The sequence below is a fragment of the Melopsittacus undulatus genome, chromosome 2, assembly GCF_012275295.1.
Source record: "Melopsittacus undulatus isolate bMelUnd1 chromosome 2, bMelUnd1.mat.Z, whole genome shotgun sequence".
Classification (NCBI taxonomy): Eukaryota; Metazoa; Chordata; class Aves; order Psittaciformes; family Psittaculidae; genus Melopsittacus; species Melopsittacus undulatus.
In genome coordinates, this window is record NC_047528.1 from 34966208 (window position 1) to 35038296 (window position 72089).

The 72089-nt window shown below is 37.1% G+C and overlaps 1 protein-coding gene across 1 annotated transcript; it reads right to left on the reverse strand.

The window, feature by feature from the left end:
* Nucleotides 1-29135: 29135 nt before the first annotated feature.
* PCDH20 (protocadherin 20) lies at nt 29136-34409 on the reverse strand. The gene is made up of 2 exons (XM_034060239.1): nt 34293-34409; nt 29136-33242 (listed from the first exon to the last, which is right to left on the reverse strand). Exons 1-2 carry the CDS (start codon nt 34341-34343, stop codon nt 30540-30542), a joined length of 2754 nt encoding a protein of 917 aa, XP_033916130.1. The 5' UTR covers nt 34344-34409; the 3' UTR covers nt 29136-30539.
* Between the last annotated feature and the right edge of the window lie 37680 nt (nt 34410-72089).

Below are 72089 nucleotides of genomic sequence, written 5' to 3' on the forward strand. Positions count from 1 at the left end.
TTCAATACAGGGGAAGAAATGAGCAAAAAGTTCTGAGATACCATGCCTGACTTGAGCTACCTAAAAGCAGGTATGCAGTGTAACCAAAAGCTTCTACAGCTGACAGAGAGAAACAGGGGTTCACTCCAGAGGCCAAGTCATCCTGTTCAAGGGTATTAACACCCAGGAATAAAGTGTTCTCTGGAATTGCCCATTTGCACTAAATGAAGAAAGCGCTTAATGAGAGTGTACTAAATGCTTAGCACCTAGCTTTTAGATAGTTAAGTTTAACTGAGGTGGATATATTTATCAGTATTCCTTCAGATTTTCTAATTTGCTTGTCTTCATAATTAGCTATTAAGATTAAAATACTCAGTTTTTTAAAGCCTATTTATTTTGCATCATGAATTTATAGCCATGTTATAATCTTAATACAGGTGACAATTCTGCTAAAGTAATTCTAACCCTAATTATTAATGTGATAGGACACTAATCAGAAATATTCAACTAAATATTCAGTTCTCATAACTGTGGTGATAAAAACACCTTTTTGTTTGGCATGTTTGCAAATCTAATACCTTGAAAAGTAGGGAGGCCCTGAGATGTAACAGCTATGGTTATGAAAGACAACACTAAAATAGAGACTTTTAAATAAGCCTTATTTTCTGCAGAGTAGGGAAGACTATTCTGGTGAATTGCCCATCACATTCAAGATACTCATAGAACTGACTGAAAGATTTATTTAGAAGATGTTTAAAAGTTAACATCAGAATTGACCATGAAATTATCCAGTCAGAGCCTAATATACCAGATGTCTTGTAAATAGCTTTTTCCTAGCTGTTTTCACTAAAGCATACCCTCCTGAAAGGCACTTTCTCAAGATTTGATGTCATCAAGAGATAACAAATCCACTACTTCAGTTTCTTCCAATTGTTAATCACTCCTAACACTCTAACTTTTTCACTGTATAGAGTAGTTCTCCCACTCATGAATCATTTTTAATGCTCATTTCTTCCTTCTTTCCATCCCTTTTTTGTTTTTTTCCGAGGTGCACTTCTTGCCTAACTTATCGGCTGAGAGCAGACTTTTTGATTCATTCTGTCAAATGCATGAATCTCCCCAAGCATTTTCTGATGATTATTTGTAAGTATTGCCATGTGAACTGCAAATCACTAAAGCATGCATGTGTAATTAATGCCCATTTCATATGAAATATGAAAAGTAAACATCATTAATTTGCAATGCATAAAAATTTTAAAAAGCAGAATGGGTATTTAATACTTTTTTTTAATGCAGATAGTATTTCTTTAAGCTTCCCGCCTCTACATTTATTCCTTCTGCTATCTTAGAGAATATGTCATTCAAAACTGTTTATAATGTGCATAGTAGGGCTATCAAACAATGACCAATTTCCCCTGCCCCCCACCCCCTCCACTTATAGCAATGGGTTATTCCTCTGTAGTCCTATTCCTCTGTAGCCCTAATCTGTTAATGGAAGGAACACCACTGCTTTTCACAGAATCTGTTGATATTAAGCATATTTTAGAACCAGCCACCCTTATAAAATTAAGATAGTAGGTAGAAAATAAAAAAGAAAGCATTAACAAAAAGATAAATGAAATTACAAAACCATGATTCCCTTCAGTTTTGAGAATAAGCTGAAAAATTTTCACTGTTTTGAGGTTATTTTGCAAGAGTTGGGATGTCTGTAGAAATGTTCTGAAGAACTATTCTCAATACACCTACTCTTTTTATTAATATTAAAAATAATATTGAAGTATTACAAATATAATTAACTTCTGCCATTCTCAAGGAACTATGGGATAAAAACTGTCTTTCCTCTCTCCCTGATTACTTCTTTTGATACTTCATCAATACAAGCCACATGCTTCAAATGGAGAAGCTGATCAATCAGAATGAGAAGTACTTGTAAAAAGTAAGAAAGCTAGTCCTTTAACTTGTTTTCTCGCAGATCTAAAATCCAAAGAGATTTTCTGAAGCAAGGCCAGTTTTTGTAACTTCAGGGACAGATGAGAAGGAACAGTTCTGCACATTTTGAAAACTGCAGTTTCTTCTAGACTCTTGGCCACGTTATGCCTTTTCTGCCTTACCAGGTTCAGTAGGTATACCATATGCTTGAAATGCTTGTACTTCAAGCCTTTCTAACTTGACTTTGAGTGTGGTAAAGAAAGCACAGAGGCATTGGACATTGGTATCATTTCACCTATATACATAAAAGACTGGATTAGCTGCTGATTTCCATATATGGACTGTTAAGTTGAAAGACGGTGAAAAAAGAGAATAACAGCAAAGTAGAAAAAAACCAGAAAACAGACTTGAAGACAGAGAGTGTTCCTATCCAAAATGAATAAAAATTGTTTTCAGTGATAATGGTTATATATTGCAGGAATGTCTGTCTGTGGTTATTTCTTAGCTACCAGCAGTAACTCACCAGAGACATAGATTTGGATTCTTATAGCCACAGTATGCAAATGTATTAGCTTGCAACTTATTTGGAACTCACATAGAATGAAGTCCAAAAGTGAATACCATTCAGGATTTTCCCAAGATGCGATAATGTCAATCTAATTTCCATCACAGCTAGACTTGCTTTACCCTCTCTTGGTATCTGCAATAAAATCAAATACTGAGTAAATAAACAAACCATTGTATATACAAATGTATATGCTCACTTACCATGTCTGTATTCCTGCTCATTAATGGGGTTATTATATAGGAGAAGCCATCAGTGCCATTGCTTGCCTATGATGTACTGTTCTGCTTGGTGAAAGTTTACCTTTGGAAAAAACTTACTGAATAAGATAAATATTTTCAATATATTATAAATACCAATAAAAGGCTTTCCAGTAGAGGCCCAGCTATATTTCAGCCTCTGAGTTTTGAAGCACTTCAGAAGCCTTCCAACCTTTTGACTTCTAGTTTATGAAAACTGCTGAGTTCTTTCAGTGAATTACAGCCTTGTATTCATATGGTGGTCATATCTTATTCCAAGTGCTGCATTTTTATATTGCAGGCCACTAAACAGAACACTGAAATTATAAGCTTAAGTATAGTCCATTTTATTCCAAAAACATGAGAAAGTTATAAGTATTGTTCTTCATTTATAAAAAAAATGTATTGACTAATATAGGTAAATGTATTTCTAATACTGTAATATGCGTAATGACTGTCTAAAGCAAGTGCGAATCCCTTTTTTCCATATGTTTTATTTTATTGGAGTATAGTAACTGAACTGTGGAATTCAGTGCTGTTGACTCTGCCTGGAGCACAAAATAGAGCCGCTAATGAAAGCAGCTACCTTATTTGAACAAGTGTTGGGTAAGAGAATGGGCTAAGTGGCCATCTGAAGAATAAGATTTGTGAATAACTACTTCAGATGATCTCATAAAGGTCACCAATCCATCGTGGTCAGGACATAACCGATCCCATCTTAACTCCACAAAGAGGACTCTACTTCACCTCTTCAACTCTGATTTCTCACATTTTGCAAGTGAGTTATTTATTTTTCTAGTCCTCTCAAACATCTGGTATATGAAGTTGTTGGAGAAAGTACCCTGGTTTTGATAGACCTTTCATCTGTTCTGCTATGACTCATATTATGCTCCACCTGCTCTGTCATACTGAATCACATTTAGAATATTTTTGAAATGTTGCTTAAAAAACATCTAAATGTTAAGAGAAATGTGTACAATGAAGGTTTTTTCATTGCATAAAAGCAAACCTTTAAAATGTTGTTATGCAAGACCTGGAAGTTCTTTTGTTAGAACTGAAAATGGTATATTTCTCTTTCTGACATATGTAACAGAGACCATGTGTTTTTCAAAGAATCTGTAACCATTCTAGTTGATGTGTGGGGACATATCAATATGCTAACTTGTTTTTTCTGGAACTGGTAGAAATCAGGTATTAAAGCCAGAGAAAGAATAGAAGAATCAAAATGAGGTTTCTGTGTTATGCAGAAATGCAAAGGCAGAATGATGCTTCTATTTATTCTGAAGAGTTACTAGCTGCCCAAGTTGTTCTAAGTCAATATATGTCTTTTCAACATAGACTTCGAAGTCTGAATAAACATAAAAATTCAGCTCTAAATGTTTTGATCATTTTTTAAATGGAAGGGCATTCATTGTTGCAGGGTTGTATAGAGTCATACACTGGAAAAAAAGTCAGATCTGGACATGTGTATTTATAGACAGTTTTGTCCAGGTTGACAGTATTTTTCATGTACCCTGTCTTCTTGTAAATTCTTTCTGGTACTAGTAATGTAAGCGCTTGGTATTTATTTTTGCCTCTTGCTGTATTCAGTGTCATGTGTCTACATTGTTCATGCTCTTAACAAAGAAAAGAAGGAATGCAAGGAATCTAAATCAAAACTGAAACAGACACAGAGAAGGAAAGCCAAGAAAGAATCCTTTATAATTTCTTATAGTCAAGTAGCAAATTATCACTATCGTTTTTTCCCCTTATTAGCTGAGCTAAATGGCACTACTTTGTTGCCAGTGGGTAAGTCAGAATTTAGTATTACTTTTCCATGAAGATGAAAAGTAAAACTACTTTGCCATGACCCGGAAGCTGCTTCAGACTGAATAAAAGATGAACTAAGTAATGCAAGTCACCTAAACTAGGGGTTTTTATTAATAAAATTTAAATATTCTTTGATCTTGCTCTCCCACTATTATTCTCAGTACAATATGGGAGTCTGTTTGGGAGCTAAGCTAAAGGCATCCCCCTGAGCAAATAGATTGATGTCTGTGATCATGGAATACATTAGTAAGCATTCTACAAATGTGAAAGTTTGTGTGTCCTTTAGTTTCCAAACTGCTACTCATTATGTGAAGAGTGAACTCTAGCAGTTTCAGTATAAATGCTGGTTAAAAAAATCCAAAGAAGATGCAAATTGTTTTGATAAAGTTTTTGGTTTTCTTAAGCTGACTAGTCATGAAATTCTTTTTGGTGGGGTTATTGAATAATTTCTTTTTTTTTTTGTTTTTTAGTATGTATTGACAATAGCTCGATTTCTCTCTTGTTTCATAGTGACTGGACCTTTGGTTCTTACCATTAGATCTGTGCTATGTGTCTGCTCACAGGTCAGGCATTTTCATCCTTGCATCTGTAGGAACAGTAGCAACACATAATCTCACTCTTGCAAGACCTGGATAACCTCCAGTTCTTCTACTCTTCTAGGTCGGATGGATGTTGATTATAATTTATTTCTGTTTTTTCTTGATGACCTGGAGAATTTAGGTCTAACACCATCTTACAATGGTGTGGTACAGATACTGTGGTAAATTCTTGACTAGAGCAAGATGTACAGTGTAGCATGAGTTTCTTATCCATCTTTTTCTATCTCAGGCTGTTGCCTTCTATTTTCTGCTTCTGCTTAGAATGTGTTGACTGACCTGATCTTTTGAGCAATTTTTGTTACTCAGAAAGGAAGCCAAAGGGCAGCTCCCATTACTCTGGTTGGAATACCATTTGTAGATTTGTGAGTCTAGGGTGTGAACTGGAGCAGGGAGGTCCTTCTTGGCTCTCTGTAGCAGTCCCATAACACATTGTTAAGTATACAAAGAGGGTTGTCTCAAGTAATATTCTTAGACGGTAAAATTTCAGGTTCTTTCCTCATGTTACTTCCTCTTTTGTAGATAGCATATTTAGACTGGTAGACTGTTTCAGAGATTGCATTGAAGTGTGGTGTAATGACAATGACTTGTATGAAAGGTTGAAAGAAATGAAGTTATAATGTTTTAAGATGTTACATCCTCTCATGCATAAGTAACTATTTAAAAGATAAGAAAAAAAGGATAAGGAGAAAAAAAAACAGCCTCCAAATATTTTTTTTTGTGGTCCTATTCAATCTATTCATAAATGGTTTGGAAAAGTAAGTAGTAAAGTGGAAAAAATTTAACAATAATACCACATTCTTCAGGATATATTTAGCTTTTACTAGCTGCAAATTATCTCTGAGACATCTACAATACTGAGTGGCTGGAAGATAAAATGTCAGATGAAATTCAGTATTGATAACTATAAAATAATGAATATGTGGGTAAAAAAATAATTGACTACATATACACAAAGCTGAGACCTGAATTAGCTATTACTGTTCAGGAAAGAGCTCTTGCTGTCATAGTGAGTAGTTCTTTGCTCTGTGCTCACTGGCACTCGAAAAGATATGCTAAGAATTATTATAAAAGATTATAGAACACAAGAAAAAACATAATTATATCGGTGCATAATCCCACAATGAGTCCAGATCTATAACTGTTTGTGAAGATCTTTTCAGACTTCCCCTTCCTCAGCTTCAACATACATGAAACTTGAAAGGTACTTTGGCAAGGATAATAGGAGATATAGAAACCTTCTTTATGACAAGCAATTAAACAGAAAGGGAGTATGTGGTCTGTAAAAGAGAAGACTAAACAGATTTTCATCATGAAGACCTGTAAAATCATGAATGGTATGAAAGCAGTGAATAGCACAAGAATTATTGTGCAATTATTATTTCATCAAATGAAATTAACTGACATAAAGATCAGGAATTACTTTCCCATACAATCAAAAATTACACTGTGGAAGTCATTGTCAAAAGATGTGGATGTCAAAACCCTCAACGGTTTTCAAAAGCAGTATTGCTCAAATTAATGGCAGAAAAAGTTATTACACACAAAAAGACAAAGACACATCCATCTCAGGCAATCCCCTCTGCAGAAACTGACACTGTTAACAGAGGTGATTGATAAAAAAATTAACAATCTATATTTGTTCCATTCTCATGCTTTTTTTTCCAAGTATCTGCTATGTTTCTACTGTGAGACAAAAGAGTAGATTTCGAGGATAATTGGTTGAATCAGTACATAAGTTCCTGCATTTCATGGTATTATAATCACTATCAATTCTTTCTGACACTACCTGCATGAAAAATTTGTCTCTTGGTGACTCAGTATCTTTGGAATAGAATCTGTACATAGTCATTCTCTTCACAAATGAGATGTATAGCTCTATGGCAAGTAAAGGTGTTATGAGGCTTATAGTGTTTCCAGGAAGAGGTTAATACATCAGTTCTTGGCCTAGGAATGAACATTTCTTATCTACATTCTTCCACTTCTCCTCAGTATTCTGACCTGATTTTGCAATAGTTTGGGATAAATTTTCTCTAGCCCACTGTTCATTTTGAGCTTAGAAACAACACTAATTAAATTTTCTGTGATAGTTTCTTGCCATCTCTAAATTAAGGAGAAACTTGTTATTTTAGTATTTCAGAAGGACATTTTATGTCCTTTAAGTGTGGCATTAAAAGCCATGTCTTCTACAAGTTGACTATGTTGAAATTCCTATTAATTTATTTCAGAGGGACAGAGGAATGAGAAAAGCCTTTTGTGTCTTGGAGTCCAATCCACTACAGTCTCAGCAAAGGTAGGTCATTTAGTCCAGAACGAGCCATTAATTAAATACTGGTGGCATTGCTTACAGCACAGCCTCCGCAAAATCTTCAGATCGGATTCACATCACCTAAGTTAGCACTACAGTCACCTCAGGTTTCTGACAGCCAGGAGACAGTGATAAGCAACTCCAGAGTTTGACTGAATCCACAAAAGATGTGGACTCTTTCTAGAAGTACCTGTCTCTTTCCAATGATTACTGGTGGTGCTTTGTCAGTGATATTCTTACAATAATTTTCTAACTGTCACAGCTCTTAGTGCTCTCATACGTTTTAATGTCCCTGACCAGCCTCACATTGGACCCCCCACTCCCTGCTCACAGGCTCAGTATCCCACTTCAGCTTAGGTTTAGGACCCTAATCCTTGGCTGAGGTATGTTGTGAGTGTGTGTGTCTTCCATCCTGTGTCCGATTGCCCTAATTTATTGATTGATCTTCCTGGACTTACCTTATTTGGTATCCAGTACTCTCTCTGCCCCTGCCTCATGGATGAACCTCAGAATTATATTGCAGTGGCCTTGTCTCTAGTCCCACCTCTGGCCCTGTATCAAGCTGTTCCAAACTAGTCACCCTGAGGACATCCTGGACATGACTGCTTACCTTGTTGGTCTGGCACTGTGGATAGCCCCTGCTGCTGTCACTAGTGCTGGCCTGCTCAGATACTGCAGATCTGCACTGATCTTTGAGGGCACTGTGCAGGCTGTGCTGGGGCTACCTGTGGCTCTTGGCTCATCCTCCATTAGAGAGCAGCCCCACTCCCTCTACTCCTTGAAACTTAAGTTCAGTGAGATGACACTGATTGAGTCAAAACTGTATATAAAACCAAATCAAACAAATAAAAAATAAACACCCCAAATCAACAACAACAAAAACACTCCCCCCCAAAATGAATTAATAAACCACTACCAACCCCCTCCCCAAAAAAAAAAAAACCCACGTTTTATTATGGAAAGATGAAGAGCAATACTTGGTGTTTGCCTGTATTTGAAGTTCAGTGCTTCTAACATTCAATAGCATCTTAATACTCACAACTCTGTATTTCAGGCGAACAGATTTTAGCCAGTTCAGGGTTCTACTTGGAAGAACCACACTTGCTCCATAAGATTTATTTTTTAACAGTAATATTTACCAAGAGTATTTAGTTCTAATCATTGTTTTCATAAGCTTGTCCTCTAGAGATGCAGAATATTGTCCTTTCTCTGCTGCCTTTTCTGTTTAGTTTATAGGCATCCAGGTCTGAGAATGTATGTGGAGTAGAATATAGTATGATCTTGATAGGACTTTCAGATTTTACCAGAAACTAGCCATAAGACAATACCAAGTTGTTTAGAAAATTATAATAAACTGAAGAAAATAAAGATGATGGAGAATAGGTTATGTGGCTTAGAGTTAACTAACCTGGCTTGAACATGAGCAGAAAAGAGTAATTAAGAAGTCTGTAAAGAAAAATAATTGTGTAAACTCAGTTCAAATCAGAATCAAAATAAAAGTGGGAGTAAATTTTACGAAAACTTCAAATATTAAAAGAAAGATATTTATCTAAAAGAGAGGGAGCCAGGAAAGAAATTTGAAGTAGTACAAAATGTATAGAGCTAAAGAAACTTTTTTTTTTTATTTTAAGGAATGTAATAACTGTTATACAGTATGCTATTGTTAAAACCACATAAATCTAGAATCTCCAGTCTGGAAATTCTGTATCATTTTTATATGAAAGTTACAATATGGTTAAAAACACCCTTTTTGTTTGAAAGAATTTCTCTTTCTCACATCTTCCTCTTCATCTTCCTTTTTTCCCCATTCTTTTCCATTGTCTTTTTCCCTTCTGTGCCTTTCGCCAGTATGATAGTTCTCTGCAGTTTTCTATTTCTGTTTTATATGTATTGGTTATCAGTGTGGAAAACATTTTTTTAATACTTATCAATTTCAGTGTTTGCTTAACAAAAAAAAAGGCAGTTCAATTAACTTAATTTCCATTTTGTATAGCTAATAATGTTGTCAAAGCCTTAGGCTTGGTCAGGAAAAAAACCCAAATAAAAAATAAAAAATAAAAATCAAGCTCCCCAAACTTTTCAGCTTCAGAATATATTTTTCCAGAGGAATTTTTTATTTTCTTTTACTTTGCAAGGTACATTCGAATTACTGTTTGCAAGCTTTTTTTAATAGAGTTGTTCAGAAGTGTCAGAGCATACTAAAAATACTGCTAAATCGAGACTGCAAAGACTGCAAAGTTATGCAAGCAAACTCAGAGAAAAGGTGTCTGAATTATTAAAAAGAAGAAAAGCTAGAGGGAAAGTTAATTTGTATCATAACCAGGTCACTGTGCTAATCATGATTTCAACCCCATGAAATGCTACCTCTTACTTTATTGGCCTAGTAATTGTTGCTGTTCATGCCATAGATAGAACAATAATGCCTATCTAGAAATGTGATCAGTTGAGAAATGATACTACTTGCTGTCCACACAATTAAATAATTCAATGTAATTTCAGATACTCTAGTTTCCAGAATGGTTTGGTTAGAGGTAAGACAATATTAACTGCTCTGCAAAATCAGTGAAAGAGAAGGATATTCTCCCCTTTGGAGCCATACTAGCCAGATATGCTTTAATACTCTTTAAAGTGTCTTAAACAAAAAAGCCCACTGTTCAACTGTCAAATATATTATATTTGGTCTAAAAGTAATGGTAGAATTTCTTAATAAAAGCTCTCTGGCTTTTTACACATTACACAAGTATGCAGCAAATTAGACATGCGCACCTGGTGTAATTTGCAAGTGTTAACAGAAATGCTGAAGGCTGCTGAGTGCTAGAATTACACAGTACAATATACTAGGGAACATCTATCAGTCTCAAGGTGCATATTTTATTTTATGTAGATGATTTTAGTGTACTGTTCTTGTATTTGCCATTGTGAAATTTTGTGATAGGACAAGTAACACCACTACTGTATTTATTTTCATTGCTGACTACAAATGCAAACCGTGATTACTTGGAAGTACACTGGTACAAATAATAATGATCCTCCGATTTGAAAAGCACCTTTCTCACCAAGCTCTTCAGCACTGTATAAATAGTTATATAATGCATTAATTATCACTTTAACAAAGATGACACTTTGTGTCTGTTGCAATATGCTCTATAATTACATGACATCCCATCTAAATCTGATGTCTAGTTTCATAAAAATGAAATTCTGGAGGTCAACAGTGCCTGCATTCACACTGTGTTCCTAAAATTTCCTTTTAAAGACAGAAAAAATGCCATACTATTTGGTAATTAGTACAATTATTTTAGAATAATACGTTACATTTCTGCATGAGCTGTGCAGGTGAACTGCTCTGAAACTCATCAGTGAACAAACCCTCACACTGCCTTTCTGAGTTTATATTATCATCTTCTTCCTTCTGATGGGGAAGGTAAGATGTCAGTAATTTATCCCAGACACATCCCAGACAAATCCTGAGCATAACGAATTACAATTAAATCTTTCTTTATCCTGCTTTAAATATTAGGCTTTACTTTTTACTCTTATTCTTCAGAAAATCTAGTTAGAAACCTCATTTGAAAATGAATTTATGTGCATATAATGCCAATAACTCAATTATCAAGTGTAATGTTTTTTAAATGATAAAAAATAACCTGAGGCAGGCACTGCAAACCAGAGGCAATATCTATTTCAGCAAGCTCTGCCAATGAGAATGTATTGCTAGCACCACTGACTTCCCCATGGATTTTTCTTTCACTCTTGTTTTTTGTTTTTTGGGTTTTTTTTTTTGTTCATATATTTTGTTTGTTTGCTTGGGGTTTGTGTGGGTGCGTGCATTAAGCTAATAAGAAATCTTTGCATATACTAGTTAAAATAAGTCTCAGAGGTCATGATGAACAGCCACCAAGAATGTTTCAATAAAGTGATTTTGTCCTCAGAAAAATACCATTTTCCTCCAACTAAGCCTTTTTGCTATGATGAACTGGGTTTCAATGACATGCTTTTAGAAAGGTTTTCACAGGTTTTGGATAGAATATCTGGCAAGGAAGAGTGAACAAGTGAGACTCCAGAAGAATAAGTGATGGGGTAGGAAGGATATTTTTAACTGAGATGTAGATCTGGATAAAATTCATTCTGTGAGGGATTTAATACTTTCATACATACATAATGTGCCCTATTAATTTAGTTATTCGGAGGCCAGAATTACAGTGTCATGTGTCATTACCATTTTCCTAAAATTCCAAACACTCTAGTGAACCAGAAAAATTATTTCCTGCTCAGTTCTCCCTATGAGAAATTAAGGTAAATTTTTTGATAGGATTGATAGTGGCAGTAGACCATATTCAGATGATTTTATACATATATTAAGACATATATGAACTTTGAATCTGACTAAATTAAACTTCTACCAAGGAACTGATGATGCAGCTTTTTCTTGCAAATCAAATGTTTGTGTCATAGCCTCAAAAAAGAACAAGAGAAAGAAGAAAGTCCATTTTATTACACTGTAAGTACTAGATGAACTCCAGTAGGAAGGCTCTATGTTCCTGAAACCCAGTGACTTGTGAGAGATACGTTGTTTTTATAAAGTGAAGTATGTTTAATCAAAATAAATTTGTTTTGGTTTCAGGTAGCTGCCTCACACTCCATCAATGTAATGAGGTCACAGTTGAACTTAATTAATTTTACATGGATATATTGTTTCCTTTTTAATGTCTGGTTGTACTAGTGAGTGCAAATAATATTGACGGATGATAGACACAAACTTTCCAAATGGGCCAACCAGTAAAGTTCAGTTGTGAACTGGTCCTTTAAAGAGCAATTTTATGTTTAAATCTCAGACTAGTAGCAAGATGTCCTGGGTTCAGCAGTAACAGTCATTTTTCTCCTTCTTAGTAGCTGGCACAGCGCTGTGGTTTTGACTTTCAGCCTGGGAACAGCACTGATAATACTGATGTTTTTAGTTGCTGCTCAGTAATGTTTAGTCTGACCAAGGACTTTCTGAGTCTCATGCTCTGCCAGGGCGGAGGGGAAGCCGGGAGGAAGCAGAGACAGGACAGCTGATCCAAACTAACCAAAGAGGCATTCCATACCACAGCACTTCATGCCCAGTATATAAATTGGGGCAGTTACCCGGAAGGGTGAGATCACTGCTGGGGTCAGGCTGGGTATCAGTCAGCGGGTGGTGAGTGATTGTATTCTCTTCCCTTGTTATTTCCCCATCATTATTATTATTGGTGGCAGCAGTAGTGGTTTGTGTTATACTTATTTACTGGACTGTTCTTATCTCATCCCATGGGAGTTCAATTCTTTGGATTCTCCTCCCCATCCCTTGGGGAGCGGGAAGAGGAAGGTGGGGGAGTGAGCGAGCAGCTGCGTGGTTCTGAGTAACCAGCTAAGTTAAACCATGACATAAGATTTACCAAAATCCTTATCCAAAATAACAACTAAATAACCAAAACACACACCACAACTCACAATGAAAATAACTCACCTCCAATAATAACCACAGGATGAAACCTGTGAAAGTGAAGAATCTGCCTGAATTTCTGAAACATTTTAATCCGCTGAGTAGAAGATACAGTTCACTGTACATGAGATCAGTGCATTGGAAATGGAAGGCACTGAGGGATCTTAGTTCAGTACAAGCATGTCATCTTCACATTGATTTCATTAAAATTAATACGAATATTTTTTTAAAGGGTATTTCCTTTGTTTGGGCTTTTCCTGTCATTGCACTTGCCAAACACCTAACAAGCAAAAAAAAAAAAAAAAAGAATAAAATGTTGGAAATACTAATTTTTAGCCTAGCTTTCCAGATTTTCTTTTTCAATTATGGAAGAAATCTGATTTTCTTTTACACAAATTTTAGCTGGCGGTGCTATGGAAAGAATTTTTGATTTCACTACAAGAAGAACAATATATTATCTAATACTCAAATTCATGAAGGGCTGAGAGTTAATTTCCTGAATCTATTAACCCTGGCTGCACAGGCACTCAGTTTGTAATAAAGGAATAGTATTGAACAGGATTCAAGTTAAGACTTTTGTGGCAATTGAAGATACAGTTTCCAGGACCTTGAGACAGCTGAGGGAACTGAATACAGCTTTCTTATTTCTGGGCAAGTACTTTAATTATCACACTTCTCTTCCCTCACTTCCCTCCCTCAACCTCCCCCAAAACTTGAGAATGCTTTTTAAACAGATTTATTTTACTGTAAAAGGTGTTCATCACACCTGTGTAAGGTGTTGACATGGTGAAATAAACTGCCTCTAGGGAGCCTGTGGGTCAGAAAGGAGCTATCTGGTTAGTTCTGGAAATACTGTGCAGATGGTAATTGAACAGCAGTGTTCATCATTATCATCATGTCCTTCAGGTGAATGAATTCCTCTTAGACTTCTGCCTAACTCAGATGTTCTGAGTAAATGATTTGTTATACTCTACACTAGAGTATAGCTAACCAGGACTGCACTCTTCTCTCACTCTAATTACTATCCAACTTTTAGATTCATTAATTTCTAATTATTTATAAACAGTGGTTAGAGTGAATGCATTGACTGTTGATGGCTTATGGAAGAAATGCACAGTTAAGGGTAAACTTCAGAAATAAATATCCTCTAAAACTGGCTTTTCTAATATTTGTTTCCTCATTGTAATGCCTTATCTTGCACCTTCATTTTTCTCAATTGAATACCTACCACTGCCTATTTAGTAATTGAAAAATGTCATTATGCTAACAATACATTGAAATAAAAGATTATTACCACAGAAGAAAAAAAGAAAAATACAAAGAGAATGTGATTTTGAATCATTTTTTGCACTCTTTTCAAGGCTGTAAATTGGAATACTTGGGAGAAAATTCTTTTTTTATTGTTCATTTCTTTTTGAAGATGAGTACAGTACTCATGAAAAATCTTGAGACTATCAGGACTAGAGATTTTTCCTGTCCAAAATGTCTCAGAATTTACATCCGTTCCTTTCCTAAAGAATTTACATCTGTTCCTTTCCTGGTGCATTTTTAAGTCATTAATAATGACTTTTAACATATATGAAATAGTAAGTACAGAGCTATCTGATACTTTAGCAACTAAGAGTTATGCTGCAAATATTGACTTGAATTATGATTAGGTGAAATATTATGATCTGTTAAATAAAATGGTCTACTTTTAATTCATTGAAAGGATGCATGAAAGTGCTGTGATATAACTTGGATGATGTACACAGCTTCTAGATGAAGAGGACATTAATGTCACAGGGAGAACTTAAGCAGGATCAGGTTTTGAGCCATAAATGCAAGAAAATAAGAAAGGTGCCTTAAAGAAAGGAAAACTCACTGTTCTTTTATTCTCATATAAGTAACTGAAAACTGTATCTGTACCAATAATCTCTGACTTTGATAAAGCATCATGATTTTGATTCAAGTTCACTGCAGGAAAGGAATAATGAACTCATAAAAAGAGATTACCTTTGACTTTAAGACTAGATAATTACAGAAAAAACAAGAAAAACATCTGTTTTTCTTATATGCTTCACCTGTCCTCTAGTAAACAGAGATACCTGAGAGAAAATGTGGACTAAGTCCACAGAAGGACACATAAATTCATCGTCTTCATGTGGGACAACCTAGCCACAGAAACCTAGAACTCTAATTCTAGCTGTAGTTCCAAGGCATTGAGCAGAGGGGCAGAGGAAGAGTTTATGTGCATTTGGGGCATACATTTTCGATTTTGGTAGCTAAAAAGAGGCTAAGGGAATGAAAGATTTTAATAGGTCATCTGAAGAATAAGTACCACGTTCCCTTCATCTGGTTAATCACTTCAAAAGGAAATAAAAAAAGGAAATAAAAGCTACAGCCCACCCAACACTGAAGAAGTTCAGAAACTATGGTCAGATCCTCAGTGCTTCTCTGTTTATCTTTCTCTGCACACATATGATTATGCAGTCTTTTGCAAAGAGCTCCTACATGCAGAACAATAGATGAAGCTCTTCACAGTATCTGCAGACAGACTTGTGGGACTGTTTCCTCCTGCCTCCTTCACTGTTTGTGTGATTTACTGATCACACAAGATACTTTTACTTGGTGTAAAGTCTGGTTATTACTGTGGAGGTTATTCAGGCTTTAATTACTCATTTCCTTTAATTCTTCTATCTTGATATTATCCTTTTCAGTAATGTTTTCATTATTTCTTCTTTTAGAAAAATCATTTAGTATGCCAGTCCATAATATAGCAACTATAAATGTATTTCCTTTATTTACCCATCCACAAATGAACAATCTAATTTAATCAAAAATCAGCAACAAATTAGGAACTTTCGCCGTCATCAAACAAAAGAACACAGACAGACAAGCAAAGAAAGAGCCTAAGGTTACTATCCTTTCCCAGCAGATAAGACATCTGAATTCTATTTAATATTTAATAGTTTATTCAAAATACAACAGCATCAAAATAAATTAAGACCACTCAGCTACATAAAATAAAATAATAGCTTTAGGATATTTTCTTCACAGATGGGTATAAATATCTTCATGCAAAGAAAGAATGTGAATATCAGTTTGGCATGGAAAGGGAGAAAAATAAGTAAATAGGATAGATAAATAATAAAGAACAAATTGGTAACATCTTCACTTCTGTTGGTACTTCAGTGCTACCTCACTTTGCAAAAGAAACCAAAATTCTATTTTTTTACGTGCTCTAAAATAATTCTTATTGTGCTGGGATATGTGTGTGTGGAAAGTTGCCTTTTAATCATAAGGTCAGTCAGACACTTTTTTTTTATATATTTTCCTTAGCTTGTCTTTCAGGACTTTGAGTCAGACAGGTGCATAGCTAGTTTCTTTCTCTAAATGTATCCTTTCTGATTTATAGGAGTTTGTCCGCAGCTAATGCAGTCTTTGAGTACACAACTTTTTCCTCTAAAAGAACAAATATTTCTTGCCAATGTATTGTGTTTTAAGTGCATTTACTGTAACAATATGACTGCTTTAAGCAGCTCTATGTTCTGTCTTAGTGAGCATGTAATTATTGATAAGCAGAGTGATGAGATATCCTCAAGCCAATGTATTGTTGCACTTTCAGAAAGAAGAAAGCTGAAATTAATCAAAAAAAGTTATTAAAAACTATTGAAACCCTATATTTAAAGGCTTTCTCGATGTATTGGGACCTGAGAAATTCCTGGATTTTACACAGGGATCTATCCATCCAGACCCATCCCTCCTTCCGACATGCTCCTGACTACTGCCTTCTTTCAGAATAAGAAAATACTTATTAAATTTAAGCATACTTATTGGATATACATAGTTATTCTGGGGGGTGGGGAGTGGGAGTGTGTATGTCTCTCTGGTTGGTTGATTTAGATGTTTTGAGTTGGTTTGAGTTTTTTTTAATGCCCATTTTTTGTTAGGCCAAAGTAAAGACAATTATGAAAGGAATTAGGAAATCCTGCCATAATCAGACAAATTTCTAGATTGCATAGAAATTCCTGTATATCGAACAGTGGCCTGATATCCTTCACAGATCCAAGATAAACCTAGATACACACTTCCTTTTGAAAGTGCTATCTCCTTACATCCTTTGATTTTCACAGTGGCTGCTAGAAAAGTTAGAATCCTACTGGTGACCTACAAGGCATAGTGAAGCAAATTGTCTGTTACAGAGATCAGACAAGAAGATGGCACTGACTGAAATGAAAAGAATTAAAAAATGGCCTTCTACAATGAGTTTATTAAATTTTTAAAATCATTGTTATAATAGCTCAATAAAAAAAATATGACTTAGCTACATTTGGTGTCAATTTAAAACAGTGATTTATCTGTTGTGGGTAACATGAGGTGAGTAGGAGCATGATTTTATTGAATAACTGCAGTCACTTATTTAATTTGAAACTTCTGAGGATTATAAAATTATTTCAAAGCTGCTAAAAGGACAATGATAAGGCCAGTATATAACTGCTGACAGTACTGTTTGTGGGAGGATTGAATGTCTCAGAAGTACAATACCTAAATATTGCACTTAGTTGCAATCAGGCCATGTCACAGCTATACAGTACTGCATGAGCTCCTACATTTAATGTCCCTTTTACTGCAGTCATCTGCCCACTAATTAGTGAGTATTAAGATCTGACTGGACTTTTCAGTGCTATCAAATGTCCAATTAGATACAGCTGAGTAGAAATTTATTTCCAACCCATCCTGCCTCAATTGTCTATGTAATACAATAGTTTACCTCACCTACATTGTTAAGAAAGGGGAGCCCTTACAGGGTGCTTCTACCTGAATGATCAACAAGAATCCTTGCTTGCGCTGGTCTTCCCTACTCTGTATGGGGTCCTTGAAGGCCTCTGTTTTGAATTTGAAAGAGTGGTTTCCTTCATCTTAACCAATGTAGATGAAACTACATGGCCAAACTGTTCAGGAAAAGTAATGAAATTAGGACACTCGGTGGTACAGGACACAAGGCTTTCACAGAGATCAGAGTAAGATTGTACAAACTAATACTGAAATGCAGAGTAGAAATGCACGTTTCCAGTTTAGGATTCATGCGATATAGTTTTCACATGCGTCACACATATGCATATGTATGTGCACCTAAACATGCATAAACATTAATGCTCACTATACCCCTATGCTGTACTTTCCACTTGTTAATTGCTGCAGGGTGAGAGGAGACAGAAAGAAGTTACTTTGCTTTAAAAAAAAACTCAAAACTTCAATAAGGCACAAAATTATACTAAATTATTCATGTTCAGTTTAATTCTCTACTTCTGGGTATGGAGAATGATTATGGGCAAACATTATTTTACACTTTTATAACAGACCATATCCTTGATTCTTTTTCTATGTCATCCCAAGTCATACTTTTAGTGAAGATGTCTCAGCTTCAATTTAAGTTAAAACTTCTATCTGCAGAACCTCTAAAAACCTTCGTTACACGATATTTTCCCACTGAAGGGTTTTTGCATGCCATCTGTCATTAAGGGGTACTAACTCCATTAACTTGAGAAATTATTAAAATTGCTTTATTGAAATCACATAATGATAAATTTTGAAGCCTATAATCTGGTTTCAAGTCAAATATCTTACATGAGTTTGACTGTTACATCATAATTTACAAATTTGTATTTTAATCAAGGAGTAAATCCAGGTTTGCTGTACAAGATAAGTTTTTCACAGGATCTTTTCTACTTTCATGAATGTATTATTTTTTAATTCATAGATTCATAGAATCATAGAATGGTTTGAGTTGGAAGAGACCTTAAAAATCATCTAGTTCCAATCTCCCTTGCATGGGCAGGGACACCTTCCACTAGACCAGATTGTTCAGAGCTGATGGCCTTGGATGCTTTGTTTTGATGTCATGGCCTACTGCAGTTTTATTCATTGTCCTTCATTAATAAGAATGGATTTAATTCATACAAGAACCTCCTTATTCTATTCTAGGTACTTTGTCTCACTTGTGCCAGTGTTCATACTCCCATTTGTTAATGACTTCTCTCCTGAAAATTTCAGCTGTTAAGCATTTGTCAGCTCTTTCAGTAACAGCCCATATTTATCTTTTGATCTTCAGCTACTTTATTACCTGGAAGATATCACAAAGATCTGATTAACAAATTATGAGAGACCATGGCATTATGTATCAAAGAAATAGAATACTTTCTGAGAAATCAAAGGAGGCTGAACACATCAAGGAACTGTTATACAAAACACCTGGAATTAAGACGACATTCATAGGTGGCAGTCTTATAACCTAGAGGAAAAGAAAATCCACATGCATTTGGGTGTATAATTTTTGGACTTTTTTTTCTTTTTACTTACACATGAATTCTTAAAACCCTCCTGTTTTCTCTTTTCCTGCCTCATTTTACTGACACTTATTCTCCTAAATGATTTTGGTACCTTGTCTATTCTAATTTCTGTTGATACTCCTTATTCTTTACTAGCATATTACCTCCTTAATTATTCTTAGCTACATCTAATTTATTAGCATTCTTTCACAAGTTTATTTTCTTTCTTTTTTACATTTATTTATGGGGATGGTATCTAGTTCAATAAAAATCATTAATGACTTCTTAAAAGCATCTTGTATTCATGTGTCCAAATTTCAATGAAATATAACCTAATGCATATTAGTGTTTCTAATACATTATTTGTGTTTGACCCTCAGAGGATGTGCTCAAAGGGGTCTTATACTTCTGTTGTGCTTTAAACCAAGCCGCACAGCTCGTGCACTCACTCCCCACCTTGGTCCCCCAACTCCTGGAGAGTTAGGAAGGAGAATCCAAAGAATGCAGCCCCCATGGGTTGAGATAAGAACAGTTTAATAACTAAGGCATAACACAAATAATTACTGCTACCACCAATAAAAATAATGATAGAGGAAATAACAAGTGAAGAGAATACAACACCTCACCACCTGCCGACTGATAACTCACCCCGCTCTGCCTGACCGAGCACTGACTGATACCTCCTTCAACCCCCCGAGTCCTAGCTCTTCCAGGTAACTCTCCGTTAAATCCTGGGTATGACGTGCTATGGTATGTAATATTTCTTTCGCTAGCCTGGGTTAGGTGTCCTGTCTCTGCTTCCTCCAGGCCTTCCCTCCTCCCTGGCAGAGCATGAGGCTCAGAAAGTCACTGGACAAACCAAACATTTGAGCAGTAACTCAAAACATACTTGCTATCAGCACCGTTCCCAGCCTGAAAGTCAAAACACAGCACTGCACCAGCTACCAAGGAGGAGAAAAAATTACTGCTACTGCTGAACCCAGGACAACTTCTGTTTATTGTCTTCAGTGCATTTCAGAGAGTTCAAATTGTTTACTATGCTAGTCTTTTTATTTTTTAGTTCCTTAAAGTTGATTGAAAGTGACCAAAACCCCATAACACTGTGTAAATGTTTTCAATTTTACTGTAGCTTATTGTCAATCATTATCTGAAAACTGTCTGTAAAAATTGCATGTCTTACAAAGACAGATTTCATATATCAAATTGTTTTTTTCACCCAGGTCATCCTGTAGAACACTCAATTCAAAAGTACCCTGAATTCAATTATATTATTTCTATATGGTCTTTACCTTCAAAGTAAAAGGGCTCAACTAATATTACCTATGGCTTTCTGATATTTGCTGAAAAGGTAATGATGCTATAAGCTGTTCTGCTCCAGCTATTTGACCCATGCAACAGTTCAAAATCTTACCAGGAATCTTTGCATTTTTTGTTAGGCTAGAAGGAATTTTTTTCACTCCCCTTCTGCATATTTTGACATACCTGTTTTGTCATTCCATCATAGCGTTTCTAACACACGTACAACTTCTGTCAAAGAATTGCATACTCAGCACCCTGCAATCTATCACCTCCAGACTGAGGAAGACAGAGTAGGAAAGAGACTGTTCATTGCCTCTATGTCTGCTGTATTTCATTCTTTTTAAGACTTGTAAGTTTTCATTTTTACAAACTGCAACTGACGCAGCAAAAAATGTGTCAGTTCTATCAAATGCAGCTGTCCCCATCACTTCAAAGAAATTTACTTCCATTCTAACAAAGATTAAAGTAAAAACCAAACACACATGAAACCTTCCATACTCAGAAAAAGAAGTTATCTCAATGTGTATAGAGGTTTTGTAGGGCATAACACTTCAGGCATAACACTAACTTTCCCATCCACTGTAATTGGAAAACAAAAATACAATACTTGTCTGTCTCTTGTTCTAGTACGTAATCTAGTTTCATTCCATTTAATCTGAGATATTCAACTGAGGTACCCTTGCAGGGACTCTGCTGTAATAACTTTGTAGAGTAAATTGGGAGCAATGCAGGCACTGTCATATACCACCTACATTCCCAATAGGCAGCTTCTAGAGTTGCCTTGATTATAGAAGAAGTCTTAGGTGTGCATAATCCTCACTTGTTTATACAGATGCCTGAAGTTTAGGTTGCATGAATCTGAACTGGAATCACTCATGATTTGGCATTTCTGGGTGCTGCTAGAAATTAAATCTCTGCCTCCAGTAGTTTTTAATTTCATTAACTTTCAAGGCAGAATTTAAAAGTGTATTTGGAAAAACACTGTATACTACCAAAGACTACAAAAAAAATAATATGAGACTAATCTCTGAATGCTTTGCAATGCCTCTGTGATGTTGAATCATTGATGATAATAACAGACAAAAAAAAGTATTGCTTTTTAATAACATAACTTTTTTACTTCAAAAGCTAAATTTTTTGGGGGAAAAAAACACCAAACAAAACAAAACCAAACCAAAACAAACAAACAAAAAAAAATCTTGGACATTTTGTTCTGACATTTTGTAAGTGATCATAATTCTGTTGATAAAGGTACTTGTCCAATGCATTCTGTCAAATAAGGTTGCTGTTGGATAGAAGTTGAAAGATTCAGTTTCAATATCAAATGTAATAGAAAACATCATTTACAGTTAACAAAAATAGTCTGACCCTCCAACATACCTTTTCTGATGTCTTAGAATCATGGAATCACATACTGGTTTGGGTTGGGAAAGATCGTAAGATCATTTAGTTCTGACCCCCCTGCCATGGGCAGGGATATCTCACACTAGACCATGCTGCCCAAGTCTCTGTCCAAGCTGGCCTTAAACACTGCCAGAGATGGAGCATTTACCACTTCTTTGGGCAACCCATTCCAGTACCTCACCACCCTCACAGTAAAGAACTCCTTCCTTATATGTAACTTCCCTGTTTTGGTTTGAACCCATTAGCCCTTGTGCTATTGCTACAGTCCCTGGTGAAGCGTCCCCTCTCCAGCAGCTTTTCCATCATACTTGTAGGTCTTCAGAGCAGCTTTAATGAGGATGGACAGTGTTGGCTAGTTCAAGTTTTGCATATTAAACTTTAGTTTAACATGAACACTTGAACACTTTTAAATGGTATTTAAATTATTGAGAGATGAGGCTGCCTACCTCCTGAAGGTCTGCAGCAAAGACTCAGGATCTGTTCTAAGTACATGCAGATGAAGGTAGTAAATTGTTTTCATTGTATCTAAGCATACTGAAAAACATCCTTGAGGAGCTTAATACTTAGTTATGTTATGTTGAATTTATGAGATTGAATTATACTCCAAAACATTTCTTTTCCTTGCATGCTTGCTTCCTTTATTGCTTTTCAGATATTCACATATCTAGCATTCAGGTGCATAACCTTATATGTGATGTTTCTGAAAATTAAATTAAAATTCAAGGAAAAGCTTGTTAAAGATGAGCATTTTTGTGTTTTCAATTCAGCTAAACTTAGCTTTGTAAACCAAAATAAACAAAAAGGAATACCAATACAACTGTTTTACTTTTGCTCTTCTCTTATGACTTTTAAAGAAAAAGACACCCTCAAAACATTTAAATGCCTGTTAGATAGATATGCAAAGCATCCATTTGAATATATTTTAATAAAAAACATCTACAGGATCTACACTGTATCAACAAAGTGGTATATCAGAACCCTCTTCTTCCTACTATAATGAAATGTTTATTCTGTTTATAAAGATGAAAAGAAAGGTTATGTTATCATTATGCATTTTATGAGCACAGAAGCATGTCTGCTATTTGTGTGTTGTCACAAAAAAAGGATCTTATTTTCATTAACAGCGTTCACTAGAAATATTATGTCACTATATCATCTTTTATTTTGGCTGAGAAGATGCAAATGTTTCTAGCAAGATCTTTTTGTCATGAGTTAGCGAAAATGAATTCACCCAACATAACAACACTACAAAAAATAACCATGAAAAGAGAATGCTGTTATCATAATGAAATAGACACTTTAAAGATACCCTACCTAAAGCCTTTTTTTTCTCTGTACAACTGTGACCTGCTGACAATGAGAATCAGTTTTTAATGTATTTTGTGTTAGTACTTTGTGTCAGGAAATCCCAGTGTTCTGCAACAAGCTGTCATCCTTACAGGTTAAGAAAAGGGATGAGGTATTGCTGAAAGGGGACTATTAACCCTGCTGACAATACACAGTAAATCCTGTAGATCAGAAAACTTTTTATATTGTTTCTGACCACTTTTTTTTTCTCACATACAATCTTTGTAAAGACCCTTTTATTTTGACTGCATTTATTTCTTCTTTCTGTCTTTTGCTCTTTACTTCAGTCTGTCCTGAACTGAAACGTATCTTGAGAAGGAGTTCTGCTTTGTACTGCAATTGCCAGCAGACCCTTTGTAAATACATTCCTCAGAAAATATAGCCTTAGGCAGAGGAAGACTAGTTTCCACCACGAACTGTCTTGAGACTGTTACTTTAAGTGGATTACAGCATGAATAAAGAGAATAGGGTTGAAATTAGTCTGAATTATGAGACTAATACCTCTGAAAAAGATCTGAGGTAACTCTTTAAAAGTTTTAAATTTTTATTACTATTTTTTTAAATACCCAAGCTGCTCAATGGGGGGGGGGGAGGGGAAGTGCACAGGATTGTTATTTCCCTGGTTTTCTCCTCCCCTCAATGACTGTTTGAAGAGAAGTTTGGAATGTACTTGGAGCACCATTTCAAGGCCAAGTATCTCCACTTTCCTGGTATGCTCCTCTAGTAGACTTGCATGATTCTGTCTCCTCAACCTCAGAAGATTTTGGCATTTGAGTCTTTGTATTAAACACAATAGCTCAGTTTCCAGAAGTCTACCAGAAGATGCTTTTAGCATTCCCCTCCAAATAAACAATTGAAAACACTGAAAGATACTCAAATTTTCTCACCTCCTCAGTGAGTGCTCTGCCATTATATTAATCAAAGTTACATCTTCTTTTATTGTGTTCTATAAGAGACTTGCATGCAATACTTTGAAACAAAACCAAAACAATAACAAGAAGAAAGAAAAAAAAGTAAAAAAAGATAAAGCCTTGAGAACCTTTGGACAGTGAAACCTAAATGGAAGGAGCTCTGCATCCTATAAGAAAGTGTTTGAAAGATAGCTTAAAAGTCATGTGAGCTCTAGGCACCTGCACTGACTGCAACTGCACTGACTGTTCTGGTTCTTCATAAGACAGCAATTTAATTCCATGCATTATAATGCTAGTGGTAATGCATAGCACCATGATCTGTAGTTCACTTCATGGCCTAAATTTATCTTCTATTGAAACACAAAGTGAAATCTTAGTTACCCTGAGTTACCTGTAAACTTAGAGGAGAAAAGTTAACAACTCTAGTGCTTACCAAACATCTGAATTGCCTGCAAGAAAAGGTATTTTGTCTCTTTGCTCACAGTAGGGGTACAGATGGCTTCACTAAATCACTAAAATAAAATGGGATTAATTTAGGTTTCAGAGCTTATCAAGTAGGTATGATAATTGTTCCATTTTAGACTTGTAGGTATGCTTTGGCTCTGATATTAAGGATGTCTCTGCATGATATATGCGTTATGTTTCGATTATGGTCTCTCAAGCTCTACTCAGTGGAGCGAAGAGGTTTGTACAGTTGATATGTTGCTACCAGTGGGATTGCATGCCAATCCTTAGTTTTGTCATGCTATTTTAGATGCAGCGTTGCACTCTTGGCATCTAGCTACTACTCTAGAAAGGTACCAGTCTTTCTGACAGCCCTATGCAAAAGTTTGAGACACTCAAGGGCATTCTGGATAGCACTTGATATTAATTTTCAAAGCAGCTAAACTTTGCCCTGAATGCCTACTGTAGAGCAAAGTCCTACTGTCTGTGTTGATAAGACTCACAGACTGTAAGGGAATCAGATACCTAGCTCATTGATTTATATTTTTATGTAGACATTTCAACATTGATGTATAAGTATAGAGCTGAATCTTACCAAAGACTGTCTGTAACACACATGCTTGTTTAGTGAATCCCTCCTAAAATATACAAAGCATCTACACTAGACTGGCACACACAATGGTTCATTGATGGAAAGCCTGCACTCTTCCAGACTTGCAGCTGGAGGCCAGGTGGGATACCTTAAGGCATCTCAAGCAGCACTAGATGCTGATATACAGGCAGAGAAATCAAGCTGCCACTCTGTTCTGCATAAAGAGGTAAGAGTTCTCACTTCACTGACTTGCTCTGAAGATTAATATTTAACCAAAACTTTGTAGATGGGAAAAACCCCAAAATAGTTAGAAGATTGAATTGACATTACTAGGGCTGCTGGGAGAGAATAGCATCCAACTTCATGTTTAAAATGCAAGTCCTCTCAATTCAAACACTGTTTAAATGATCCCATATACTTTATTTCAGTGAAATGCTTACTACTTACCAGCAGCATAGCTAGCAAGATGGAAACCTGCAACTTAAACACTTAAGGGTATATTTGTTTTCACAAGCAGTGGAATGAATGACTGAATGCATTGTAACTGAGTCAATATTTCTTCATTCAGAATGATGTTTTCTCACCACCTGCTCAAAGCACTCTGTCATCAGAAATATTTAGGAGTTGAAATCTAGCCTTTGAAATTCATGCCCTGATGAAACTGGAATGCAAATGTAGCAGAAAGCACTAAAACATTCATATACAGCATGTTAGAAAGAGTATGCAGCCTATAAATCTGTTGTGATAAGAATGAAAGTATTTTTCTTGTCCATAACATGAAAAAACAGCACTGTTTACATTTCTTTGTGAGCCAAAATGTTTAAATCCCTCCATCTCCAAATGCAGATGGCAGTTTTATCTTATCTGATGGTTCAGTCTGGTATAAAGACTGAAAAGGAAATAGCAACAGTTGCCTGCACAGGTATTTTTGCGCATGCTTTAACTCAGAAAACTGTAAATTATGACAGTTTTCAAATCAGTTGAAGCTTTGTAACTCTGAGCAACGTTAGGAACCTGTAAGTTAGAACTTTCTGATAGTTTACTCAGAACATTTCCCATGCTACTAAAATAAAGCATAAAACTAATTCCTGCAACTATTATCTGTCTGAGTAACTGCTATGCATATAAAATGTATAGGACTCTATAGGAAGTACGGGTGCTGAATTATCTTTATATCCACTTAAAATTTCACTAGACATCTCCCTTAAACTGTTTTGGTAAGGAAGACAAAAGTGCTTAGCTCCTCAAACACAGCTCTGAAAGAACTAAATCAAAGTTTTGTATTTTAGCTGGCTAGTATTGCATAATTAATTGTTTCGCTTTGTTTTTTCCTTGATAGTTACATGAGTGAGAAGGAACATACATAGAAACTAATGGCTGTGAGAAGACGGTGACAAGAACAGTATAGGGAAAGTGGCAGTCAGCTTCCTGCATGGCTCTGATAATACATGTGAACTATGAAAAGTAACATTGCATATTTGGTTGATGATTTGTGTCAGAGGTGGTGTGTATCTCCATGCATGCCAAACTGCTAGGTATTTTTGTGATGCAGGCCACTGCTCCCTGAGCGTTCATTCCTTTGAACCAGGAAGTGAAATGCTAGTCATTTAGAGGACTACCCATCTTCGTCACATGTTTATTTTAATGAAACTTTCCCGAAATAGCAGCTGGGCAGAAAACTTACAATGAAACCCTAGTCAGCAAACGGGTTTGTTACTGCTTTCAGGAAGGCCAAATTCTGCCCTAATGCTGTACCTCTCATTGGACATCCTATTAAGATAGCGGGAGCTTTTTACATTTTCCTCAGGGGACTCTGGCACAGTTGCATATTTGGACATTGTCACTAAAAATTGACTTAAAAGGCCACAAGATGATTTGTTTTCTGAGTTCTGACATAAGAAAAAGCAATGTGCTCTAATTCCCCCTCCACACTTTCACATCTCATCCTTTATTGATATTCAGCCCAGTGTTAATTTTGCATCAAAACAGTAACTTCAGAGAGTTCCTTTAAAAAGAATAAAATGAAATAGAAGACTGAGCTGAGTTTCTTTGTCCACTGCCACTGGGCTCACTGCCCATTTCTTGTCTTTTATTTTTTAAATTGTTAATCCTGATGAAAAAGTGTTTGCAATGCAAGTTTAGGAGGCTTTGGCAATACAAAGCTTAGGACAATCTCATTTGTCATAAAAGTCAACAAATAGCACCCACTTATTCTAAGGTTGTTCAATGGATACTGTAAATGAATGAGACATTTATTTTTGTGCCAGCTCAACTACCAGTGTCAACAAGATTTGCATACATTTTGGCAAGTGCATTGCACAAGGTGGTAATAAAATAGGCCTTTTATATTTGAGTCTAATTTATTTTAGTTATACTCATTAAAAATGTGTTTTCACATGAAAGGGGTTTCAGTATGGGAAACTCTGGAAACAGCAGTGTCACAGAACTGTTTACTATACAGCCAGCACCAAGCATTTTTCCACTGAGAAAGAACATTTTTTTTTAGAAGAATTTCCCAGGTTCTATGAATTCAAGATTCCTGGGTTTATTGATTTTTATTGTTGGGCTTTTCCTTTTGGTTACTTTTTTACTACTTGCTGATACCAGCTGTATGTTTTTTAAGTAATACAAAATATGGAGGTTTTTTTAAGACAAACCCAACTCAGTCCGCATATTTTGCCAATTCAGTTGCATTACCTACCCAAAGGCTACCCACAGAAAGGCAAAAATGTACTACTACTCTGAGAAGTATTATTCAGGGTAAAGCATTTTTCACAAGCAGTGGTGCTGGTATGGCTGAAGGTGTGATTTCAAGCTAATTTTCTTTAAATGTGTAGAAAATTGTAAGAGCAAAATGCTTCACAAGCAGTCCTTTCATTTTAACAGGCTCTTACCATTATATTCTATTACACATTAGGAAATGTGCTTGAACTACACCAACAAAAAAAAAAAACAAAAAAACCCCCACAGCAACAGCACATTTAAACTCAGTAAACTTAATCAAACAGGTTCAATACTATGTATTTATCAAACCTGAATAAAAATATCTGACCAGTGTCACATGAACACACACTGAAGGATCAGGTTCATGGTTTTATTGTATTGTATTGCTCCTGTTTAAATTGTCTTAAGAAGATATTAGACACCTAATTCAACTGAAAGCAATAAAAGAATCCTGTCTTTCAGTTACCTTGCTTCCTTACTGAATTAAAAAATGCAGAGGATCTGGCTTCACAACCACTGCAATACAGACCATCTGTAATACTGAAGCCACTTCTGAAGAATTAATGTGCTCTTTCTTCAGAGATAATAAACAGTGTCTCTTTGTGACAAATGCATTTCAGGCATTCATACCATTTTTGCATTTTAATAATATGAAAATAAATCTTAAAAGGTGATTAGCCAAAAACCTCTGACAGGCTGAATTAATTTTTCATGAAACACAGCTGTCAAACTGTGCATAAACAAAATACTCTAATGTGAAAAAATAGCTATTTCTTATAGGTAGAATGGCAAAATCTGGGCATTATGCTAATACTGTTACTTAGGCTAAGCAGAACCAATATCGATATGAAGCTTTAACATTTCAATAGGCTCAAAGTGAAGTAATGTGTGAGTCACAGAGAGAAAAATCAAAACCTGCCTCAGATTGCATTCCCTACTTTTAAAACAGGTATCAGCTGCTGACCCACCTACATCTGCTAAAATACAATCGTCTTTGCCAGTAATTTCAAGAGGCACATAAATTCTCATTAATGATTTTGAAGCATACTAATTCGGGGAAGTATTATGACATGTCAGACAAGATAGCCATCACTGAAGCATTTGCAAAATATGCATTTCTTATAACTAAAATAATATTATTTTTATACTTAAAATTCTAGGAGAGAGGCAGAGAATAAGTTATTATGAAAATATATAGCTTTAATTTGCAGACATATAAACACTTTTGGTACATTACAGACATATGATGCCAGAAATCAAAATAATCAGTTTTAAGCATAACACTAATTTATCTTGTTCACACAGAGAAATTTGATATAATCATCATACAAAAGATAGTTCTCAGCTCTTAAAATGGAGTGAAAGTGACACATCACCAATAAACTTGCTGCTTTGTTACAGAGGATACAGCAAAGAATAAATTATCAAGAAAATATGCTACCAGTCTTACAAGTTAGATTTTGGATCTAATCCAAAATCAAAGCCAATGAAGAGGAGCCAGGAATGGTTGCCAAAAGTCAGAAAACAAAATCTCTCACATGAAATAGCAATCTAGAAAGAAGCAACAGTCAGAATAAACTAAGTCCTATAATTCCTTAGTATATGAAGCAATTTTTGTTTTCATCTGGTAGATCAGATTCAGAAGTATCACATGAAAAAAATATTACACAACCAAACTGATGGAGTACTACTGACAGATTGCTCAAAGTACAAAGAATATCACCACTTCTGTGACAACTAAAGATTTAGCCATTCCCTTGCTTCCTTGCATCTGGCATGTTTATGAGGATGAGCATGGCGTTCTGTCATTATTTGCTGTAGGAAATATTAAATATAATTTTTCCATAAAAACGACCAGCAGATTGCTAGAGCAAATGATAATGTGGGTGAAATTTGAAGCAAATGAAAGATGATATGTCACAGCAGTTCAGATTTTCATTACAATAGCTTGCATTCTTGCTCAACAGAAATTGCACTTCTTGTTAATGCCTTTTCTATCCTACTTTATAAGCTTTACTTGTGAGGTAATAAACATTCAGTTTTATTTTTTTTCATTACTAGTGCATTTTTATCCTTTATTGTTACTTCTTTTATTCTTTATTATTACTATTACTAGTGCATCTTTATTCTTTTAATTATACATACATTGGGACAGACTTTTTTTTTTCATCTGTATGCCAATGTGTACTTTATATTAAAACCAATATATTGAAAATATACTCTGTTTATCTCATGGCCAGTACCTCGAACAGCTCCCCGCTCTGGAGTATCTGATGCCCTCTTGTGGATAAAAAGACTTTCAAAACTTGAGTTTAAGGAATTCTCTTACCTTCCCTTTTTTATAATCACTGCTTTTACTAATTTATGAAAGCTGCAAATGATGTCCATGTATTTATAGACAGGGTGCTAGCTGTTAGTTACTAAGGTTTCATAGAAAAGCTGTACACTGAATTTGAATTTAAAAAACTGTAAACAGCTATTTACAATTATAATATCATTAAGTTATAAATTAGCAGTCTCTCGTTGCAACATCTGTCAATAAGACCCACAGCTAGGTGATTCAGAGTTGTTCAAGGTTCTTCCTTGTCCAAGATGGTTGATTTATCCACAAAGAAATGTCAAATATTAGAAATCTCCATTGGTTTCTTTTCCAACATGGGCAGGTTAATTCTTCCATTTAGTGGGATTTGTACTTCCAGGTTGTCATCTGCTCTGTGATGTTTGTTCCCTTTTCTTAGGCAGATGTAAATGCCCATCCCTGTTACTAAAGCGATTGAACCCAAGCTTATTATTGACAGAGCTACCAGGGTAGGCATGCAGGATGTTGACTCCATTTTTTTATGTGTAGGCTCTATGGATATTTGAGGCTGCTTTTCTTCTATACTGATATCAGGTTCCCTTCTTAACAAACTTTCAATGTAGCTCTCATTGCTAACAGTGTCATTGACGAAAAGGTTCACCATGACAGTGGAATGAAGAGGTTCTGGATAGCCATGATCACTAACTTTTACAAGCAGCCGATAGAGACCATAGTCATTTTGCATCAGTGACTCTTCCAAGGTAATATTACCAGTTTTAGGGTCAATCCTAAATGACTCTGGTCGAGGGCCTCTTCTTCCTATGATGCTGTAAGCTATGACTGCATTCATGCCAGTGTCCTTATCGACAGCATAGACCTCAGTGATGGGAGAGCCAGGAAGTGTAGAAGGAAGGACCAGCAAATAAGACATATTAGATTGAGGAAACAATACCAAAGGGGGATTGTCATTTATGTCCAGAAGAAGGATAGTTATTTTGGCTGTAGAAGACAAGGCAGGATCACCGCCATCGACTGCTTCAATCCACAGAACATAGGAGCTTTGTTGTTCCCTGTCCAGGGAGACTTTAGCTCTCAGAACTCCCTTTCCAGTATCTATGACAAAAATATCACTTCCATTCAGAACTGAAAGAGCAACCCATCCATTTTGCCCTGCATCAGCATCCGTGACACTTATAACTCCAATTTCACCAAAACCTGGAAAGTTTTCTGGCACGAAAAAGCTGAAATCCTTATTGATAAATCTTGGACTATTATCATTTTTATCCAATACAGTGATGGTGACAGTTGCTATTGATTCTCTTGGAGGGAACCCAGAATCTACTGCTTTGACAGTGTATCTGTATTTCTCTTTTTCTTCTCTGTCCAGCTGAGTGGAAACTGTAAGAACTCCTGTGGTTTTATCTAAAGAAAAATAGGAAGGGGCATCAGGACCTAAGAAATAGGACACCTGCCCTCTTTCTCCACTGTCAGCATCAGTAGCATGTAGTTTGGTCAAGAAAGCATTGGGAACATTGTTCTCCTCAATGGATAATTCTATCAGCTGTTCAGAGAAAACTGGTGAGTTGTCATTGTCATCTAGAACCTGTACCTTGATTATTTTGTTTACATGAAATCCTTCTGAGTTCCATGCAACTACAGAGACTTCGTACAATTGCTGTGTCTCATAGTCCAAAGGCTTTGTGGTCTCCAACAAGTATTCATTGTTGTATGGCTTGTATGGTGAAAGTCTGAAAGGCCCATCACCATCCAAATAGCAGTTGACTTTGTATTTTTCATCAGGGTCTTTGATGGTAAAAAATGCTATTGGTGTGTTGACAGGCTCCAATTCCTTTAAGTACACCACCCCTTCTGCTTCATTAGCTATGAAACGAGGGACAACTTCAGGTGGCCTCATCATGACTTTGATGATGGTTACAAGCACTGTGATCACAGCAGGGATACAACCAGGACCGTTGCCCAAGATGATTAGCCTGTGAAGCCTTGGAGTGTCCCCGTCAACTTTACTGGAGAGCATGATTGCTCCTGTGCTTTCATTCAGATGGAATAAATCTCTGGATGGCTGAGGGACCTTCTGGCTGTAGGAGTAGGAGATCTGGGCATTGGATCCAAGGTCCATGTCTACAGCATGAACAGTGGCCACGTGTGTCCCTAGGCTGGAATTCCCATAAAGGGTGACATTGATCTGTGAGTCATTGAACTGGGGGCAGTTATCATTGATGTCACTGATGTCGATGGTGAGGGTGGCACTTCCCACAAGTGGAGGAGTACCCCCATCCTCAGCAACAATGACTGTGACATACTCCTCCCTTGTCTCCCTGTCTAGAGCCCCCATAACAATCAGGTAGGGAGTCCTCTCCCCACTCTCATTCTCCTCCACATCCAGGGTGAAGACACCATAGTTATCTCGCAGGCGGTAGGTTTGGACACCGTTGGTGCCCACATCAGGGTCAAAGGCAGGGTGCTCAATAGCCAAGCGGGTGTTCACAGGTGCATTCTCGGGCACCGAGAGCCGGATGTGGGGCACAGGGAAGTGGGGTGCATTGTCGTTGACATCCTGGATAGCGATTTTTACCTTCACCAGGCGGAAGTACTCCTGTGGCAGCACCAGCACATCCAGGAGCAGCAGGCAGGACTCGGATGAGAGTAAAGAAGAGGAAGAGGCAGCACCAGCCACTGCCCCGAAGATGGTGGCCCCACTGCTCTCCATGCACAGAGCTTCCCGGTCAATCTCCACGGCTGAGGTGTGCAGCTCTCCGGAGCGGTTGTCCAGCTGCACATACTGTTCCCCAAAACCACGGGAAGCCAGGGTGAAGGAGAGTGGGGTCTGGGAGGCTGCAGGGTGCTGTCCACTAACCATTGGGAGCTGCAGGTCACGGGCCAGGCTGCCAATGAGTATGCCGGCAGGCAGCCCTTCATTGAGGCTGTAGAAGAGCTCGGTTGCACGGCTATAACTGGCAAAGCAGTTGAAAGGTCCAACGAAGAGCAGGAAGAGGATCAAGTGCTGAAGACAGAAGCACAGGCGAAGAGGTGGTGTTAGAGAAGGAGAAGTAGCAGGCAGTTCCCCCCCTCGCAGCCCACATCCACTGCCACTGCCAGCAGGGAGTGCGGCATCTGCAACATGAAGCCATCCTCCCTCTCCCCTCCATTTTCTTTCCCCAGTACAGCAGATACTTCCAGGGCATCATCTGTACCCTCCAGGCAACACCAGCTGCATTCCCCACAGCAAATACACACTGCAAAGGATGGCCCGGGAGCACCCTGCCTCCCCACCAACCAGCAGCACTTGCGCCCCGAAGGGTCATCTTCCCTTTTCTCCCTCCCCACACCACCTCAAGCTCGGCTCCCTTCTTAAAAGTAACACCTACCCTCCCCATCGCAAGAACATCCCAAGCCGGTGCTTGCACAGCACCAAGCATCTGCTCGCCCCTTTCCCTTTCCACAGCAGCAACGGGAAACGAGTCCCGCACTCTGCCCTCGCCCCGTCCCAAAGCCCGTTCCTCCCTCGTGCCTAGGGTCCCTGTGGTGCAACGGGGACACGGCCGGCACCACGCAGACCACAGGGGTCCCTGCGGAGCTCTCCCCGCCGCCTAACATGTGCCTCGCCATGGTCCGTCCCGTCCCTCGGCCTCGAACGGGAGCTGAGCAGAGAAGCCGCGGAGAGGTTGCACGGAAGTTGCGCGCGTTGGTAACCGTCGCCAGCCCCTAGCGTACGGAAAGGGGCTCCCGAAACTAACTTCTGCCATCGTCTCCATGGAGGATATTTCCTCCTTCTCCCCTTTTTAATCACCCATTTCCCTTTTCCGCTGTTCTATGCTACAACGCGCGTCGACAGCAGCAATGAAAAATAAACTTTTCACGGCTGCTCTGATCTGTGGAGATCGGAGCCAAGAGGAAAAAAAACTCACAATAAACATACACATACGAATATGTATATGAATGCTCTGGGTTGTTTTGGGTTGCTTTGGTTTATTCCCAATGATGCTGCTGCATGCGAAACCGCTCTCGGGGTGGACAGGACGCGGCGCCTCCCCCCCGCTGCCCCAGCCCTCACCTGCAGGCTGCCGCGGGCGGTGGGGCTGCCGCGGCCGCCCGGGAACCCCATGCCCGGTCGCTGCCGCCGGCTGCGCCCGAGCAGCACGGCCGCTCCGCAGCCCACCCGGCGCCTCTCCTGCCCGCCGCTGCCCATTCCCCCGCCGCTGCCGCCGCTGTCGCCGCGCTGGGCCGGGCCGGGTCGGGCTGGGCTGGGCTAGTCTGGGCTGTGCTGTGCTGCGCGCACCTCCCCGGACACTCCCCCTCCGCTCGGGTAGCGGCTGCTGCTGCCGCCGCCGCTGCCGTCGCCGCTGCTGCCGTCGCCGCCACTGCCGAGGGGAGGGTTGGAGAGGGGGGGTTCGGCCAATAGTCACGGGCACATCGAGGAGGGCGGCGGGGCGCCCGCTGAGGCTGCGGCAGCTCGGCGGGCAGCCAGAGAGGCAGAGATGCGCTTTGCTGAGCGCAGCGCCCCTCCACATCGGAGCGAGTGCGTGTGTGTCAGTGTGTGTGAAAGATTCTACATGTGGAGGTATGTCTGTGTGGTGTGTGTATGTGAGTGTGTGCGTGTGCGCTCTGAAAGTACTGGGACGAGGGGATAGAGATACTCCCGTCCGGAAACAGACCTGTATGGAGGAAAACCTAATTAAAAAAAAAAAAATATATATATATAATAAAATAATTAAATAAAATTTCTTTCTTTTTCTGTGTAAAGATGTCTCAATGTGGGTGTCAGCGGGCAAAGCCAGAATTAAAAGCTGCCTCGGTTTAAGGAGCGTTGCTGAGAAGTAGTGAGCAGCTTGTGCCTGCACAAAATGGAAGTAACATTTTGAGGAGTTTGCAAGAGTTTGGTTGATGGAAAGTTCGTGTCCTGCCAAATTAAAGCAGCAAGTGCAATTTCCTGCTGGCTAGGAACCCGACGGTCTTCTGCGGCAGAGAATTATGTGCACTCATTGTATAGTCTCCAGTTGCCATTGGCTAGACTATAAGATTGACATAGAGCTGGACATGAATTTATAAGTGCTCAGAAAACTTTAGGTAGCAAAAGACCAATTGCCCATTTCCTTAACAACTTGGACTATTAAAAGAATGGCCAACTTTCCCTATGTTTTTTACATTGGTCATCTGCAAGATCTCAAATGGTATTTGAGATGATGTCTGTCTTGAGCCTTAAAGTGTTCAATGGTTGGGATCCAGGCTGTTGCTGAGAGTTCAAGTACTGGGACTCTGGCAGGCAGCTGTGTTTGGCAAACACAGTGGTGCTGCCCTTCACAAAGGTAAAGTTTGTACAGGAGGTTGAACTGTCTAAATCACATGGTCTGAAGACGACCTTAAACTTCTCCATGCTCCATGGCAGGCACAGCATGCAGGCATTTCATCTCAGCTTAGGGAGTAAAAACATGTCGGACAGTAATAATTTTGCCTTCATTCAAAGCAAAACATATTCTTTCCTTTTCCTTCTACAGCTCCTTAAAATAAACTTCACATCTAATCCAAAATGGAGAAACAAACAAACAAAAAATAATTAGAATTACAATCCAAAATCAGAACAGGAAGGCATGTTTCTTTGAGACATGCTATAATTTTAATATCCTTTTCATCCTCAAAATGACATTAACACAGTAATTATATGAGACTTAAGCAGCAGAGCATTAGTGTACTAGCAAAAGGCACAGATATATTTATTATTCACTACTCTCTAGGGTTTTGAAACCACTCAGGATGTACTGCCCTTATAAATTGTTTATATATTTACCATTCAATTCAAGCACAAATAGAACAGGCAATACAGTATATACACTTCAGAGCAAACATGTATAATTTAAGAGAGGAGTCAAGCTGCTCAAGTCCTTTACCTTTACTAAATTGTCATGCATGTACACTGTTCTGCAGATTGCTCAGTGTGAAAGGTGCCCATAAACTCGATTCTGTTTAAGCTAGTTTAGATGGACATGACAGATGCTTTTAGTTGACTCACATCTGCTCTAATTTTACTCATTTCAACAGCGAAATATTGACTCATTTGGATTTCAGTCATATTTTGACACTGATTTATGTGTAGCTTGACTTTCATAGACCTGATTATAATCTTAGTTTTAGTGAATCAGTAGTCTTGCAAATAAATCTGAAGTCCCTCTGAAATTATAACCTTTTTTTCTCACTGCTGTCTCAGTTTATCTCCCTTTCCCCTTATGCTCTTGAAATTACTGACCTAATACCATATCATTTTTCTTAACCTTCACAGCCACTGCCTTTCCCTGAAGCCTCTGATAGGGTACACAACATCTCTATAGTTTCAGGTTTTCATTGCACCTGATGCATTTTATTTTATTAACCCACAGGTGTAACAGCAGAATTAAGAGCTTTCTGGGGCAGCTGGTACATTGATAATATTTTATTTTGTTAGACACTGACAACATTTGATAAGTCTTAAAGGCTCCTTAAGGATCAATGTGTACTCTTGTTTAAGGAAAAGTACTCCAGTTGTATATGGGGTATGGAATAAGGGGCAGGAGAGAACAAGCAGTGCAGAAGAGATTAAAAATTGGCACATTAATTTCTGGGTTTTTTTTTGGTTTTTTTGTTTTTTTGTTTTTTTGTTTTTTTTTAAGCTGGGGGAAGAGCTCGTTCCAAAGTCCCAGGCAAAAACCTAATTGATTTATTTATATTTCTATATTCAGTAATCTTTTCTGGGGATGTTACCAGTTTATGAACCCAGTCCCGTTCAATCACATTTAGCTAAACATATCCTTTAAACTTGCATTTTAGTAGATAATTCAAAGCTTATTATCACTGAATATATCCAACTATTGGTACATCATCCAAGACTTTGGTTACAGTTCGTGACTAAGAAGGAACAAGTAAGAGCATTTCTGTGGGGTTCCTGATTGCCTCAGATAAGTTACAAAGCACAAGACTGAGATCAAGTGACAAGCCATTCAAGAAGTGTCATAGTTATTTCTAAGTACATTAGAAAGAATACAGTATCAATATTGTAAACTAGAGTATTTATTTAACTTTACTAAGCTGAACATAGCAAGTACTGATAGTTGAAATGCCTGAGGTTTGTGGGCAGTATTCCAGTGGCAGATGGAAGTTTCCAGGTGAATCATTCAGGACCATCAGTTCTGGAAGGGAATCTCAAACATTTTTTTTTTTTTTGCATGGCTGGCAACCTTGACCAACTTTTATAACAAATGGGGATGCAGGTACATGTTGTCCCCTCAACCTAGCAAAAAGCTGTCTGTTACAGCCTGTGGTTCCACTGAGGAAGGTTGTGGTGTGAGATTCTCCAGCAGTGAGACTCTACTGATTCAGCTTGCAAACTTCACAAGTTTGCCTTCTGAGCTAGGTGTTTTCCAGTGGGGAAATTGGGAAACTGATTGAAAGCATTGGTGTTAGCATTGATTCCTAATCACAGTAAAGCTAAGAAAGACACAAGGCTAACAGATTGTGACTTCTGTGAAGAGTTCAAACTGCAAGATGGACAGGGCAAGTAAAGAGGGTTTCTTTTAACTATCAGCAATATAAACCTTTTGCTGCTTTTCTGCTCAGTAAGGAGTATGACTTACATCCTGAACTTCCTGCACAATATAGTGGATTGCAGTGTGCAATACTCTATGAATATTAGATAGTGACTTGGCCCACAGAAGTGTCGAGCACCTGGTGCTCCCAGTTGTACTGAAAGCTGTGATCATTCTATGTCACTGTAGATCAGACCTAGCATGATCATCCTGTTCCCAGCACAGAGCAGGAGAGGGGTCTTGGCACTGCTTTCCCGTGTGACACTGAAAGACAGTAAAAAAGTCAGGGTCCAGCTTGAACAAAGCTGCAGTGGAGCTGGAAAATGGATGACACTTTGGAGTTCATACCCCTCAAATCTCCAGTCATGCTTTGAAAAGACTGGTTCTTGCAAGCTCTTGCAGTGTGAAACTGCAAGGTTCTGCTCAGCAGTCTTTCATGAACAAAACCCTGATGCCTTCATGACAACTGTACAAGAAAGTAGCCAACATGTGAAAGTAGTTTCTAAACCTAAGACGAAATACCCCATGAGACAAAGGAATGTTTGATAGGAAGGCTGCCAAAGGTGGATGAGATTTTCCTGTCTAGTTAGCTTAGCATCTACTGGGGACTACTGTGCTGAAGTATCACAAATCTGAGCTGTTAAACACTGGCAGAGAAAAGAAACTTGGAAAAAAGCTTCCTGCAGTCTCTGAACCAACTGCGTTTGATACATTTGACCAACTTCTTCCTCAGATTCTTTTGAGGTTTCATAATAATATGAGGTTTTTGACTGTCATATTTTGTATATGTCTCCATGTTTTGTCCATGTCTCTTTTTATGTGGAAAAATGCCAAAATATTCCATCAGTGGGAAAGATTGCCTTCAATATATTTCTAGTCTGATCACAACTTTGTTTTCAAAAGAAAACCTAATTTAAAATGTATTAACTGAGCATAATCTTCAGAAAGAAGTGGAAAAGAAGGATTTAACTCAGATTATATTCCAGCACATCTTTTTTACCAGTTTTTTTTTGTTTTTTGTTTTTTTTTTTTTACATTGTACTGCACAGTGTATTAATGTTTGTTTTCACTGACTTGTTATGTAAGGCTTAGAATAATAATGATGCAACTTTTATTTTGTACAAGTCAAAACACAGGCTGAGGTACAATACTAATATGATGCTGCTAAAAGTTGTTAAGACTGTAAGTCTTTCTTTATGGCCCTTATCACATTAGTTCAGGGACAGCATTCCAGCTCCTGGTAACTCACATTCTACAGAATACCTGGCAATTATGAGAATGTCATGAATATGTAGATATTTCTTAATTGACTTCTCATTGACATTTTTCCCATGACTGCTGCAGCACCTTCCCTTTCCCTTTCCCTTTCCCTTTCCCTTTCCCTTTCCCTTTCCCTTTCCCCTTCCATTTCCCTTTCCCTTCCCCTCCCCCTTCCCCTTCCCTTTCCCCGTCCCCTTCTTTCCCTCTCCCCTCTCTTCCCCCTCTCTCCTTTCCCCTTCCCTCCATTCCCACCTCTCCTCGACGATAAATGATTTTGATTTTCCTGGGGGTCAGATTCTGTCATCTTCCCTCAGTCTGTATTAAAGTAAAAATTCTTAATGAAGTTGTTTGCTCTAATTCCCTAATATTAACTTGTTCTGGGCTGACCAAATTTCTTAAAAAATCCAAAAAGCTTTTTGCTGAACATGGGATAATTACTATGTGATCTGGGATTTGGGCCAAATTGCTTCTTTTATTGAGACCAGTGAATTGACCAGCTCTCAGCGGGATTTAGTACATTTTTATGTCTGTGATGAAATGAAGATAGTGAAACCAAATAACCTAATGTGTAGTCAACTTTCTACATAATAGGAAATTATATTGGCTGTATGCTTCAGAAATATTGCAGCTGATAGTGGCTTTATTTTTTATATTGTTGCTCTGATCACTCAGCTCCCTACTGAGATAAGAGACAATAGTGTCTTCTCCGCAGAGGCCCTGGGTTCATGCAGCAGAGCTGAACAAATGGTGAGAGCCAAACCTACCCTGAGGTTCACCCAAATATTGATTTAATTGAGTTTGTAGAAGCTGTTGATCACATCAAAATCATATTTCTGTCTTGTTCATCTTGTATATGTAGTAGAAAGAGAGAATTACTCATTAGAAAGGGTAGGATTTGTTTGCTCTAACTTTGATATCTCAAAATCTGGCATTCAGTCCAAGCTGGTGTTTTTTTGGTGTGTTTTTTTTTTTTTTTTTTTTTTTTCTTTCTGAGATATAGACATTTCCAGGGTAGGTAACTGAAAGAGATAGGTATCTAAAACAAGTGAGACAAATTACTCTCTGGATGAGCCTCTTTCCCTCCCAACTAAAAATACAAGCTGCTTAAATTTTACCTGTTTAAAGTTAGATTATAGAGAGAGTGCTGAATGTGTAGCCACTATAGTTACATTGTAGATGTGACTTTAAAACTTACTCCTAGAATAATCAGCAGTATAATTTAAGACTACTGTTAATTGGAGCTAAGATTGGATGTTAACAGCATGTTTCTCACAAATTACCAATCATGAAATATGTGCATATGTTACTTCATAATAATTTTAGACAGTTGTTGTATCTGATAGGAATAAAACCCCAAACAGTGATCTATCCCTAACATAGTTTCAGGAAGTCAAAATTCGTTATATACATTATTTTTTTAGAACTACCAGGTTTATTCATCAGACACCATTTTTTATTCATACATATACATTTAAACTCAGTTAAATTAAGAAAATAACTTCATTTGTATGAAAGTGGTGTTTGAAATTTTTACCCTCAATAAGATAACACTTTCATTTGACAAATAGATGTTGTTTAAGCAGCATTGAAAAGTCAAGTTTACAGTTTAAGTTCTTCCCTCTTCTCAGTGCCGCACATCTCTAAGGCTCCCCATATGAACCATTTAATTCAAGAAATCAGAAACTCAGCAAGCATTTTAATAAAAGTCAAAAGGCATTTCCTACAGCATAGAATAAAATTATCTAGTGTTTTACTTCTTCATTTAGTGAGCTTCTTCAGGGAAAAAACAATTTTCTTTTTTCTGTTGTTAAAAAAAATTGAAATGCATAATTCATGGAAAAATAGGCAGCCTCTACACAAGGGTAAAATCTTTTACTTATTCAGGGTAATATGAGATTATAAATGAAATAGCAATTAATGTAAATTTCTATTTCAAACTTTTTTTCAGTCATGTACCATTTCATATGGCAGTGTAAACAGCATAACCAAGATGTTTGTTAGTGTTTTCCTATTCCTTAGGGATATAAAAAACTCTATTTCAATTGTCAAGCCAATGAACAAGAGCATAGAAATGCTAGTTGAATCGCTTTTATGTGGTATACTGCTCTTCTCATACATCTCTTCAAAAATTGATATATGCATAAATAGTACCTCTCTGTATAGAATGCGTATTGTAAGTAAATTGACTGAGAAGATCTTGCAGCAGAGCAAAAGTAACAATTCAAGGAACCCTAAAATAACAGAAACAGAGTACAATCTCATTTGAATTGTGTGAATCATGCTATGAAGACAGAAAAAAATCTCCCTGTTTCTCCCTCTTGTATTTTCTGCATATTTTTTAAGATGTTTTTCGACATACGGTCAGGGGTATTACAATACTTTTCTTGAATGAGTCTTTCATTTGTTTATAAGTAATTTCTTTAAGTCTTAAAAAAATTCATCAGTGGGAAGATCAGCACAGGAGAAGAGTAACTTACTAAGTGAACTATGGAAAAGGAACTTTTTCTTTCTGTGTTTTTTTGTTTTTTTTTTTCCTGTCCAATATTAACTCATGTCTCATTCTGATAAGTCTGAAACCTTAAAGATTACCTCTACTCTGGTACTGAGTGAAAGTGGAAAGACCAAGCTCTGAAAGAAATGGTTGGTACTTTGTTATCCTATCCTGAAATCTCTATCCTGAAACCATTTTGTGGATGTATAAGGATCCCCAAATATAAATGTGCATGGTATGTATGCTGTATATATGTTACTAACTGTTAGTGAGCAGCTTTCCTCCTTAGACTTGGGTTGCCATGCTTGACCTTCTGAATAAGCAACATCTATCTCTCACTTTTCAGATTTACACAACGTGATACTAGCTTTTACAAATATAAACACAGTTGTTTCCACCTATTATAAAATCATAGAATAGTTACGGTTGGAAAGGATCTTAAGATCATCTAGTTCCAACTCACCCACCATGTACAGGGACACCTTACACTAAACCATGTCTCCCAAGGCTCTGTCCAGCCTGGACTTGAACACTGCCAGGGATGGAGCATTCACCACCTCCCTGAGCAACCCATTCCAGTGCCTCACCACCCTAACAGTAAAGAATTTCTTCCTTATATCCAATCGAAACCTCTGCTGTTGAAGGTTTAACTCATTTCCCCTTGTATTATCACTACAGTCCCTAATGAAAAGTCCCTCACCAGCATCCCTGTATACCCCCTTCAGATACTGGAAGGCTGCTATGAGGTCTCCACACAGCCTTCTCTTCTGAGGCTGAACAGCCCCAACTTTCTCAGCCTGTCTTCATATGGGAGGTGCTCCAGTCCCCTGATCATCCTCGTGGCCCTCCTCTGAACTTGTTCCAACAGTTCCATGTCCTTTTTATGTTGAGGACACCAGAACTGCACACAATACTTCAAGTGAGGTCTCACGAGAGCAGAGTAGAGGGGCAGGATCACCTCCTATGACCTGCTGGTCACGCTTCTTTTGATGCAGCCCAGAATACAGTCGGCTTTTTGGGCTGCAAGAGCACTCTGCTGGCTCATGTTCGTTTTCTCATCAATCAACACACCAAAGTCCTCCTCTACAGGGCTGCTCTGAATCTCTTCTCTGCCCAATCTGTAGCTGTGCCTGGAATTGCTCCAACCCAGGTGTAGGACCTTGCACTTTGCATGGTTAAACTTCATGAGGTTAGCATTGCCCACCTCACAAGCGTGTCCCTCTGGATGGCATTCCTTCCCTCCAGTGCATATCAACTGAACCACACAGCTTGGTGTCATCAGCAAACTTGCTGAGGGCACACTCTATCCCACTGTCCATGACACCAACAAAGATGTTGAACAAGACCCGTCTCAGCACCAGTCCCTGAGGGACACCACTGGTTACAGGTCTCCAGACGGACATTGAACCGTCACCACAGCTTTTTCACAGCATAATGAATATTGATTTTTTATTTTTTTTTAAAAAGCCATAAAATTATCTTTGATTTTCTGCACAATTGTCTATTGATTTTTATATAGTTATTTGATATTGCATTCATTACCTTCTAGTTTTATGATTATAGTTTTATCATCACCAAGAGCAGAACCAGATTAAAACCTGAACTGTCTGATATAGGCTGTGTGTGTGTTTGTCTTGGAAAATAGAACATTAAAAAAAAAAACAGAAAATGTGCTATTGAGTGTTGCTAGTTCCAGTCCAGGTCAATTTTTACTATGGGTCGATGGAAACAATAATAATTATTGCAGGTCACTGAAATTTGTGACATCAATGGTTTTGCACTGTTCAGAGGCTAATTTTAGAATTTATAAAAGGAGTTCAAGTTCATGTATTTTTTTTTTCATCAGTAATTTCTACCCAAAGCTAGTTTCAAGGTCAAGGTAATTTTAAAATGAAAGGTAAATTCATGCTTTTTTTTTTCAGACACAGAGAAGTGTACAGTATGAAGAGCTCCCACCAACCTAGAATGGGTGCTTGTTCTCCCTTCACAGTGCTTGAGAAGTTCATTCCACAGAATTCTAAATAGCTTATTGGTTGATCAGGGAGTCATTTACAGTTATCATGCTCTCTGTGAAGTGCCTACAGCTTCTTCAAGAGAAATATCAAACAGTTTTACCCACCAAATATATTTTACATCTGGCCTGGTTTGCTTAAAGGTACAGATTGTCATGACTATCCACTGACAACATCAAAGGCTCAAAAGAGCCTTTGACAGCAAAGAGGTCTCAACTTCCCCTGAGGGATCAAGGAAAAGGAAAATAAATATATATATCTATGTATTTCTTTTTGTAGGACACATGAGCTGCCACTCTGCCTTTATAAACTCTGATGATGTTAGAGGCTTTGCCAAGGAAGGTACTTCCAGGATTTCCTTCAGAGCCATCTATTCAAGTCAAGAGGATGTGTTTCCTTGCAGGAAGTTAACAAAGATACCTGAGGTGGCACTTAGTTAGCAAGTTCTTCAATGTTATATTTTAGTTAGATTTTGCTGTTTCTAGATTATATGCAAAGGTGAGGTGATACTCTTCTCAGTGCACTTCCATTTGAGTTTTCTAACTTTCTGCTGGTAACACACATGTTCCTCATATGTGGTCTGGACAGGCACCTGATCATTGCATTTCTTGATCAAGACCTGTGGGTGGTTGACCCTGTCTGGATGCACACCAAAACCACTTTGGGCTGGACACTTTCAACTGGACACCTACCTCCTATCTCTCCCTTCTTCCCAGGTTTAACTTTACTCCCAGATTCTCTACCTCCTCATTCCCAGTGGCTCAGGGGAATGCTGAATGGGGGTTGTGATCTGCTCATCACACACTGTCTCTGCTGCTTCTTGCTCATCAGGGGGAGGACTCTTCCCGTGCTCCAACATGGAGATTCTCCCACATGGAGTTTCTCCCACAGGCTACAGTCCTTCATACACTGCTCCAGTGCTTGTCCCTTCCACAGCGTGCAGACCTTCAGGAACAGACTGCTCCAGCGTGGGCCCCCTGTGGGGTCACAAGTCCTGCAGCAAACCTAGTCCAGTGTGGACTGCTCTTTTTATGGAGCCACAGCTCCTGCCAGAAGCTTGTCTGCTCCAGTACAGGCTTCTTATTGGGCCACATCCTCCTTCAGGCATCCCTCTGCTCTGGTGTGGGTTTCTCCATGGGCTGCAGGTGGATATCTGCTTTACTGTGGACCTCTATGGGCTGAATGGGCAGAGCTGCCTCACCAGGGGCTGCACCATAGACTGCAAGGGAATCTCTGCTCCAGTGCCTGGAGCACCTCCTCCCCTCCTTCTGCACTGACCTTGGTGTCTGCAGGGCTGTTTTTCTCACATATTCTCACTGCTCTTTCCACTGCTGTTGTTGTGCATCAGCTCTTTACCACCTTCTTAACCCCCCAGGGGTGCTACCACCATTGCTGATGGCCTCAGCTTTGGACAGCGGCAGGTCCCTCTTGGAGCCAGCTGGCATTGGCTCTGTTGGACATGGGGGAAAATTCTAGCAGCTTTTCAGAGAAGCCACCCATGTAGCCTGCCAGCTACCAAACCTTGCCATGAAAACCCAATACAGTGCCTTGCATGGCTATGTATTTTTTCTCAAAGCCAGGTCTTACTGGGTTCCCAGTGAGGCTAGAGAGTGATCTTTGCAATGCACCACCTGATCACACACACAGCTCAATTGCTAGCATAATATCTTGATTCTGTTTTGGATTACTGGAGCTAAAAAGATAAATCTGATGTTGCTGGGGCTAATTAAAAAGTATAAATGCATGCTCCTTGGGGGTGCGTAGTGGGGGATAGGACATGCATTACTCCCTAGTCCTATATTTATCAGTACAGATGGAGGCACTCAATTCACTTCCTCTTAAGAAGGCTGGGGATGTGGAAGGTGGAATGATTCCAAGCTGACTCAATATAGTGTATGTGCTATTCCACAGACTGACGTATATACAGATGGAAATTACGTATGTTGGGAAAGAAGCAGAGAAACTTCCCTCATTAGAAGGAAGAAGAGACCAATTAACTTCATTTGCTACACAAAACTAAACAGACTGCCATCTTTGCAAATATGTTATGCTGTTTCACAAAGTGCTTTGGCCTGAGAACAGCTTCAGAAGAATTCCTGAGAAATAATGGGATTTGGCATCAGGAGAGCAAAAAAATTGCCACAGTGTTGAAATACCTGATCTGAAAAGAGCCAGCTCAGTATCTTTCTGTAGTATTGAGCTGGCTGAAGCTAACCGTCTTCAATTGTACGTCCGCCATAAAAAAGAATCATCAGTATCAAATAAACATTGTAACTGGCACAGGAGTCAAACAGAGAGGCGCTAAACAAGATCTTTATATTACTGATTTCTAACCTTTGGTACTCCTACTTATGTAAAAAAAAAAATAATATAGAAACTCAAACTCTGAAAAACCTTCAACTTTCCCAAGTTGTTATCTTGCTTTCTGAAGAGATATCACCTTTCCTTGGCCTCCTGCTGCTTCAGTTAATCTTTGGTGATTTAAATGTTACTTCATTGTGTTTGTAAATAGTATTTCTTAGGGAGAAAGTTAAAGTAATTTTTTCACAGTGATAATAGGAAAAACCCTAGAGTAAAGCAACTTCTGAAAAACAAGATTATTTTTGATTACAGCATGTGATGGCAGAAGAGGCAGAATAAACACTAGAAATAGGCAGACCAAGAGATGTGCTATATTGTCAAATGCATAATTCATTTTACAGATAATGTAAAGCCTCATGTGTAATGTTTCTCGAAAATAAGTATGAAGATAAGCAGCATATGTAAGGTATGAGGTAACCCCCTCATTCTGTACACCAAGAGAGAAAGCTATTCCTCTTTTCATGAAGGAAAGGGCTGTGGTGGATAAACTTGTACAACATGTATACACTAATAAATTGAACTTTTCTGATAACCTTGCTTTATATGTAGAAAAATACTGTGACTTTCAGAGGAAGATCATGACTTCTCACAACACTGTTGTGTTTATTTAGGTGCATTCAAGACAAAAATGGCTTTGGAGATTATAATTCTCTCTTCGGTTTGACTGATTGCACTTTGACAGCTCGGAGTGGTAGATCTGTTAATCTTAAAACAACATCTCTAAGTTAAAAGGTTCAGAAATGTGTTAGTATGCAGTTTTATTAATGAATAAAGTAATTGACTTTTACATTTTTTTCTGTGCCTCCAGGATTTACCTTATTTTGCATGGAAAAGATTACAGAAATTGATCACATGACTCCTGACCTTGGATTTCACTTGTAAAAAATCAACCAAGTATGACTTTCATTTATATAATAGGACTCTGCACTGTTCTGATTCATTCAGCATATTCAGATAACAGGTAATATTTAATGTCCACAGTATTATATGTAATTCTTTATCTGAACATGATTATACATATATATATATTTATTCAATATGTTCACAAAAATAAGTAAATTTACTGTCTCACTTGTAAATCATAGCAGAAATTCCAACAGCTAAGTCAATTTTAACTAATGTTTCTGCTCGCAAAGTAAGGCTTTAACAATCTTGTCCATGTACTTTCTCTCTGACATGATGAACTCATGGCTAATTATTCATGTTTTAACTCATCTAGCATCCCATTCTGCTTGATTGCCTTGCACATCAGTTTTCTTACAATATTTATGCAGTGGACATAATGCACCTAAAAAGTAATGAACTTTCTAAGTTCAAGATAAATATGAAATTTCTTTAATCTTTATAAAGACAATTAATAGAATTGCACTGTTTACAGCATCTTCATGCTAGAAGTGCAATAATGCATGAATTACTTTAACATAACTCTGTTTTAAATAATGGGAACATGTGGCACAGCACTTGCTCTGAGATTTTGCCAAGATGTCTACATCCAGTGGTAGGATTCCTCTCTCAGTATTTTTCACTTCTTACACATGATCCATTTGATCTGCTTTATGAATCATCTAGAAACAGGGTTGGTCTTTCTCTGGTTTGACCATAAAGATGACTTACCCAACTCTAAACTTTTGTGGTGTTGGTGACTGGGTATAAATTTGGACAGATAAATTAGAAACAAATCTTTTAATTATCATTCATCATATTTTTCTCTGCCCTTTCTTCACATAAGTTTTGCTGATTCCCCTGACCCTGCAGGTGTTTCTTACAAGTGGCAGAGCCATGACTGTACATTGTTATAATGGGATCCTGTTAATTACCCTCACTCTGTGCCTGCCTTATCAAGTTAGCATACTGGTAATTATTCGTCGTGCTTTTGGCTTGATATTTTTGCACATGTTTAGGCTTTCTTTTGACAAATTAAGGCAGATTTCAGTAGCAGAGACTTGCTTGTTCAAAATAAGAAGTTATTTAGTCAGGAGACTGTAGCAGCAATCAAAACCTAAATAATAACCTCCCTGGTACTCAGGTTACCTTACCTGAAGCCTAAAATCTCCTCAAGGGTGTGGCAGATTCCATACAGCCAAAGTTCTGCTTTCTTTCCTTCCTTCACTTTGCATTTGGGGCGATGCACATTCTCAGCTTCTCCTTTTGTGCTTTAAACAATATTGCCAATTTTTAGCTCTCAGCTGCTTTCAAACTCTGAACAACCATGGAGGTTACAAGATTTGGACTCCCTTACCAATTTTAGATCCCCCTGAATCTAGTCAAATTCATGATTCTATATTGGCAAAAATAAGTGCTAAAAGAGTTGGTGCCAGTTCCATCTGTTCAAACACCAAATATTTAATGGCTTAACTGGCAATGTATTGACTATTTAATCAGAACATATACATACATAAAATTACTGGTTTATTTTCAGCATTAAAGTTGAGTTTTAAGAATGAACTATGGTCCCATGATGCCACTTATATGTTCATTATCGTTATTTATTAGTTATTTTCATTACTACTGATCTGCATGCCTTCAGGGATTATTTTTATGGCATGAAGACTATGAAAACCTCATAATTACCTTGGTGGAAACAGTTATACCTTCCTCCAGTACCTAAATAATTAAAATAGCTTGTTTTAAGATGGTCTGAATTACTGAAATTAAGCTTGTCTGTGTCTAGCTAAGATTCTAGAAAAAAACAAAGAATTGCTTAGAATTGCTTTTACAATTTGAACTATGCTGAGGGGATAAACCTGTCAAATATAAAACCAGACATATGTGATACGTAATATTTTCAAAAATACAGAAGCAGGATTTTGTACTTTGTTTGCTATCAAAATTGAGTACATCAGTCATTCCTTCCACCAATTCTCTCAGACAAATTAAAAGCAAAACTAAAGGTAATGGCCTTCTTCCAATTTACTACATCTAAGAATGATAGGTTATAGTAGGATAGTTTTGATTTGGAATACTCTTTTATTTCTCTGTTTCCCAAATCTCTAGTCATGTTTCGATAGAGATACTGAAATCCACATTCTTTGCATTTACATTCTTAATTTTGTTTATAATATTTTTTTTTAAGTTCCAGAAATTAATTCCGTAATATTTCACTTATAAATCTTCACTTATTAACCTTCATAATGTCTCAGATTTATACTGCTGGGTTATCCCAACCTGTGACAAAATAGTCTGGATTTTACAAGTTTTTCTTCAAAGCTATTTTGTTGGATACAGTGATAATCTCATTGAACTGTTCTGGCAAAACGTCAATTGAGTTTTTGCGTTAACCTATATAGAAGCATAAGGTTCAGTTCTTTACTGAGCACACCCTCCACAAATACACTGATAAAAAGTAGCTATAAGATGCAAATGTTCTGCTTCAGTGAAACAAACTGATGCCATGCTTATTTTTCAGGATTGGATGTATGAGTGACATTTAATGGTCATATAGAGATCAGACTCATAGAACGGCTTGGGTAGGGGGGTGCCTTAAAGACCATCTCATCCCAACCACCCTACCATGGGCAGGGACACTTTCCATTAGACCAGATTGCTTAAAGCCCTATCCTTTTTGTCAATTTTGATTTTATTTTTTGTAAAGGTATTTTTTACCTATGAAGTATTTTTATCCCATTTATTATGTGAACTATTCTTTTTATCCTTTGGGAATTTTCTCTATCTTTCTCTATCTCTATCAACATATCAGACTGGAATTAACTACATGTAGATGTTCAGAAAATTATGTCTTCCATGGCAGCTGCTATTTGAAAAGCCATGTTCAATAGTGAATAGTATAATATATAATTTAGTGGATCACACAGAACTCAAGGTAGTTTTAGCTCAAACACTGCATAGCAAATGCTGGTACATAGAATACTTTGGTAACCATTTGAGCTATAATGATACAGTTTGACAAAGACCCATGAATTAGGAAAAAAAAATGAATTCCAGGTGTATATGGAGACAAAATGTTATTGTGTTTATACGTTGTGTTTTGGAGAATGTCTTCTCTTACTTGATTCAGTGCACAACAGCCTGTGCTGTGCTGAGGGTTTTGTATTGGCCTACATTTAGCATTTTCCAATCTCTTCGTTGCTTACAGATCACAATCTCTATTTTGCTACTAAGTGATTTAATAATAACTGCCTTTAGCCTTTTGTCTTTCAGTGACAAGGGGCTTGTCTTTGTGCATCTTTTCCATTTCAGTGAGCTGCAATATAGACTATCTCCTCTAGTTCTCATTAAATAGCTCTTGATCACAGACAATCAAATACAGCTTCTGTTTTTGCCCTGGAAATCCCATGATTTGTAGGCTGAAGACTTTTCTCTCAGTCAAATGCTGAACTTCAATCAGTCTATGTGGTTTTCTTTTATTTACTTTAAATAGGTAATGTGTTATCTTTATTCTATGATTTTAGTATCTACTTTTCCTGTTAAAATTAAAATGCCACTTTGATGATATAGGATCTGTAAATGGGACATGGGCTCTGTGCTGAATGCTATGGTACTCTTAAAAGATGGGTCTCGTGCATTTAGTGACTGGGTGGGTTCTACAGCTTGAGTTTTTAGCTATCTAGGCATAACAAGGGGACAACAGGATTTCAGGGTTACCACTACAATTATCCAATGGGAAGTGTTAGGAAAATATTTAAACTTGTCCCTAGTATAAGCTCACACTTAAATGCCTACTTAAAAGGCACCTAATCTTTTACACACTCACAACAAAATCTACCACTCTTTCTTGGTCTCTTTTCTAATCTCCTCTTTCAAAACACGACACTGGAGTAATCTATTTCAAAGTCTGTTTCTTCTCTCTCCACCTAGTTAAAAAATTTAGTAATGTAACAGAAAAAAACTATGAGAAAGGTGGATCCCAATACACTTTTTCACTGGTTTCCTACTTCATGCAATTGAGATAGTGGCTTAAAATTATTAAGATATTTTCAGAAATCTGACAGTTACTGGACAGCATAATGGAGGAAAGAAAAAGATTGCAAAAAAAAAGGAGAAAAATTATTCTGAAACTGAAAAATATGAGGTAGAAAAGGTAATGACAAAATTCTCATTTGCTCAGCTGAATGCCCAGGCCACAAGATTATAGATAATATTCTGTCTGATTCCATGACCATTTGATTAAGACCATAAAAATGCTCGGCCTTACCCTGCCCACCTATTGCCTTTTGGTATGTGTATAGCAGTACTCAAATTACTAGCAGCAGGAAGAGAAATCTGAAGCACATATCTTTCATTTCAGGCAAGTAGTCAAACCAGTGATCCTTGGATACAAGGAGCTTTTCATTCCGTCTGTTTTTCATTTGTAGGTACTTACTGACCTTGTAAAGCACCAGACCAAACGCACTAGCAATAGAAAGTGAGACAGAGAGTGAGAGCTTTCAAATCCCAACAAGGCTTATCCCCTTCAATCAGGGATGCATGTCACTTGCTTTGAAACAGACTTTCTGGATCTTGGAGACCTTGTTGTCAAATTTTACTTGCTCTGATTCAAAATATAGGTAAGAGTTGCAGGGAGTTTAGTAACGGAGAAGGATGAGCATCCAAATTTTTGATACAGACAGCTAATGCGGCAGCTGAATCTCTTTACAGTCTTAGCCCTTTCTCTAACTTTTTTATCAGAAGGTCCTGCTGTTTTCTGTAGCCATGTTTCATTTCTCTTTTTCCTTGAATGTGTGGACCACAGTCAACAGAGCATACTTCACTTAACGTTTATCTACAGAGTTTCAAAGGCAAATATTTCAATTTTTCTTTTAATTTATAAGCCTGTCCTCTGTTTTGTCTTTTTTTTTTTTTTCAGAAAGTCGTATCATACCTGAACCAATGTTTGTAATGGAATAAATGAAAAATAAAGTTAAGATCTTGTGAGCTATCAAGAAGCTGTGATTCTTTAATGTACATTTACTTTTGATATTGCCATATAACATTTTTAAAATCTTAGAGTAAGATCACAGATCATTCATGTGCAAAGCAATGTGAAAATATGCAAAAACTAATCTGTCAGGCTTTGATCCAACAGTGATTTACATTTTTCTTGGTATGATTGATTCCTTGTTCTGTTCTCTAATGGGAACTTCCTTCATCAAGCTCTCCATGCTCTTTAATCTTAGTTCTCAACAGAAATCTTTTTTACCTCACATCTTTTTCATGTATGTTTGTCATTTCCCACTTCCCACAGAATTCCTTTTTTGTTCCCATTTATTTTCCAGGTGAATATTCACAAAATGTAATGCTTCGAGTTGAAAAAAAAAAAACACAACCACCCAGAAAAACCAAGCAACCAACTAAAACCCATGAAGGTTTAAACTGCTAGTGTACTTAAAACAAAATTGACAAGAATATACAATACTAAGCTTCAAGACACTTCAACACACTGTGAATAGTGACCATTTCTTGGGGGGAGTGGAAAAAATGCAATATGCCTTCCCAAACCCATGATGGAGGGGTTACAAAGTATGGAACTGTTATTTTGTGAGTTTTGTAGAAAAAAAATATCAGGAAATGCCTGTAGTTGCACAGACTGAACGATTCTTCAGTTCTGGAAGAGCAGTAGCTCCCAAACACACATTCAGGCAAAGAATTCAGCTCCCAGACATACTTATGAGTGATGTAAGCATTTTCTATCGCCTTGCGGAGGCATGAGTATGAGTAATAAGGTTACCCCAGGCTTAGTAAAAAGAAGGAATACAACCTGAGCTGAGTATCCACAGTACCGTTATAATAGTTCTAACAGTACAATCTTATATTTTCCCATATTTAATGCTGGCTATATTCTGACCTAGTTGGTCCTGTCTTTTCTGCTTTGCTGTCCAGCTCAGTGACTGAGGGAATGTTAGTCTGTATTTAACTGACTTTTGCTAGTAGAGTCACAATGAATTCTCCCTTTCCCTGTTCCCTGTAGCACATAATTGATGAAGTGATTGCAACACAAATCTAAATGGGGTACAGAGAAATAAGTATTTAAATGATTCAGTTGTTTGTAGGAGTGAAAAGCAGGTATGAAAATAGCATGAAAATGGCATTGATTTTGTGGACATCAAAACACCTGCTCTCTGGTCTTTATCAGCTTAAATAAAAGGGTACATTTCACTTTTGTTCTGACTTCACTGAGGAATGCATACCTTTTATTGCAAATGCTAACTGAGGAAGTTTGGAGCACTATGTCGCATGTAGATTCCATCCCAAAATTTGTCTGAACACAACAGAGAAAATCTATTTGAGACCAACTGCACAGACTTTGAAAACAGTGCAATTTATATAAAATAGAAGTAGTTTCCAGAATCAATAGTCATCCTCATCATCCATGACATCATGTGCAAAGCAGAATTTTTTGCAAGTGCCAAGTGCAAGGTCCTACACCTGGTCCGGGGCAATCCCAGGCACAGCTACAGGTTGGGCAGAGAAGAGTTTCAGAACAGCCCTGTGGAGAAGGACTTGGGGTGTTGTCGATGAAAAAATGAACATGATCCGGTTTCAGTGTGTACTTGCAGCCCAGAAAGCCAACCGTATCCTGGGCTGCATCAAAAGGAGCATGGCCAGCAGGTCAAAGGAGGTGATCCTGCCTCTCTACTCTGCTCTCGTGAGACCTCACTTGGAGTATTGTGTGCAGTTCTGGTGTCCTCAACATAAAAAGGACATGGAAATGTTGGAACAAGTCCAGAGGACCATGAGGGCCACGAGAATGATCAGGGGACTGGAGCACCTCCAGTATAAAGGTAGGCTGAGAAAGCTGGGACTGTTCAGCCTAGGATGGACTCTTCATTAGGGACTGTAGTGATAAGGGGTAATGGGTTCAAACTTAAACAGGGGAAGTTTAGATTGCATATAAGGAAGAAATTCTTTACTGTAAGGATGGTGTGACACTGGAATGGCTTGCCCAGGGAAGTTGTGAATGCTCTATCCCTGGCAGTGTTCAAGTCCGGGCTGGACAGAGCCTTGGGTGACATGGTCTAGTGTGAAGTGTCCCTGCTCATGGCAGGGGTGTTGGAACCAGATGATCTTAAGGTCCTTTCTAACCCTAACTATTCTATGATTCTATGATTCTATAATTCTATTTTAAAGTTGCAGAGAATAGGTATTTATTGCTCCAAATCACAATTTATGAGTAGATTTTTAATAATATTTTGAGAAGTGTTCCATTTATATAGGATCAGAGGTCCATTTTCAGAAGTGAAAATTAAATTGATCTTTCAGTAAATTCTTATTCTTTCATACCTCTCATCCTCTGAGAAATCTCACTAAGTAATCAGCCACAATTCAAGATATTTTAGTAGCTTAAAAGTTATGGTCTTCTGGATCCGCAGACTAATTACAATTTGATTCAATCTGGGTTTCTGATTACTTAAGTTATTTTTCAAAAATTGAATCTCTAAGTCATTAATGGCCAGATGCTTACAATTATAAAGGCCCTTAACTCCCTTTAAAGTGTTAGTTAATAGCCCAGGTATCCTTAAGGCTCTAATGATAAATATTTTGGGCCAGTTTCACCTTGGACATACTAGTACATAAGTTGGGGACTTGGCAGTTTTATAGTGTATGACCCTGAAAAGAAATTTTATTCCTTATTGCTGCATTGTGCGTACGCTAAATCAAAATGTATCCCTGAGATATTTTCAAGCAGAAAAGTAAATGGTAGATTCTATGCCATTATTTTTTTTCCCCCATTTGTAAAAATATCTAGGCCCACTTATGGCTTCTATGCTCTGTGGGAAACTGCATTCTATCTTCCAGATTTTGAAAAACGTTAGATGAGGAGCGCTTGTGTATTTAACCATACACGCAAATAGTTAACTAGAGCCATCTGTTCCTTCAGGACAGACTTGAATCTTCTTGTGAATCAGCTAGTAGGAATTTTCCTTTCCTGTCAGTTTTCCTGAAGCAATTTTTAATATAAAATCAGACATGGGAAGAGAATACTGTTTTATATTTACATCAGATGTTTTGAAACATTCAGACATTAATACAGTTGCTGCAATGTTTGGAAGAGGAAAACACGGCAAGGAAAAAAGCAGGGACCATATGGGATTTGTCCTGTAAGTTGTTAGAAGAGGTCATTAGTTCTGTGTGACTTTAAGCATCATTGTTTAATGAAAAGATGGTTAACTCTGCATGACTTTCAATATAATTTTTCTATACACCAGTGCAAAGAAATTTTTTCTTTTTTTCTAAATAAGGGGATACCTTGTTTGTCACAGATGGAGTAATGTACTTTACTCATAACAGAGATGTGGCAATATGATTATTAATATAAAATTGTGAATTAACAAAGTTTGAAAGTAAACACCACAGTGGTTTAACAAGCTTTCATGGCAAGGTACAACTGAGCATTTACTGCATAGAGGACAGGGTCAGAAAAGCCTGTCAGGGAGACCCTCCCACTGAGTCCTGAGCTTCAGAAAGGACACTGTTTCTTTCAAAACTCCTTCTTAGAGAAGAGATCAGGTCTGGCTAGATCCAAAATTAATCTTAGGCTTGGTTAACAGCTTACATCTAAAGGATTGTATGCATACAATCAATACTTTACATCGCTTAGCTAATATTTCAAAGTTAGCATGCTATTAATAACTCACTGAGAATCTTGCCACAAGGAATCTCTCAACCTCAATGAGTAACCTTGAGAAGTGTCCTTATTCAAGGGGAAATCCTGTCATGCAGCCTGCTGCCTTGTAGGAGAGCTCAACAGACCCTGGGCTGTCCACAGTTTATAAAGACAATTGACTTCTAGTCGTCATTACATGCAGACTACAGAATTTAGTTTCATCCAAACCTGGCTTGAGTCAGACTTTGACCAGTACTACAGTTAGGGGGAGCATGTTGCTCAGATTAGCCCATGGCTATTGTTTTGTTGTCTGTGTCCGCCAATGTACTTTAAGACAGATACAGTCATGACAACAAGATGCATCTATTACAATTGCCACTGGTCATTGCGCAGAGTTACTGGAAATAAAGGTCAGGTTGGGGGGGTGGGGGGAGAAGAAAGAGAGGCTGGGAGGAAGTACACTGCCACAGTATTTAAATCACTTTGGATGACACATAATATAGCAGGTACAGGCATGTGCTTTTCACATACACACATATACTCAGCTGTTTTATGTTTTATGATTGTTGTTGAAGTAAAACCCCAGTTTTATGGGTTCAGCAGTGAAGCTAATAGAAGTAATATCAGCAGATATTTCCCTTGTCTTTTGCAGGTAATTCTGAGCCTATCTTCCAGCAATCTCTCAGCTTGGAAATGGTTGACAACGTTATGTGTAGGCATATAAATATATATACATATTTTTAAATCATTGTAATTAATTAAATTAAATCTACTTACTGTATTTCTATATAGTAGGCCATCTGCGATATAGCAGTGGAAAGAATAAATATGGCTGGGGAAACAAAAGCATGGTTAGGAAATGGGAACATTCCAGATCCTATTTAGGTTTGGGACTTTTTTGTGCTAGCAAAGAGATTCTTCAAGAAAAAGGAATTGGAAAAGATCTAAGGGACTTTTAACTCAAATCCCCATATATTCCAGGCAACTACATTTTATAGACTTTCTCATAAAGAGTCATGCCCCTCATATTAGGCTTTTTTCCTCTAAATGTTTTCATAATTAGCTTACAGGTATAAATGACCAGTACAAGTGCTTTCAGTGTTGTGATGTTACTATCTTTCACTGTATGGTTCTTTCACCTCATGTTACTTTTATGCTGTTTATATCAGTCAAGGATATTTCCTCTCAGTATTTTCTTTTTTTTTTTGATAGGCTAAACACGTTTTGGGTTGCTGCTTTGATTTTAAACAAACAGACAGCAGTAGGGAAGAGGTTTCACTGAGGGCTAAAAATGTTTTCTATTATAAAATTCACTTAAACGGACAGATGACATTGGGCTGGTAACACTTTCTCCATTGTGATATCAGTTAGCTGAAAAAGCAACCTAAATCACCAGTTTGTTTAGTGACAAAAAAGCAGCTAAATATATGGCTGTTATTATTCTCAAGCAACATCAGAGCTGACAAAAGAGCATTAGGAATAGTTTATTTTACCTAAGAGATCAACATCTTCTATAAATGGCTGCAGATGATTTTCAAATACAGACTTCTCTTTCCTAAGTTAGTTACCTAAGGTGCATTTACATAGAACTCAAAAATAACTTCTTGCTTTTTAGCTATAGCTCACTTCCCAGAGGCCAAACATAAAATTATTCGTTACACTTGAGGGACTGAATTTGGATGAGTTAATGGTTTGTCTGAATGTTGTTTTTTAACTTGACTAGGTTGGGTAGATACCTGTGGTCTGATAAAATGCTCTCATTTCATTCCTGCTGTTGACTCCTCTGCATCTCCTTCACCTTTTCTGTGCATGATGTTCTGTTTTTTCCTGCCTGTACTTGAGTAATCTCACCTTTCCCCCATTTAATTTGTGTCAAAAAAAAGCAGTAGGTTCAAACGTCAGACAACACAAAGAGAGCATCATGCAATAGATAATTGTTTCCTGGAAAACCAGATCAAGAACATGGTTTCAGAAAGGATACTTTTTGTTAAGATCTTTCCAAACCTCTGTTTCTAGGATCAAAGGAAGGCTGTTCTTTGCTTCGTGGACTCCTGAAGACTCAATCAGATTAAATTGTGAACATTGCACCCTGACAGTGTCACAGGTATGCATTCATGCCCAGTCAGGGAAAATACTTTTTGGCATGGTAGAGGAAAGATCAAAGAAGCTAGCTCCTATAATTATGGAGTCCAATTAATTTACAGATCCTTACATTGTCCACTCTTCGCTCTACACAGAAACAGCTCAGAAGAAGGGTATGAGGCCTGAAAAACCCATCAGAAATCAAAATATTCTAAGCAATATTCTTAACTTCTGCAAATTTACCTTTTTAAAATTAAACCTCTTCCTTCCAGATCAACTGTTATGAAATTAAAATAGAAACAATCATGTCTATACAATCCAGTTAAAAAAATCCACTACTGCTGACATATTAGGCTTGAAGAAGCCTCCATGCTGCAGGCATCTGTCCTTGGCCAGTGCTGCTATCCTTGCACTGTCTCTCTAAAGAAGGTACTAGTAGTCTGTTTCTTGCTCTGACAGGGTCTTCAGGTTTCATTGACTGACAGTTTCCTTGCTTTTAGCTTCTTATTCTCCTGCAAGTTGTAATTTTTTTCTTTATGGTCTAGTTTGATTTTTCTTTATTCTGAGATAGCCAGTGGATTATTTGATCCTGCTTTTCTTTCTTTTTGATCCTTTCCTTTCTTTCTTCCTTGTTGCTGTAATAGCCATTGTGACTGTAGAAAATTAAACAGGATAAGAGCAATCTAAAGACATTTGGGAGTTTTATTGTCATGGAAGCAAATTTCCATGTTCAGGCTATATGTTCCTTCCGTGTTCAGACTGTATGTTTCTGAACATTGTTAGGGAATGATAGTAAGACTTTGGATTTTACTCAGTGCTCTGTGCAAATGCAGAGAACTGAGTAGGAGACTGCTGTAATTTTTTTGCCATAGACAGAGCTGATGAAGAAAGCTATTTCACTCTATTATGACAAGATGGGAATGCTAGTTCTGAATCCCATTTATCTAGCTTGGAGGTCATTAAAGCATGAATCATCAACTGCAATAATGGAACAAAAACTTCTGGACAGTTACAGGTGAATTTTTTTTTCTCCCATTTGATAGTAGCTGAGAGAAATTTGGGGAAGCTGGAGAAAAAATACAGATATCTTTCATGAAAATCCTTATTGTAATCAATAGAACTTAGTAAATAAATCCATATCTTTGCTAAGCAGTGCTTTTCTCAATTTCTTTCATTTAATACTTTGGGCAGGGCAAAAGTGATGTGGCCTATTACATCTGCACCAATATACTAACACTTTCCTGTGCTTTTCTCTATTCTTTTTTTATTCTTTCACTGTCTTTTCTTCCTAAGAAAACAATAAAAAAAATCAGTGTGAAATATATGTGCAAGTTAAATATTATGAAAGGTCTTTTAAGACTGCTTGGGGAATATGCATACCCCAGTGAATAAAAAGTGATCAAATTTTCCACTGCTGTTAGGAGTGATGTATTGAAAACAGACATTTGATTCATGAGGGACATGAGAAATCTTGCTAGAGACAAGGTTTTCACAGATATATTGAAACTATAATAGATTACATGAAGCTGGGAGGAAATGCTGTAGTATTTAGCAAATTTATTGAGAAAACACTTGAACTGATGAAGCTGGATAATTATTAGTTGCTACTTATTCTTGGGTATTTGCTGAAGTTTAAGAAAGGTTTGCGAGTATCATTTTATGGACAGCTCAAAACACAAGCACTTTGCAGGGTCCTAAAAGGTGCCTTTACTTGTTAATTTATTTTCCTTAGGACCACAACCAATTCATGACATGAAAGTATTAAAAGAACGAAGGAGATTCTAGTCTTGTCACAGAGCAAATATGTCTTTCAGTGCTGCCACAGCAAGATATTATTATTAGTAAGATGCTGGAATTTTGGTGTCATGCAAGTATTCACTTAACAGCTCGTAATAATTTCTAGAGAATTGTCCCCACATGTCTCTGTAGGCTTTTAAAGCAAAAGTGAAAAGCTCATTATCAAATGACATGCTTCTGATATTCTGGCATATCTGACTGCAGAGGTGTATGTAAAATCTGACTTTTCAAAATAACAGGCTTTTGATTTCAAATTATGTATATCACTTTCAATAATGGAATTATTCACGAATAAAACCAAATGGTTGTACTTGTACATAGCTTTACGCCCTGACTTCTATTTAATTAAGCACACAGATGTAGATGTGATACTGACTACACAAACACTGCATATGGAAACAGGGAATTTCCTTGGCCTGTAAAATATACCCACCTGAAGTTTATTCCAGTGACTGGAATAAGCTATATTGTTTATTTAACTGATTTTCATCTATGCTAGTATCTTTGTGAAACACTAGAAAGAAGCGATTGTAGACTTCAAATCCAAAGAAGCGGAAGACAATGTTTGAATAGCTAACTGGTCACTTAAGGTAACTGACAGAAAACCTTGCAATTTAAAATGCCTCATAGGCATCACTACATTCTCATAAAGACAAAAAGATGAAGAGGAACATAACAGAGCTTGTGTTAAAGTTGAACATTTCAAAAACTTTTTGAAATCATTCACTGACAGTGAAGAAGATAAAGACATCAGAAAATTACATTTCCTGTCTCAACTTCATTGTTATAAATGAAATAGAAATACAGAAAAAAAAGTGTATAATGGAACTGTACCAGAAAAGAAATATTTTAAATGCCAAAGTAGTAAAATCTAAAGTCTGTGTCTATTACTTCTCTAAAGCCTAATGATTTATTTAAATAAAACATAGAAAGTGTTTAATTAAAGCCTTTTCATATTCCTAAAACATAATAATGCCATTTATATGATAAGTAAGCACTTTTGTTTTAAAAACTACAAAAAGTTCAAGATTTGCATGACTGATTACTAAGGATACAGCTTAAAATAAACTAGTTTGTAGGTTAATGAAGTTACATTGCATTAGTATGCCAGGGTATAAACTCCCTTAAAACTATGACTTACAGTGATCCCTTACCATTGCAATAGGATAATTGCCTATATACTTAGTAGTAAATTTATGTCATCACAGTAACTGTGATTCAATTGGTTTACACTTCTTTGAAATGGAAGACAAAGCTAGCATTGAATTAGCTATCACAATCAAATGTTTGTGAAATGATAAAAGCACATGTTTTTGATTGAAAATAATGAATGCTGATTAGCATAAAGCAAAAAGCTTCACTGTGAAGCATTGCAGACTCATTGAATAGTCACAGTGAGGTCACCACAGCCTTAATAGAGTGGTCATGTTGTAGCAAGACTGAAAAATAAATTTAATTATTCTTTGATTTTTTTTTTATTTGAGATAGTTTTCTTATAGCCTGCATTAATATCAAAGGAAGAAGTCAAACCTAAATATTTCTTGGACTGTGTTGTAATGTTAAAAAATAGAAACTTGATGGGGGACAAATTTAATATGGGCAATTATTCAGAACTACTTTGCAGCGTGAATATTTAACATCCATGCAATTACTTTTTCTATAAAAAGACACATTGGAACATTTTAAATTATAATATTTAATGTTTTTTTGCCTCTCCATTTGGTTATCAATGAATTAACTATTCTTTTCCATTACTGAAGTACTTATATTTGGTTTCTTCTGATGTAAATTATTTGATGGACTAAACATAGTAGGAACAAATGCATCATTTGCCACAAAAAGGGTAAAACACCCACAGCTTTATACTGTATCTATAGAATCTGTTCTGGCTGCTTATAAGATTTTGTATTTAAAACTTAGAGATGATCAAACATGAAGTAATGTTTTTTTTTTTTTTATTTTTATCTGATTTTTTCTCATGTGTGATTATTTTGATTTGGTATTTATACAGGCTTTCTTTAGTTACCTCTACTAAAATCAACGTGAGTTAATACTATATTGTTTTTATTGGTAGTTTAATGGTTAAAGAAAAAGAAATCCTGCAAGATTTCTTAGCTCTCTTTAACAGGTGAATCATGAACACTGATTATGTTCCTGCTGCTCTGCAGAGGTATAGTTTTATCTGCAGTAGGTGGAAAGGGTAAGAGTGACCAAGACAAAAAAATAGAAGAAGCGTTAATTTGATCGTGCAGTCAGCTAGTTATTGCACAGCACATTGATTCCATGTACTGTCCCCTAAATTAAACTCCTATTAAACAAATTGCAGTAAAGGGCCGGGAAAGTGATCATCCCCTTGTACATGGCACTGGTAAGGCTGTACCTCTAAAACTGTGTTTAGTTCTGGGCCCCTCACTACAAGAAAGACATTGAGGTGCTGGAGTGAGTCCTGAGGACAGTAAGGAAGCTGGTGAAGAGTCTGGAACCCAAGTCTGATGAGGAGCAGCTGAGGGAACTGGGTTGTTAAGTCTGGAGAGGAGAAAGCTCAGAGTGGACTTTATAGTTCTCTACAATTACCTAGAAGTAGGTTGTAGTGAGGTCGTCATAAGTCTCTTCTCCCAGGTAACAAGTGATAGGACAAAAGGTAATGACCTCCAGCTGCATGAAGGGAGGGTTAGAGTGGATATTGGGAAAAAAATTCTTCACAGAGAAAGTAATCAGATATTGGAACAGGCTGCCCAGGGAAGTGTTCAAACACCATGTAGATGAGGCCCTCAGTGATCTGGTTTAGCGGTGGTCATGGCAGTCCTTTGTAACGTCTGGACTTGATGATCTAAAAGCTCTTTTCTGACCTAGCTGATTCAATGATTCTATACAGGGTCAGCAGGGTCAATTCTTGTGGACTTTCATGAGTTTTGAATGATACCTAAGACTTATTTAACAATAACCTCATATTGAGACAGCAAAGTAAAGTGAAATCCTTTCCAGATGAATGATAAAACAATTCAAAATTATAGTAAAAGTGCTTTTGTATTTACAGGGTGAGGGTTTTCTTTATTTTTGTGCTTTTTTTCATTTAGAAAATAACATATGTCCAAAACATATATTATCTGAATTCATTTGATACCTAGTCCCATGTTTTTTTGAAGAGAAATCTGTTACTGACATTTAAAAGATCAACATAAAGAAAAAAATAATAAAAGTCCTAGCGCTCTTATGGTACAACTATGAGAAATGATACCGAACTACTACTGTGAAGGAAATGTCACCTATTCTCACATAAATGATATCTTCCAGAAAAGTGTTATGATTTTGTCAAATATATTTGTTTTTCAGAATAGTGTTAACATAAATAACAGCTCATCTGTCTTTTCTTCATAAAAAAATTATTTGTAACTATCTTATGTAAATAAATATATCTACTTTATTATTTGGAAATGTCATGCATTATATTCCTTTTATTTGAACAGTTCAGTATAATTCATAGAAATAAATCTCCAGACTGATGGTAAAAGTCACATCATCTAGGCACTTCAATGGTTAATTTAAGATGGTTATGAAAGTCAGAAAAAACAGATCTTACTGTTCTTAGTAGCTGAATTCAAACTGAAAACCAAGAGATAAATAGATAGGTAAGTAGGTAGCTAGGTAGATAGATCGATAGATAGATAGATCAGAGAATAGAATCATAGAATTATAGAATAGGGTTGGAAAGGACCTTAAGATCATCTAGTTCCAATGACAGATAATCTAAGTTTGTGTAAAATCATTTCTCCTGTCACCAGTTCTAGTCTATGCTATATTATTAGGTATTAGGACCAGAGTTTACCTTACAGAACAGAACTTCTCATTACCATTCTTCTGACATATCCTCAGCATTTGTCAGGGTCACAAATCTACAAGATTAGTCGTCTTACATCCTTTCCAAGAGAGTTTTGTTGAGGGTTAAAAAAAACCAGTATGCTTCAGAATGTTGAATAACATGTTTCTGAAGGCATACTGATTTGAAAGGTACCTTTCAGATAGTAGAGATAGCATCTAATGGGATTTACAAACAAAACTTTCAGTCTTTGTTTAACAGCAAAGAAATATCAGAAACATCAGTAGAAGAGACCAGTAATCTACAAACTCCTGTGGGAGAAACTGTTTCAGTTGTAGATCTTTTCCATTAATGCTTATTTTCCTGTGCTATAGGATTTAGCCCTTGCAATGTTTGCTCTTTGATTTACTGATCATATTACTGACATTTTTTTAAAGGTTCTTTTCCACACTGCCTCTTATTTTCAGAATCACAGATCAATTTCTTTGTGCTAATATTTATAAATCTCTAAGAGATTTGATATGTGTACACATCATGAACATATGTACAATATGTTCATTATGTGTCTGCTCATAGCTATTCATTCTAAGTGAAAAAGAATACATTGTCTCATGTAGGAAATGCAGATCTTTTCTTGATAACTTAGATGAAGGGTGGGATTTGATTTTTCTAATTTTTTGAATAACTAAAGTGGTTGTTCAGTTGGGAAGAGGTGCAATTAGCACACATATATATATATATATACACATAAACAAAATAAATAATATGGTATACCCATATACACATACATGTGTATATGCATGCCTCCAGAGAAGGTTAGTTTCAAAGAAATACAGAAGAAAAATGTTCAGAGATATTATAATCAACAGCAAAATTGTATGTAGACTCTAATGTGATCATCAGTGACTATATTAATAGAAGAATTACTTAATTATTTATATTTATACAATAATTCTTAAACCAGCTCCAGAAGTCTGAGTATTGTTGTTTATGCAGATGAAGAACTTTTCTTAAACAACCAAAATTTTATCATATAAAGGTGCTATACAGACTGAGATCTTTAGGAAAGCAACTGCTTGCTTTGTAAAATATCGCAGTGCAGCTCATATTATAGAGTCATTCTATAGTCACTTGGAGATGATTTGACTCCTGCAATAGTGAAAAAGTCACTGTGAGAGAGGGTTTCTACTAATCCATTTATATATTTGTAGTCTGAGAATTCAAGTTCTTTAAATGCCCAGACCAATATGTTAGTTAAATGCCTGAGGTCGGGTTGATAGCAGCCACTTTAGATGTCTACAATATAAAATATCTACTATTAAGGTATTTAACTGTACTCCTTATATAGTTGGTAGAGAGAAACAAGGACTTTCACGTTGAAAATTGTCTAAAGTAGAGGTTTGCATTAGGTCAGGTGAAGCTTATTCTAAATTTCTTAACATACTTGCTTTCTCTCTCCTTTGAACTTCCTGCTTGGGTTTGCAGTAGATGTTCTAAATTCTCCAAGTTTAGACAGAGGATTAAGACTTCATATTCAAATAAACCATCTGAATGTATTATCTTTTCTGTCCATCAGTGCCTGATTTTTGCTGTCATTGTTATTTCTACGGTGAATTATATCAGCACACATTTCTTCAGGAATTATTCTGTCCATCACTGTCCCAATTACAAAACCAATTTTAACAGAACCAATTGCACTATCTCTTACTTACTGTAAAATGATCAGAAATTTGGACATATTGTGGAGTATGTTTGATGTGAACTGCACAGTTTGATGTTGTCTGTAAAAACTGGAGGGTAAAGTGGATTTTGAAGGTGTCTTTTCAGCTTTATTGTATTATTAATCTGAGGCCATGCAGTTAATCCATACAGTAATGGACCAAAACTACTATGAACTGATATCCAAATAGAATTTATTCTGCACATGGTTATGTGTTGATGTATATAAATAACAAATAAACCCCACAATTTCAAAAGGCAAAGAAAAGCAATCAAATATTCCAGAAAAAATTTACAGTGGCTCCTATTACTATTCAAATGGGAAAAAAGCTTCTCTCTCAGGGAAGGCTGAGCTGTTTCTGTTTTTATTCTTTTAAAAAGTGCTACTAGAAGTTAGGGAGAAGTGTATAACTTAAATATATGAACAAGATTGCCATTTATACCATGTACCATAAATATCACCTAGGTACTAGTTAGGAAGCACTTCTTATTTCAACTGAAAATAAGAATACTATAATTGTATAGGTTCTTGAATCACTGGCATGTGCAGCTTACTGTCAAATCCTGCCTGCTGTGTAGATAAATGTAAAACAATTTTCTTCAGACATGAATATTCAAGCAATAGGTAGATGAAGTTCAGTTGCTTTTCTTTCTGGTGTACGATTCCAGATCAATTAGGGTAAGTACAAGTACACTACTTTGAGTCTTCATGTGTGTTAGATAATGACCAATGGTTCAAGGAAATCTCAGAAAGCAGCAGGATATGGATATGGATAATTTTCTGAACATTTTTTTCCAAGCGTGTTTTCAGTTGAGTGTGGTTTTCATTAGCAATCACTGTTCCAAGGAGACATGATTGGCGGAGGTAGTATTTGATGTGATAAGTTTGAACAATTCTCAGTAACTAATAAACCAAAATATTGTTCTCTCTTGAAAACAGTTTCATTTTTGAAGCAAAAGAAAATTAGTCCCCCTTTATTTTTCAGCTGCAGAGAAAGACAGCAAACCACAGTATGATGGGGGAGATAATATATGAGACACTCCTATAATATATATAATTATTTTTGTTCAGGAGTTTACTGATGTTCTGCCACCACTAGCTAAGTTTTACCAATCGTAATCTAACCTGAGAAAATCAGTACAAGAAAGATTTAAAACTATATTAAAGTATAACCTTCACATCAAGCTCCATTAGATAGTCAGGATTGGCAGACTTAACCTTGTATTTTGTGTGTGAGGGTGGGGTGGGGAGGTGGTGTTTGGTTGTTGTTTTTGTGGTGTTTTGTGAGTTTTTTTGTGTTGTTTTTTTTTGGGGGGGGGCTGTGTCTGTGGTGGTTTTGTTTGTTTGCTTGCTTTGTTTTTTTTTTTTTAAAGCTGTTTTGCAATTGAAATAATTGTATGGAGACAGGAAGACAATTAGTGGAGTGAAGTGTATGTACCCAGAGAGTATTTCATTCCAAGCAACCTTGAAAGGCATCATGAAACAGGAGGGGTAGATCTCTGTGAAACATGTATTTCAGTTTCAATTTCAGTTTCAATTTCAATTTCAATTTCAATTTCAATTTCAACTTCAATTTCTATTTCTACTATGCTGACTTCTCTACTTATTAAGGAGGCAGGAAACGGTGACTATCAGATTAGACAAATAATGTCTGGGTGTGTAAATTTAGACAAGAAAAATGCTATTGTAAGTGCTTTAACATAACTTTAAAAATTTTGAGGGACAGCTATATGTTTTTGCTCAAACATTCAATTTTAATATAGTTATTTTGAGTCTTGATGTTTGAATCAAAGCACTTGCATTTTCTTGTTAAAATTTTGTCTCTGTCTCTCTCTCCACTGCAGTATCTTAAGGTTTTTTTGACACTGCCATTTGATAGTTTACGTTTATTTCATTTTAGAAAACAGCCAAAGTAATCTGAAACTGAGGTTTTCGGTACTGTTGGATAAATTTGACAAGTGTGATTGATTGTCATTCGTTGCTGTTTATTAAACTATGGAGGACTTAATACATGCTAGATGTTTTCTAACATATTAGACTACATAAGGGAAAACTGCATGATCAGAAAGGATGACATAAAGATTTGTTTTTTTCATGTGAGCAATTATTAATAGCTTATTTGATTAGATTTTGTGGATGGCTTTATGATATACATTGTAAAAGGAGGTCTTACAGAGGAATTTGAATTAGGGGATGAGATATGCTTGTGGAGCACTGCCATGGGTGCTATCTCTATAGGAACTTCTGGAAGAATCGCCATAGTTATGGGAAGAGACAAATAGGAAACCAAGCTCTTGTGCTTTCAGTGGCAGAACCTCTCTAATGCAGGACACACCGCACAGATCCTAGCCCCCAAGGGTCCCTTGCTCACTGACTGGTCCTTCTGGATGTTCACTGCACATACAGCACTCACACACTTGTCCAATAGGCACCCACACTTAAAAACTGGTTGACTGGTCACAGATCTCAGCCAGGCAAGTGTATTTATCCATCCCAGGTTACATGCAACAACCCCCTGTCTATTCACCTTCCTTCTTCCTCACCGCTCAGGCCACATTTAGGTGCCCAGGCCTGGAAATATATGTCACCCCTAGGTCCATGGACAGAGGTGGGGAGAGATCCTGGGGAGGCTGGGCAGGGCCATGAAGGCCCTGACTGTATCTGTGATAACTTGCTGCAGTGTTTCTCAGTTTCAGCAGTAGTAATGGAAAACGGTATGATTCCAACATAGCTGAAGGTCTGATGAATAAAGCAGTCTTTTTTGAAGTGGGAAACACATTTTGTGTTTCTTCATATCAAGCGAATTAATGTGTTTCAAATTCTTAATCTAAACTCTGCATCCAAAGTGGTTTTTGGGGGTTCGATTTGATATATGTTCTAATTTGACTACCCATCTTTCTGGGACTGTTAGAGAAACCTATTTTCCTACCTGTGCTTTTCCTTGGTGTCTTTATAGCCAAGTGACAGCTTCTAGAGGTGTCTATTTTCCTACTACAGTGGACTGGAAAATGTAGGTGTTTTCAAAGGGGATTCAGGCTAGTGAAGTTCATTCTCCAATCATTCTCTATTTTTTGACAAGGCAGTTTCGGAGATTTTTCTTACTAGGGTTGACTATTAACCTGTCATGATTTATGACATCTGTGTTCAACAGTCAGAATCTGTTCCACATTCTCCAAATTCTTTCAGTTTCTAAGAACTGAATAATTGAATAATGAATAAACATTATTTGAAAGGTTCTCTGTCTTGTTTGTACAGATTTTTTTTTGTTTTCTTTTTAGATAAATCCCTTTGTTTTCCAATAGCCCACCACTTTTCCCACTTTTATTCCTGATCTTTCCAAACCAGTCATATTGTTTTCTATTATATTGCTCTGCTCTATGAAAGATCAAACTATTCCTTCTTTATTTTCTCTTCTTTTCAGAAAAATGAGCTGCTAAGACATTTGTTCCTAGCTGTTCCAAAACTGTCTTCATTGAAAAAAACTCCCTCCTACGTAAGTTCTGTGGAGCTAGGGTGTCATTTATCATTTCACATGTCATTCAGCTTGACAAATCACACCATTTTATTTCCTACAATGTTTTTTTCTGTTCAAAATGATTTAAAGACTTCTTTAAATATTTTGAATAAATAAAAGTCCCAGAATACTGTTTTGGCAGGTTTCAGAAATGCTGGAAGGAAAACTGAGAAAATATTAAAACTCAGAATGGGCTGAACAGAAAGGTATTTTCCCCTTGCAAATGGAAGCAAAATATAGTGCAAAGCACATATTTTAACTACCATTTCCCAAACAGGTTAAACAGTAATGACAAGACTATTCTACTGTTGGGAAACTAAATCCAGGCTCAAAAAGCCATATCCTCTAGTTAGCTTTTGCTAGCACTTACCCCATGTATTGATTAGATGGCATAGAAAAATAGCAACTTTGTCACAGGTTTTCAACAGACCACTGCTCTTGAGTATAAGTACACAGTAGGACGGAATAGCCAGCTCTGTGATACAAGTCTCTCTTATGCGGAAGGAAACAAATTCTGGACAGGTGACTGTGTGGACCTCAGCTGACTACCAGGGTTAAGCCATAGCAGTCCTTTTTGGTGCTCAACATGAGACTCAAAAGGCTTGAGATAACAACAGATTTAATTGGAATTTATAGCTATTATAGCTATTTAGCTACTAACTAGCAGGCTTTTGAACTTGCCACAGGGCTTGCTTGCCTTAGTGTATATGAAAATCTAGTGCTTGTTAATGCTTTTTGCATTTGTTGTTCGTGGTACCCTTTCTCATTTTACTCTGTTGTGCCTTTGAGCACTTGTATAACAGTAACAGACACACAGGTACACCCCTGAAGAGACTGCAGTCCTTGGATAAGGCCACACTGGAGCAGGTTCACCCCTAAGAGATTGTGGCCTATGGAAAGAGTCATGCTAGAGCAGAAGCAATGGAAGGAGTTCATTGCAATGTTGAATCCTATGGTCTGGTCCAAAGGGGTCAGAGGTGGAGACTGTAATGGACATACCTTTAAATTGTTGTAACCGAGCACTTGAGTTGCATGTTATAGGAAGTACTATAGCAGGAACCACCTGAACCAATGGAAGATGAGCGTCACAGAAAGCAGTACAAATGCAATAATAAGCCAACCTGAGCTCAAAGGCCCATGAGTAGTTAACGAGGATGTAATGAATATTGCTTTATCTATCAAACTGTCTTTATCCTAACTTGCAAGTTTTTGCATTTTTAAACTTCTGACTCTTCCCATTCCAGTGGTTGAATGGCTGTGTGGGCTGAACTGCCAACTTGGATTAAACCACAAGAGTAGGTAAGAGCTGAACTCTGATATCCTACACTGATGAAGAGTTCACAGTGATGCAGTCAAAAACTATCCAAGAGAAGCCAGTTAGGTCATCTACACAGCTGATCAACCCCTAATTTCTGTGATACATGGTATTCTTGCCAACAAATTCACAAGCATATACACTGGCAGCTGAACTACACACATTTAGTTTCACTCAGCTCCCAGTCTAAAAATTTAACTAATAAAAGAAGAAACATACAGTCAGAGATTCAACTTTTTTCTATGCAGCTGTATTAAACTATTGGTTTTAACATGGTGCCTTGCAGAATTTTTAGCAGTTGGTACTCCAAAGTACTAGCCAATACAATATTAAATGAGGACGCAAAGAAAGATGAATTCATTATAAACTATTTAAAACATATTTTATTCACATTCGTCCCACCTAAAAGAGCCTTGAGACAATTTCTGCTCATTTGTAAAGGCATATACTTACTTACTCAACTGTTGTGACATCTTTTGAAGTAATGGTACTGTTTCATTAGCAGCTAATTTCTTTAGACCTAGAATTACTCAAGAGATGATTATATAAAAGTCAGACTCCCTCAAGGAGTTGTTGAAAGACAGTGGATTACCAATTAACCATCTACTTTCAGGCTTCTTCTTTTGTGAGAACAGTAAGACTATCCCTCACTTCACTGAATAGAGCACTCAGTGTAGAAATATTCCTGGTGCTTCCATGAGCCAATAACATAAGTGTCAGCAGTGTAAAACAGAAATTCATCTCACCTGACTAAATGTATGCCATGTAAATACCTGTTTCTGGATATCAGTATGCTGCACTCCTTTTATAAGTCAGTAGAGAGAAACAGGGACCTAGCGAGCATTTCTATATAGCTGAATTAAAGAAGTTCAAGGAGAAAGAGTGAGTATTAATCAGTCCCTAAATTTTAACTTTTTTTTTTGTTGTTGCTTTGTTTGAACTTCTTCCTGTAACTCTCTTGTGAACAAATGGTTGTGTAGGGAGTAAACCCGAAGAAATCTTGATATGGATTGTTTGATGTCACTTAGGATCATTAGCCAGCTTTTTATGCAACAGTAATAGTATAACAACAGACTGGAATTAATCTCATCCTACATCAGATACATAAATAGTAGGTAAGAGGGTTCAGTATAAAGGTGTCTCTTCTCTTTTGTCTACTGTATAGTCATATAGAACCATAGGGTGACATGCCATATTTCCAGATGTGAAAAAGTCTCATAAGGACTTATAAACATGCACATAGGAGCATGTTTATACATGGAGAAATCCTAGGTTTCTCAGGTTAAACGTTATCTTATTTCTTCTTTTAGATTCAAACTTAATTTCCTAAGGGGGTTAATATTAGCATCCTCTTTATCTAGTTGTTTGCATTGAAGCATCTTTCTTTAAGACGAGAAAAACTAGACTAACAAGATAATGCTTTTCCCTGCTGTTTTTTTTTAATTAAAGTTTTCTATTTAACTGGCAAGGTTTTGTGAGCAATGTACATCTGTCTTTGTCACTGTCATAGTATTTATGGTCTTTTCTTCATAAAAGGTTAAGTATAATTTACAAAATCTTAAAGCCAACGTGAGGGGGGACTGAATGAGGTATACAGGTGTGTGTGAGCACAAATGTGAGTGTGAAGAGGGAAATTAATTATAAAAATTCTCAAGACCTAAGGCCCCTTCTTAAATTCAGAAGATATATTCCATTTAAAGAATTTAACTGCAATACTTCAGGGATGTGAAAGAAATATTTGCTGGGAATTCTTGTACGAAGTATCATTTGTAATACTTCTTATGCTGTTGATGCTTAATGTTAACTGAAATAAATCTCACCCACCCTCTTCACCTTCAAAGGAATCACTGTTTTAAATAAATACTCATTTAATACAACTCTTTAATTCATTCAGAAGTATTCAGAAGTATACAGCTAAGCTTGCATAGTCTTGTCTGCCGAAGAAAATTACAACAATGTTAATCACTGTCCTCACCTGAATCAAGCACCCAAAATAAGAATACTTTAAGGCATTCTTATTATCAGGTTTTTAATACCTGAAGACGATGAATAAATATGTAGCATCTCAGTCAGATGGTCAGAACTGCAACAGCTTTGCAGAGAATTTGTTTTGTGCTTTTTTCCTCCCCCGCTCAAATATTATTTTGGCTATGCTAAATTTGTTATGAGACCAGAATTGGAAGAACAATATTAACCAATGAGGCTTTGAAATCCTTTCATGTTTTCCTGAACTTGTAAATCCCCCGGTCAGCTATGACCTATCATGAATTAAATTAACCTCAGTTCTATCAGATAGATCCTTGTTGGGTTGGTTTGTCCCTGGAAAAGCACTCTGTGCTGGACACTGGGAACTGTGACATACAAGTTTATGAACAGACGGAAATGTTC

Bases quoted from the DNA above. Each gene is read 5' to 3' on its own strand.
- PCDH20 (XM_034060239.1), bottom strand. From the start codon at position 34,343: ATGGGGTTCCCGGGCGGCCGCGGCAGCCCCACCGCCCGCGGCAGCCTG. The intron at 33,243-34,292 runs GTGAGGGCTGGG...TTCTGTCTTCAG, and splicing joins CCGCCCGCGGCAGCCTGCAG to CACTTGATCCTCTTCCTGCT.